This window comes from Carassius gibelio, chromosome B7, assembly GCF_023724105.1.
Source record: "Carassius gibelio isolate Cgi1373 ecotype wild population from Czech Republic chromosome B7, carGib1.2-hapl.c, whole genome shotgun sequence".
In the NCBI taxonomy this organism is placed as follows: Eukaryota; Metazoa; Chordata; class Actinopteri; order Cypriniformes; family Cyprinidae; genus Carassius; species Carassius gibelio.
The window spans coordinates 18008743-18080831 of NC_068402.1; the positions used below are offsets into that span (position 1 = coordinate 18008743).

Below are 72089 nucleotides of genomic sequence, written 5' to 3' on the forward strand. Positions count from 1 at the left end.
CTCTCTCTCTCACTCTCTCTCCCTCTGTCTTTGATCCTGTGAGCGGCTGCTGCAGGCTTCATTAAGTTGAGGTTCCTTTGTATGGGACGCTGAGAGCTGCTTCACATCCTTCCTGTTTGCTCTGGTCATCATGTATCACAGAGTTGACATCCCAGAGAGAGAGAGCAAAGCCGCCCAACAGTACAGCACACATGCACACACACACACACACACACACACACACAGCAGCGGCAACAAAACTTACACAGAATATTTTGTACTTTGCAGTATACTTTAAAAACATTCATTAATCACATACTGTTCTCTGACTAAAAAAATGAATTAAATGGAAATACTTCTCAAGATGTGGTCAGTTTGAACCATCTCTATCTCTCTCTCACACACACGCGCACACACACAAACACACACAAATATATATGTGTATATATATATATATATATATATATATATATATATATATATATATATATATATATATATATATAGGGTGAGTTTTGTCAAGAGGTTGCCTTCAGTAGTTGGGACACAGAGGCTTTTGTGTAGCTGTGTGTCTGTTGCTAGGTGCCAGAGGGCAGGATGTTTCTCCTCTTTCCCTAATGAGTGTGGAGTGCTTCTCACTGGACACAGGCCAGCTCCTGCTGCACACCTGGGGAAACCCGGACACGCTGCTCACCGCTAGGCTGAGCTCAGCTAATACTGCACCTCTGTATTAAGTCTTCACACTCAACACCTCTCACTGGAGCCTGAATAAAGATATCACACAGGCCATCTCTAATGGACATGCAAGGTGTTGAGGAACAAATGAATCCCAGCAGCCACACGGTTTGCTTACACTACTGAAAGACACTAACACCTCCTGTTTATTGTATTTTATGATAGATTTTCCTCTACACTCTCGGTCAAGAGTTTGGGGTCAGTATGAACAGAACCTTTTTTTTTTTTTTTATAGAATACGGGAAAACATATAACAGTTCATAAAGTGTTTCAGTGCTGAAAATAAGAAATGTTTCTTGAGCCCAGATTAGTATAATAGAATGATTTCTGATAGCTTTGGGACAATGAAGACTGGATTAATGGCTGTACATAATGATAATTCAGCTTGCTATCACAGGAATAAATTGCATTTTGAAATATGTTCAAATAAACTAATATATATATATATAGCAGCTAAACTAGATTAAATCAGAAAAGGCTGTTTTAGGATGGTTTAGTTGCTGTACAGTGCTTCACACTCACACATGTATTACATTACAAACTATCATATTTTTCAATTTAATTATGAGTCATTGTTTTTCCATAGTTCCAGCAAATAATTGTATTTATTTATTTAGTGAACCTAGATTACCATTGGGAATTATTCCAATTCTACATTATAGTGTTATGTGTTTTTGTATTCTGTCTCTTGTTCCCCTGCACCTGTGTGTGTGTGTTCAGATGTACCATAATGAGCTTTGATGTTCCAGCTCCACCGTCTGCTGAGAGTTTTTTTTCCCTCCATCTAAATATGAGCTAGTAAATTATCTACTATTCTCATTGGAACATCTCCCATTAAATCAGCTCACATTGTAATCTTTGTGTGTGTGTGTGTGTGTGTGTGTTTTCTCACACTCCTTCGCTGTCATATAGAGAGGATACCCCACTAATCATACACCCCCGATCTCACAACCTCCCCAAAAACACACAGACGCGCACACTCTCCTAGTAACACAAGGTGTGGGTCGACACCTCACAATTACTCGCTCTGTGTTTGCCGAGAGGAGGTTTGTGATTCGCACTAACCCTTGTACAGGAGCCTGAGCTCAAATTACAGCCTTGGCCTCTGCGCTGGGAACTTTATTTACTCTGCCACCTTTTCTTTTCTTTCTCCATCAGTGACAGTCGACAACAAAACCTAATTAGAGCTTTCAGCCCTACGCCCATTAACAGCAACCCGATCCCTCCGCAGCGCAGAAAAGACGAGGAAAATAATTATGACATCCCTGGTATTAAATCAGTGGTTATGTCTTTATCTCCACCATGAAAATATGATTTGCTGCTGTACAAATTGTGGGACCTGCTCTCTGTTTGCTCGCACTTAATTACAGCCATGGTATTTACAGGAAGTCATTTTGTTCAAAGGCTTTTTGCCAATAGAAGCAGCATGTCTTTAGCTCCTGTAAGAGACCGCCACCGGCCAACACGCTCACATGAGACATGTACCAGGCTAACGGTGAGAAAAAGATGCATGTGCGTAAAGCACACTCGTCGTTAGGGTCACTTTGAGGAGTAAAGAGGTGTGAGCAAAAACAAGTAAAAAGCCTAGATCCAATGAACTGGAGAAAATGTGCACACACATTACGGCCATATGTGTGTACACTTGTTCACACGTCGTGACTGTGAGTTTCAAGGAACACAAGCTCCTCCGGGCTGATTTAGTGACTCAAGTATAAATCAACTATCATAGGAAAATATGCAAAGTTCTGCTAAATATCAAAGTGCATTCCCGTAACGTATGCCGTAACATGCTTTCATGCATAATCGACTTATTACTTTCCAGATGCTTTTCATCTAACCTGATGAGTGCAAGCGGACGGGCCAGACCCCTGGAGCAAACTCGGGTTGGGTGTTTGGCTCCGGGACACAGCATAAGAGCAGGGATAAAGCAGGATTGTGATTTCAGTAACTGTCCTGTTCCTGGGTCATCCCTTGCTGGGAACCGAACCTGCAATCTTTGCACTACCCATCCTCATTTGTAATTTGCAAAATGTTAACCACATTTATATCAAACAGCCTGGCAGGCACTGTGGCCCACTTACATTGTAAATTCGCAAATCTGGATCCGTTTATATAGCTGTTTTCCACAGCCTACGAGTTGTGTATCAGACATTGTTATTCATTATGGTTAAGCTCTTCCTTTCCACTTACGCTGATCCAATTTAAACCTGTCTCGACTGTATGCTGGATAAGGCAAAGAGACTCTCCGTTTACTGCAGGTAAAGGGCATGTGAAGGAACTATGATTACATTTGCGAGTGTGTGCGTGTTATAAAATTTTGAGGCTGTGAGTGTGTGTGGAGGCAAATGTTAGACAGGCAAGTGTTAGAGTGTCTGAGAACATGTTGGGGGCAAAGGTGAGATGGGCTAATCTGCTAATCCAATTGAGCGGCTGTGTACAATTCACATGATCCCGCATTTCCTGAGAGCCACACAAGCATACGTTTTAAAATATGAACAGGCCGAGTCGCGCATCAAATGCTAGTTAGGGCTGAAGCATGCAAGCGTACTTGCATTAACCGAGCACATGAACTTTGACACAGTCTCTCGAACTCTCTTCCTCTGTCATGTGTATGTCTGGCCCTTGTGACAAGCCATCGTTTGATGTCTCTGTGAGCGGATTATCAAAGGTGACTTCTGCAACCCGAGAGAATTCCGTCCCATAATTGGCAGAATTTATTAACCAATTAAAAGTGCATTCTAAAGAGCGTCACCGGAGTTATTCCACTGCTATTATTAGCCCCTGTGATCCGATCAGCTCAGAACATCGCAGACTCAATCTGTCTACATCCTGCATAATAACAAGATATCTCTCGACTCAATGGCAGCTCAACTTATCTCAGTCGTGCTCAGCCTCAGCAGATTATATTAGACATAATTCTAAAGGTTTGTGCATCTGTGCAACAACATTGTTTGTCTTGCAAAACTGGAAAAGTGACTCAAAAGAAGAAAATGGTGGTGCCAAATTCATATCTTTATCTGTACAGCACATCTGGGGGAACAACAAGAGGCTGTTCACAATCACATCCCCTATCCCATTCCCAAGCTGCACCTCACCCCCAGGCTCAGTGTGTATACATGTGTGTATGGTTATGTGTGTGTGTGTCTGGATAATTACAGGAGGAGAGGGTTGCTCTTCCATGACGTAATGTGCTTCATTAGGATTGCCGAATTTAGTCATATTCATGAATATTTCCTCCCTTTTTTATGTAATTTCATCTTCCTTTTTGTATGAAAATATTTTCATACAAAAAATTTACTTAAAATTAAAACAGCTGATTTATTTCTATTTATTATAACACATAATTTAATTTAATACATATTATAATCATTTTTCATAACGTAATGTTATATAGTATTTATATTAATGTATAAATCATTATAAGGATTTATATTAATCATAACAGTTTTATATGTAAGATCTGTCATGTTTATAATTTTATATTCGGAATTCAGTTTTTGAATAGAATTGTATAGAGTTACAAAACTTTTCATTTGTCTGAAAATCTCAAACCTGTGATATCTCTCAGTCTCTCCTTTCCTCCTCTTCTTCCTTTTTTTCCCTTCCTCCTGTTTGGGAATTTAAATATTTGTTGTAAGGGAGTTTAAAGAAACTAACAGTGTACTGAGAAAATGTGTATTATTTACATTCTGCCTTCAAACAGTTTTTAAACCTTGTTTACTTCTGGTAATAACGTTTCTCAAGTCTTTTTTATATATATTTATTTGTTTGCATTTTTATTAGGATAGGGCGGTATTTTATTTATTTTTATTTTTTAAACAGGAAGTAAAGTGTGTGGGGGGGGGGCACCTAAGGCACAACATATGCCACAAAGTTATTATTATTATTTATTTTATTTGTATTATTATTATTATTATTATTATTATTATTAAGCATGGTTGTTTAACAGGTTAGTAAGCGTGTTATCACACAGTTGTCAAATGATTTCAAACACAACTAAATCTATTTGAAGTAGAAAATATTTTGGGTGACATTTAGTGTTGCCTTTTTTGACATGGACCACCTAAAACGGATGCTAATTTCAGGTCTAACCAGGAACTTAGTCAAACACTTTACAGATAACGGCAGGAAGTGACGCCATCCAGAGAACAAACCAATCGCGTCTGCTGCACCCCGCCTTGCGTTTTTGGGTGGCTCTGAAATTGACAGACACCTCTGTGTGAGTATGGACAATGAAGCAGTGCCAAAGACAAATATACATCAGAGAGAGACGGCTAGGTATCAAGAGAGAAAGAGAGCAAGAGAAGGGTGAGAATCTGCAGAGGCAATATTTGACTTGGCCAGATGGCCGCTGCATGCAGACCAATCACATCTGTAGCTATTTAGTTTGCCTGCGAGCCACCATGTTGATGAGTGTGTGTGTAAGTGGGAAGGTTTGTTCTCCTGTTAGGTCATCAGTGTGTGATTGGCACATCATGACTAACCTCAACCAAGACAAGTACTTTATATGACATCACTGGTTAACAAGAGGGTATTGTACGTATTTGAGTGAACATTCAAATTTCACAGTATCTGAATAAGCGTAAAATTTGATCAGATTAATGTTTTTTTAAATATAAAAACATGATGGATGACATTCAAGCTGGCATTCAAGCCAAATATATGAATGGGACCTCGTAAAGTCTGTCTTTCTCTCTCTTGCTGTCTCATGGTGTGGTCTGTTGCATCACAACCCCGTCCCCACTATGTTCAGAAGCTCTGCTTTCTCAGCTGTTTAATATAAATTCTCAGTGAATATCTTTGTCCAGATGGTTTATTTTTACACACAATACACACAGTCCGCATTCCAGTACAGCACCCCTCCACTGTCAGACTACTCAAGCACACAGCCCGAGAAAGAGAGACATGAGGGTACATTCGCGGACGGATGCAGGATGTACAGCAGATGGTTAGCTTACATAAAAAAAGATGTATGCACTTGTACAGGTACAGATACATAACACACACATTCATATTCTGAGAGGGTATGTGGGCAGATACATTAAGGTAGAGAGCGTCTGTATGATGGAGGGTTATTTCAAGATGATTTCAAGAAGAGCTATTTGTCATCTCTCAGCAAGTCTTTACATGAAACCATATGACAGTTGTTTAGTTTTATTAATGCCACTGACATCACTCTTAAAAATCTCTTCTGTAGTTACAAACGCTTTGGCAAAAACCTCTCTCAGACAGAGACACACACATACACACATCCTTGGTTTCCTGCCGGCCTCTATAGACCCATTCACTCCCCTCAAGACAAAAGAAGCCCCTCCAGAGAGAAAAAAAAGAGGCAGGGGTATTTGGCCAGGATTACAGCCCAGTAAGAGAGCTCAGCCTGGGCTTCCAAACGCCCCTCAGCCCTCCCCTCGCCTGGAGCTCACTGAAGCGAGGGAGAAGAGAAAAAGAGAGAGGGTGGAAGGACGGAGCAAAATCATCAGATGTAAGAGAAATATACAGACATGGATTAAACTCAGATAACAGAGTAGATGATTTTCTTTCAAAGTTTCTTACCATGTAACTGATTGAATGGCTCCTTGCAAAGTTCCATAAAGTAACTACAACAATGGGGAAATAAGGGTCCATGTTTTTATGAAATATGATGTATAAATATAAATTATTCTTTCTTTCTTTCCTATTTTCTTTCTTTAATTTTCTTTTTTTTTTTTTTAACTACCTTTTTTGAATGTCTTGGTAAGATTTATAATAACATTAATATTACTCCCTGTTGTCTTTTTGTGGATTGTGATGTATAATGACCAAGGGCCAGACAGCGGAACATCCAATGGAAGAAGTCATAATCACCAACTTTGTCTTATTAAAGGTATAATAATTCATAATGGGATGATAAAACTCCTTGCATAATCATGATAATATGTTATGGAAGATGTGTCTAACAAATATTTTCTTTATTTATAATTATTTATATAAATTCCATACAAGCAAAGTCATACAATATCTTGTGATTCTGTCACCTCATATAAGTTATTATTAGTTGCCATGTTGGCTGTCACCTATAAGAGCAGGGCGTCTAACCCCAGTGTTGTTCAAATAAGTCAAATAAGTTGCTTTGTTTAAAAATGTCTTCTAAATGTACTTATGTTTTTAACTGCACTGTTCTGAACTCTTCTGTACCCCACCCCCTGCTCTTTTCCTCATTTAACTGTAGTGGAAGTCTCTCTCTGACAGGTGCATAAAGGCAGGAATCAGCAGTGCTAATGAAGCGTATGAAAAAACTGAATGAAAAAGTTCCACAGTTCCATTTAGAGCATAGCTGCCATTCCAGAGGTGAGGTCATCAACCTGAGACCACCGTCATTGAAGTTACAGGGATTTCCGTTCCCAGGGGAACCGAAGACAGTGGCAGAAAAAGCTTTTGAGCTCACAAAGTATCCAATAACATCAAAGATATTTGTCATGAGAAAGACAAGGGCATGAGACCAGAGAATATGAGTTCTGAACATCTGCGGTCTGCTGAGCGAGACTGCAGATGTTTATGGGTTTCTGATAAAGGTGCAGATGATCTTTGGCTCAGTGGCTGCAGTCAATAATGGATACTGCTGTCAAAAGTATGTCAAATGTTTCTCTGTCAATCTTTCTATGAAAGTAAAGAAGTTGGTAACATTTTAAAAGTACACTCTAAAAATAAAGGTTCTTTATTGGCATCTATGGTTCCGTGAAGAACCTTTAACTTTCTGGAAACTTCCCCTTAAACAAAAGGTTCTTTATAGTGGCAGAAAGTTCTTAAAATGTTCTTCCCATAGAAAAGATTTTAAGAACTGTTCATTTGGGATCCAAAAATGTGAAAAATGAGTTCCTGTGGTTCAGTGGTAGAGCATTGTGTTAGCAGCGCAAAAGGTTGTGGGTTCAATTCCCAGGGAACACACATACTGGTAAAAAAAAAAGTGTTTTAGCCTGAATGCACTGTAAGCCGCTTTGGATAAAACCCCATTTTGCAACTTTAATTTTTAAGAGTATGAGATTCAATTTATAAACAGTAGTTCATGCATTAGGCATCATAAACTGAAAACTACATAATTTATACAAAAAAATATAAATATTGAGAAAATCGCCTTTAAAGTTGTCCAAATGAAATCTTTAGCAATGCATATTACTAATTAAAAATTACGTTTTGATATATGTACGGTAGGAAATTTACAAAATATCCTCATGAAACATGAAGCCATGGTGGGCCAGGGTCACATTTTAGTAAATATAGAAACGAACAAAAATCTAGACTTTTCTACTTTTTCAGCTTTTCATTATTAGTTTCTAATACCTAATATATTAACTAATGTAAAAAAATATTAAAGAGTTACCATAAAGTTAAAATCAGAGCTTCTTAAGCTCATACACACACACGTCACATTACCCACTTAACACCCCTCCACCACCCACTCACACTCCCTGGAGCTTCTCCCAGAGTTTGCCCCCAGAGGCTGATGTCTGGCCCCAGTACGGAGCTCCGTAGCCAGGCTTGGCTCTTAACGCCACTCCCTGGCTGCAGCGGCAGATTGGTGCGTGGACGCCAGCGAAGCGGCAGCAGCCAGCCGGGCCCGTGTGATCCCAGTAATTGATGCCTTGCTCTGGGGATATATTTAATCACTACTACAAGCCTCTCAGAGGACGAAATGGCCTTGTAAAGACTCGCTGACTATGCCGAACCAACACACGGGAATCAAAACTATGAAAAAGGGTGGAGGTACAAGCTACACCTTCCTACTACAAGCACATTATACCACACACACATACACTCAGACCCAAACAACTCCCGCATGTCCACACACACACACACAGAGACATATTCAGGCCAAAAAATCTGATTCCAGCTGCCCTAAAGCGGCCAGTTTTAGAGGCCTGTAATTATTAGCGCTTTAGATGTGGCTGGGTCGAGAAAAGCAGTAAATGAAGAGGAGAGGGGGTGCCAGCCCTAAAGCTGTGAGAAAACTGAAAACAAATGATCAAGCCCTCCTCTGCTTTCCTCACTCCCCCTCACACCCCACACACTACATGTGGAAACATGTGCAGAGGGAAGTGTGTGTGAATAATACGAGGACGATTGGAAATCCTGGTCATTTCTGGGCGGATAGATCGACCGCTTTAGGGTGCATCGTCCCGCTGCTGTCGTCTCAGGAGCTCAGGGACAAATTGGCAGCAGTGCAGGAGAGAGTCAGAGGAAGTGAGACGGGTGGACAGGTGTATTGGGATGTTACAGACACTGACACAGAGATAATTAGAAGAAGCTATGAGCATATTTACACACTTTGAACAGTGATGTGTTCAGGTTTGAAGGTGGAATTATCTCTATTACGTGTCTGTGTGTGTGTGTGTGTGTGTGAGAGAGAGAGAGAGAGAGAGAGCAAGAGTTTATGAGTGTGTGTGAGACTGTGTCCGGATGACAGTACCTGGTCTAACACTAGTATGTGTGTCTGTTGTTCACTGTCTGGCCTGCCTGTCTGTAATCAAGTCTTTTAATGGTTCCAGCCAGTAATTGCACTGTATAGCCCCAAGATAGCAATCAAAGGACTCAAAGATGCTGGATTCTTCTCTCTCTCTTTCCCTCTCTCCATGTCTATCGTTCTGTCTCTCAATTTTCTACGTCATTTTTTTGCAGACCATGTAACAAAAGCATCTTGGCATCTGTTTCTTAGTGTTTGAGGAAAAAAAAAATCAATTCAAACTGAGCTAATGGCAAAATGGATATTTCTTTGAAGACTGGCCTGGCCCTGGACTCCTCCCTCTATCTTCAGAGCATTGTTTTCCTCTTATCTTTCCCCCATTACTAGCCCACACTAATGGCCCTTTTAAGTCTGTGGCCATCTGCATTTGCTAAAAAATTATGTCCTCTTCATCTTGAGTTAAACACAGTCACTTTAAGGTTAAGTCATAGGTTTGTTGCACAGCACACTTTATCAGTTGTGTGTATTTTCTTCAGATGTCCATACTAACAGGTAACAGCGTTCACACTGCCAGCATAAGCATAAAAAAGCACAGGTGAAAATATAGTTCTGATTTTTTAAAAATGTTTCTGAAATAAGTCTCTCATGCTCACCAATGCTGAATTTAGGTGAATTCAGGTAAATTAGGACAATTTTGCCACTGAGATGAATGTAACCTGTACAAAAATGCAGTGAAAAAAGTAATATTGTGAAATATAATAATAATAATAATAATAATAATAATAATAATAATAATAATAATAATAATAATAATAATAATAATAAAACATAATTTTGTTTTGGAGAAAGTTCAAAAGGAGGGCAGGTTACTTTTGATCATCTGAATGCATCTTTGATGAAAAAGTTAAAAGATTTTTTTACTTGTTTGTCTTGAGCAGATTAATTGTCCAACGTTTTTCAGACAAATCTTCCAGGTTCTGCCCATTCTTTGGTTTCACAGAATCTTCTGCATATTTAAAACATTTCTAGCACTGACTATAATTCTGAGATCCATTTCTACACACACACACAAACAAAGAGGGACTCAAAAAAAATATTTTATTTTTTATTGTACTTACAGTATTTCGTCTTCTGGGAATATTTAAATATGTGGTAAATGAAAAACAGATATATGATCTTTAAACAAAATAATTTTAATCTTTTTAGAAATGTTACTGCCTTAATAGGCTACTTCATGTTTCCTTCTTGAGCATCAGTGAATGTTTGTGTAATCGTTGATTGTATTAGTCACAAAATTGGTCTCAGTCAAAAAAAAAACCCTTCCCTACTGGAAAGGATTCAAATATGCATTATATGCTATCTATCTATCTATCTATCTATCTATCTATCTATCTATCTATCTATCTATCTATCTATCTATCTATCTATCTATCTATCTATCTATCTATCTATCTATCTATCTGTCTCTGACTGTCTGTCTGTCTGTCTATATATATATATATATATATATATATATATATATATATATATATATATATATATATATATGTATATATATATATATATATATATATGTATATATATATATATATATATATGTATATATATATATATGTATGTATGTATGTATGTATGTATGTATGTATAGCATCTAAGTCAGAAGAGCCAGAACAGAGGAAACTTTTGCTAAAAAGCAAATATGCATAAGATGCTGATCCAGAGAGAGGTTACAATCTTGTTTTGTAAGTGTGTGTGTGTGTGTGTCCATTACAGTGCAGCTGGTCGCTCTCTTCTGTTGCCCTGAACAGAATAATCACCACAGTCAGGTTAACACGACCCATGGAAAATGAAACACAGTGCAAATGAGAACACTTGTACTCGTCTCATCTTCTTTCCTAGGAGTTTCACTTTAGTGGTTCGAGGGGAAGTGGGGGCATTCAGGAGTATTTGAGTCTCAGACATCACATGCAGGAAACTAAGCCTTTTTCTTCTTTCATATTTGTGATAGACAACACAGGGCACAATGCCACTCCCAGTCACTACCTCTTATTAAAGAAAAAAAAAAAAAACATGCCTTTATTTTGGTGGATTATTAGAAGTAATAGTTCATGCTTTTCCACATGAAGGTCAAATGAAAAAGATCAGACTAGAAAATATTATTTACAATATAATTACATAATATTTTCTATTTAAGTATAAATGGATGATGTGCATGCTGAGTAGTGGACAGTCACTAGGCACTTTCCATAAGTAGGTAAAATTAAGTTTTTTCTTTTTTCCTCATCCCAGGCAAAGGAAGTGCTTAACCTTGAAAGTGTTGATCATCAACATCAGCTAGTCAATCAGGATATGATTTATGGCAACACTTTTTTAAGGTGTCCTTGTTACACACACTTGTGTTACACATAAATTAATTTACTTCCTATTATAATAACAATAAATTAGGCATAATCATATGCACATAACCCTATAAGACAAACCCTAATCCTAACCATATATAGTAAGTACATAGTTAATTAATATTACGTAATACTTAAATGTATAATAACAATGTAACAAGGACACAATTTCTTTATTATTTATTTATTTTCTATTTTAAGAGTGGTCTGTAATTTTGCAATCCAATAACCAAATATGTCACAAATACAATTTTAAACCCTGAGCTGTGTGATTAAATTATTTTCTAGTAATTCAAACAAATTCATTATTGTAATAAATTTTTAACATAATTATTACATTAAATTATTACATTTATTACATTACAATTAATGAAACAAATGTGAAAATATGAAATCAAATAAATAAATAAATGTAGACTGTGAAGATCTTGCAGTAACAGTGTAATGTAAACACAGTTAAACACATTTTTTGGTCATTAAAATTAATTAAACGTTTTTCCTTAAATAATAAAAAAAAAACATTTAATAATAATTTAAATAAAATAAAATGTAATTATCTTGATTAAGTAATACAAAATATTTATTATCTGTTTTATTCATATTTTATAAATCTGGCTACTTATGGGTCAGCGCCCCCAATCTGACAGCCCCCAAAATCCACCTGTTTCTTCTGTTCTCTTATTCTTTATTAAAAAAAAACTTGAATCTACTTAAAACTTATCTAGTTAATATAATCTCTCTATCTCTTTCAAATTTTCCTTTCAAATTTATGATGACAGGGGTTGAAAGTTGTAATAATATTTAGTTTGTTTCATGGAAAAGCCTGTGATGAATGCATAGGAGAGTTCAGGCATTGAGATTCTGAGCATGATACTGGCACCAAACAGCTTTATATGGCCAAGGGCCATTCGCAAGGATGGAGAGGAATAATCGAGGGGAGCGAGCCGGGGAAGTGGAGAAGAGGATCTAAAGGACAAGGGCTTTATTTAAACAGGGATTTTTTTTTTTTTTTTTTTGGTATTTAACATTCAAAAGAGAAAAACAACATCATCAACAGCGAACACAAAAATGAATATTGTTGATGTCAAAGTCCGGCTTCAATACATTTTTATGTGTAGCATTTTTCATCTGAAAGGTGTTTAAATCATGTCCAGCTCTTCAAGAACACCTTGGGCCCTCTAATGACTCCAGACATCTCGTTCTATCTCTTCCTCTCTCTTATTTTCCCCTCAGTGCCTCGGAGGCTATGTTCTGGTTCCTGTAGTATTAAGGCATGCAGACTCCCATTACTAAATTGTATAGTGTCATTTCCACCAGGGCTTATGATTAGAGGAAAGAGGGTCTCCGTGCATCAGATAACATCAGGCAGGAGAGACAAGGGTGAGACCCCTGCCTGGAGGGGCTGAGAGTGTGTGTGTGTGTGTGTGTGTGTGTGTGTGTGTGTGTGTGCGCACTGGGTGTGAATCTAAAAAAACAAAGTACCAAGTATCCGCTTTCAATGTGAACATCCTCTGTGATAAGATCAGAGAGAAGGGTGTGCTGGTCTTGTCGTGGTGGTAAATGTTTTACCTGTGTGGTTTTGTAAAGAGCAGGATCTGCAGACGGTATCTGCGATTTACAGGTTTACGTGCTGATAAAGACACAAAAGACCAGCCTGGGCCATGGAGAGCAGTGATTTTAGCCACCCAGCTTGGGACATATCACACATACACATGCAAAAGCACACAGATCAGTCCTTTCAATACGCTGCTGACTGCGCTATCAATTAGCAGAGGAGTGTGATAGTGTGATTGTGTGTGAGTTTGGGAGGGGGGCGGTTTATAAGGGACAATGAGAAGGACATGGAGGAGAGTGGGAGAGAGATAAGTTTGTAGGGTATTGTCTCATGACAGAGACCTGGATAAATGCCTTGTCTTTCGGTTAATGGAATGAAAGGCAGAATTATTCATTTGTTTCTCATATGCAGCCAGGACAGCTGGAGAACAATGCAAAACAAGGCCCCTTTCTGCACCGCTGCCAAGCTACTGTAAAGCAGAGCTAAATACAGCTCAATCAGTCACTCTATGATAAGCATGAATGCAACAGGAATTTAAACACTTCATTTAAATGGATGTACACTACTGCTCAAAAGTTTAGGGTCACTATTCTTTTTTATTTATTTTTTACAACAAGTATGTATTACATTTATTTATTTAAATTTAAAACGATTGTAATAGTGTCTAATGTACAAAATATTTATATTTCAAATAAATGCTTTTATTTATTTATTTTTTACTTTTTGTTCATATTTTTTTTTTATTAATTTATCAGTTCAACTGTTTTCAACATTGATAATAATAATAATAATAATGTTGAGCACCATATCAGCATATTAGAATGATTTCTCAGGATCATGTGACACTGTGGAGTGCAGTAATTGCTAACACTTTATAATGAGTTAACTACATTAACATTAACAGTATTATGTATTTTTATTAACTCATATTAACAAAGACTGTAACAATGTATTGATCGTTGTTAATGTTAGTTAATCCATTAATCATAGTTAATAAATAGAACCTTATTGGAAAGTGTTACAGAGTATTTCTCCTAAAATTCAGCTTTGAAAATGTTATTTTAAATTGTGATAAAAATTTCACAGTATTACTGTTTTTATTTTTGATCAAATAAATGAAGCCTTAATTAGCATAAGTGGCCTCTTTCAAAACCATAAAAAAAAATTAATAAATATTTCTGACCACAAACTTTTTAATGGGTTTTATTTTATTTTATTTAAATGTTAAATTATGTTACGTTACGTTACGTTACGTTACATTACATTACGTTACGTTACGTTACATTACGTTACGTTACGTTACGTTATGCTACATTACGTTATGTTACATTACCTTACATTATGTTATGTTATATTATGTTACTTAAATAAAAAAATTTATATCAAAGGGAATTTAATTAAAAAGTAATAACTTCACAAAAAAATATATAGATAGATAGATAGATAGATAGATAGATAGATAGATAGATAGATAGATAGATAGATAGATAGATAGATAGATAGATAGATAGATAGATAGATAGATAGATAGATAGATAGATAGATGCTGGTTAACAAAAAAAAAAAACGTCTTTCACTCAAAAACAAACTCCACATCTGGTGGTATTTTGTTATCAGTTTCAAATAATCTTCTTAATAAAATTAAACATCAACATCTTTTTAAAAACACCTCTGTAAAACATGTTTACACAAGGGATTATCAGGCCAAATAGCACAAAAACATTTACAGGGAAGTAAGGAAGCACAATAGGATGTTCTGGTCTTTAATGGGTATGTGGAACAGCTACGTATGTTTTCCGTTTTTAAGAGGATCAGTTTAATTTAGCTCAGCAATAATTATTTTGAAACAAGCCCGGCTGTGTTCCTAATCTCAGGCTTCAATCTGTACATATACAGTACATTCAGATTAAATACATTGCGTCTTCCATCTGTTTTTTTTTTTTTTTTTTTTTTTCTGCTTGTCCAAAAATAAAACAAAATTTCAGCAGAAAACAAGTGAATCTTGCTCGCTTGGAGTGAGTGTTTACCAGATCAGCAGAGATTAATCCTGTAGTCTCTCTCTGGCACACTCAGAAGGGGGCACTTTTCGACAGACACTGAAATGCAACATTCCTAAAGTTTCCAAAGGCACACACACTTAAATTGACTCATGCGAATAAACACACACACATACATCGCTCTCATTACAGTGCCATTGACTTTATGTGCAATCAGCTTGTATATTGCTTGGATGCGTTCTAAAAACCGCAGCAGTGAATTAAGGGTTCAAATTGACAGAAGGATTAATCAAACGGATGATAAAACGAATGACATCATCACATCCTCGGACTGATCCAACCAGAATGCTATGTCAGACAAAACAAACTCTCTCGCTCTCTCTCACTAACTCCGTTTAGTTTTATGTGTGTTCTTAATTGTAGGTGTCCTTGAATCTTCATTGTTCTCTGGGCATTTGTTGTGTCTTTAGGTGACCACATCAGAGAGCTTTTTTAAAAGCCCTTATGCCCACTCATCTCTCCACTTACTTACTCGCTCACCTGTATTAAAATCTGAGGAGGAGCCAAGAGGATGGGAGCACCGCTGTTTGCAGGTCACCAAGGATCAAACAGGCTTGTCAAAGTGCTTTTAAACATCTCGACTTTTCAGACTGCTTTTAAAAGAACGGTGAGAACTTCCTAGATTGAAACTCCTTTAACAAGCTGATTGCGAAGTATGCTATCCATGAAATCTCACTTCTCATCATCCAGGTGCCCAGTGCTGCAATGCTGTCCAGACTTGCAACAATTGAAAATACAGAATCTGATCATGGCCAGATTTTCAGAAGCACTTAGTTGCATAAATGTTGTACTTAATTTCTATGATGTTTCCCAAAAGCTTTGTTGTCTCTGCTAAAACATCTGTAAATAATAGAGAACTGGTCTGTAGCGTGACAGTCACATATTGAGCACCCTCTGACAGCTCTTTTAATGATGTTCTGTTCGTAAGTTTAATTTAATAATGCAAATAATGTTCAGTTTCAGGTAACAGCTAGGAAAATAATTGTATAAGTCTAAATAATCTTAAAGCGATTATGATCACATTGGCCAAATTTATGAGAAATTTCATAGGCTAAAAAGGTCATTTTTTATTGACAATATCATAGTAATGCATAAACTTAAACTGAAATTACTTTTGAACCAAGCAGCTTTCTGTTAGTCAGTATGGCAAATTTGAGTGACTTATTTTAGTGAAATTTCAAGCAAAATTCGCAATCGTGCTGATTCATACTGAAATGACTGCATTTCTTCTTTGAACTTTAACAGAAAGAGCAACAGTAAATGTGATTGCAAGTGTAATTTGTAATTTGCAAGGTTATTGGGAAACTGCTGGATTAATACATAGCCAGGGTGCTACTGTGTTGTAATCCACTGTACATGTGAAAACAGATTTCCTATAAATAAGCTGAATCATAAGTCACAGAGCTTTTCAAGAGCAGGTGTGTTTCATGATGAATCTGAGGAGGTGAATCGGGATCAGATGTGTTTTCCAGCTTCATTCTGTTCTGATTGTTATCAAAAATCCACCAATGAGCTACAGGGATGAATACGTTTCTAGCTAGCTCTGGTTTGGAGAAAGGGTAGTCAGGCCCAGGCATATATATATATATATATATATATATATATATATATATATATATATATATATATATATATATATATATATATATATATTCTTCATTGGCTTGTGGAATACAGAGAGGTGGAGTAGTGATGAGAAGAAGCTTCACAACAGCACATGTTAAAATGTGTTAACAGAGACTTAGAAACTGTCAGCAAGAGTTCAAATGTCTTGTTCCTGTCTGTCTGGCTGTTTCACACTCAATATTATTTTATCTGTAACTCTAATACTAAACATAAGTCATAAATCTGTTCTATTCCCGCAATAGTTCCCTCTGTAAGCTGCTTGCTTTTGCTCCTGTTTTTAATGAGTGTAGCAAATCAGATATGTGCAATTGGCAATGCATTCTGTCCCCTCATACAGCAAGCTATTGTATGTCGAGGGGACACAAGACTAAGAGTGGTCTGTAGAGCCTGTGTCAGTGATTTATGTCGTATAAAGTTGCACATCGTATCTGACATTGTGTAAGCATGCTATAGCTTAGATTCTCATGGGTGTTTATGTGCCATGTGTATTTGCATTTGTGTGTATATTTATGTTTCATTATGGGCCCAAACAGATTGACTCTATCCGTGATGAGTGTGTAAGTAGTCTCGTGTTGCAAGCAGCTGTTGTGTTATAAAGCTTTTCTGCTTTGACAGGCATAAATAGTGTGTGCCATTGGCTACTGGGGTTTGAGAGGGATATTATACTTCTGTTCGCAAGATTAAACTCATTGCAGGTGCTTTTTACAATGTGACTGTACTAACAAAGCTTTCAAATCCATTGTGTGAAATTTGTATGATTGGATATTAGTAATTTAAAAATAAGGATGGAGCCTTTTTTTAAGAGAATTATTTGCATTTATTTTTTAACCTTTTAACAATGAGTATATAGTTGATTTTTAGCCATTCACATTAGCCCCAATTCAGATGAGCACTAGGACTGTGTGGAGTGAAATCATCCTTTCCACTTTATGAAGCAAGACATAAATTTCACTCTCATTACAAAACAACAGGAAGATAATACACTCATTTGCACCACATTCACATGCATGCATACTTTACCAAAAGGAAATGGTCGTTACAAGCTGTCATAATTGACCGTGAAATATGTTGCCATATTTTGTACCTTTCCACAGTTGCATGATGGCAAAAGATGAGATATTTCATAAGCACAGTTATGACACATCCTCTTGACTTGTGTAAGGCTCACATTATTATTTGCTGATAATATCAGAGTCCTGTGTTAATCTGCAGCCATCAAAACATTATCTGCAAACAATAAAATAAGTCTTACACAAGCCATGTTGAATGTAACTTCAAATGTAAGCTAAATCATATTTCTTTCAATTGAATTTGTGCATGTTTTTTTAAATAAAAATCTATCTATCTATCTATCTATCTATCTATCTATCTATCTATCTATCTATCTATCTGTATGTCTGTCTGTCTGTCTGTCTGTCTGTCTGTCTGTCTATCCTTTTTTCAGAGGAAGAGAGCTGTGTAACAGAAAAAAAAAAAATCTAAACTCCCTCAGGTAAGCTACTTACCCTGTCTCAAGAGCCTCTTACACAAATCTCCATAAGGATGAGAGAGAGGCAGAGGGGGATCATATCTCATCAGCATGTGCTTCTTGGTGTGTCTTGTTATCACTGAGCGCTGATTCTGCGTGACGATGTTAAACAGCATGATCACTGACCCAACACTACTGTAGGGATCAAAATGTCAGCCTGTGTATGCAGTCGCGGTAATTGTGCGGCTGCCCTGTGTTGTGACTGAACAGAGAGAGAGAGAGAGACGGAGAAACAGCAGTTCAGACTCCACATTCACGATTCACATGAGCATTACACACACAGTTTTTCACTGCAACTTCTTGCCCACAGGTAACTTCTTGCATGCATCTGTGGATGGATGAATTGGAAAAGATCAAACAAATGAAGCGAAAAATAGCCACAAAGAATGGGAGAGGAAAGGAGTGATGGGCCTTCTCCACACAAGAGAGGTGCTTTGACAGAGGAGCATCTCTGTGCTGAAACACTTTGCACCCATCTCTCTCTCTCTCTCTTACCCTCTCTCTCTTCCTCGCTCACAATCTCTCTGTCACTTAAAGAATGCTCTCCAGTGCTGGATTAATTAAACTCTAAACATTAAATATTGATTGATGCATTATCAGCGCCTCCCAGTCGCTTCCGCCCAGATTGATTTCCGACGTGATTTATTGTCATATTTGTAGAGTCATTTCACTTGATAACAAAGAGGAATTGCTGCTCGCAACCTCAGACCACCCCCCGTTTCTACTTCCTCTACCCCCCCCCCCAACCACCAGCCTCTCTACTCACTTTTCTTTCTGCCTCTCTCTCTCTCTCTCTCTCTCTCTCTCTCTCTCTCTCTCCATTTGTTAGGTGTAAGATATGTCTGCACACAGCCTGTGTATATTATCATTATTCAAATTGAAATGATAAAACAGCCCATGACTGATGTTTTTCCTCTTTGTCCTGCTTGCCTATCATCACGCTCTGAAATGAATCCGCAGAGAAAAGGGCTGGTTAAATCCGCAGCTATAATTCATGGACAGAATCTTCACCTTCTATTCAGTTTACATTTTCAGAGGTTTTGTTGTTATTAGACTGAAGTGAGAAAAGTTTGGACTTCATTTGAATGTGATGTGATGAATGAAGGAAATGATATCAGCACAATCTCAGCTGCTGCTCACGTCATGTGTGGGCCTTTGTTTTATGAGCATTGGACTATATCATATCAAATTGCTATTTAAATATCATTAGCTCATGATGTTTCTCTTTTCACCTGGTTTGTCCATGTTAGAATTTTATAAGACAGATATTTATTAAGCAACATTCATATTTAACATTCTTTTAAACACAAACCTTTTGCTTGTTGATTTGTTTTTTGGATATGCATTTGCTTAATACAAAGTTTCATCTACCGAGGAACCACGCGCTGGGCAGGTCAAAGTTGGTTTGAGGATAATAACCCATCCAGCTGATCACGCTTCCTTCTATTTCACTCCCATTTTTCCTGTTTATTGACCGCATATGCCAGGTATCACATACTTTAAACAATGACTTTTTTTTTTCTTTTTCTTTTTTTATTCTCATCCTCTCCAACAGAATCTACAAATAAACACATAAAATGAATGGGCCTTTACGTGGGCCGATTACTCCATCAGACGTTTTTCAGATCACCAGTGACAGGATGAGGCTTTATGAATTGGATGTGGTGTGAGAAAGCATCTGCTTGACTGTTAAAATCCAATTATTGTCTCGACCAATAATGCCGGTGGTATTTTTAAACTGTGCAGTAGCACACACAAGCTTTTATTTGAATCTGTGAGCACTACATCATTCTATTTGTTTGTGACTTCCCGACAAACAAATGCTTTGTTTATTTAAGCATGTTCTCTGTATATTTAGAATGTCTAAAAATTTCAGTCGCATTTGCTGAGAAAATTCAATTTGGCTCTTGTCAATTGGATTTGGTGACATTGAATTATGAGAGGTTTTGGTGGTTTATTTTATTTATTTATTTATTTTGGGGTCAGGGGTTTGAAAAGAGAGGCCGGTGGCATGTTTACATGTGTTGTGCGTGTTTGTGAAAAGTATATCCCGTGACTGACTCGGGGTAAATATCACTCTTATTGTATTTGTACATTACATGAAACTCTCATTCGGGCTGTTAACTCATCTTGCATTTAAATGGGCTATGAGTAGGTTGAAAAGTTGAAAAGAAAATCAGGTTATTTGGTGTCAGACAGAAAATACAAGAGATCCTTTTTCACCACTATAGCGCTAACAATCATTAAAATCAGCATAATAACCAAACTAGAAAGGAGTTCTGGATATCGTCGTAAAGACAGGAGATCGTAAGCATTGGATCGGATGATTACAAACCATTACTGAAGCGAAGGAGAGATTATATAACGTTTAACAGGCTGACATAACCGATTATGAAATATATTAATATTGTTCTTTTTCAAATAGTTAATAACCATTAGCTAGGGGGGCAAGTTAAGTACACTTAACAAATGAACGGTTTGCGTAGAGAAATAACGCTACTCGTTTTGAACAACCTTTGAGACAGATAAATCACTTTTCTCATTACTGATACAATCAATCTCCCTTGCTGCAAAGGTTATAAGCAGCAGACATTACATCGTGTAATTGAATCATTAATATGCTTAATCTCATTAACAGCAAAATTAAGGACCAAATTTGCCTTTTCTTTATAAACCTGCCACCGATGACCAATGAGAACTCGCAGTATAATTATATTCATCATAATTAGTGCATAGTAATAAGTGATTAACATACAATAATGGCTGAGAGAAGCTCTTTGTTCCTAATTGCTGAACACGTACTCTAGTTCATACCCTTTTTGTGTTTAATTGATACCATTTTGCAAGTGATTAATCTTATGAATTACTGTTGAATTTTCCTGTGCCTATAAAGGTTGAAGTGTTGGGAAAAATGGTTGGAAAAATGGCATATGTGGAAAACTGTGTGCGTGTGTATATTTTTAACTTTGATGGAACTGTTTATTATTATTATTATTATCATCATTATTATTATGTTTTAATACACACACATACTGTACAGACAGAGAAACGCACTCTTTCTATTGTATAAGATTTAGCCACCTCTAATCAATTGTATTGATCACCTCTGAAACGGCAGGAGGATCAATAGAGCCTTAATGCGAGTTTGCTGTCCAATCAGAGCCTGTTAAAATCAAGAGAAGGTCTTCAATAGACTGTCTGCTTCCTGTCACATACACCAGGAGATAAATGTGCATAATGGAGTCCTGTACAGCACACACACTGTCTTGCATGAATATCAAAAAAATCATAGCTTATCAGCAAAACATACATTTATAGATGCTTCAGCAGAGCAACTGATTTGTGTCTGTGTCTGCATGGTTAACTGATCCATTTGGTCCAAATGGTCCATTTTAGAATACATAAAGGTCTTTATATGACCTGTGAAGCATGACATTAATTCAAATTCCTCTGCTGATATATCCCTGAAGGAGACTGATCTAGTTGCACCTCCTGTAGATGTTTGTCAGCTGTGTATGTTTGTTCTCACAGGGCCACAGTTGGCTGTGACTCTAGAGGAGACTTTGTAAGTGCCTGGACTCTTACTGTGAATATTAACGAGTGAGGAAAAGAGAAAAGGAAGGAGAAAGAAAGAAGGAGAGCGAAACAGAGGGAGAGAATAAGGGCATGAAATCTTAGAAAGCGGCTGAGATAGAGAAAGAAGGAGAAAGAAATGGGAAAACTGGGCCAGAGAGGGTAATAGGGTAGCACAGTCTCTGCTCTCTAAAACCTGCACAAAGGAAGAAAGGAAGTGATAGTGGGACATGTGGGAGGGAGCCAGCCAATGGAAAAGGAAGCAATAAAAACAACAGCAAACTTCCCTGCACAGGAACCTGTGCACATTTGTGTGTGTGTGTGTGTGTGAGTGCTGTGGGTGGTCAGTGGGTCAGTAGTTGTACTCAAACATGTTTTGTTACATTAAGATATAAACATAAACAGGGACACTGTTAGGTTTAAAAAATAAAGTGATAGAGGGAGAAGGAGAAGAAATGTGTGCTGTATTTCAAGGACGTTTCTACTCATCATCTTTAGCGCCAATGGTCACTTTTTACGCCGAAAATGTCATACTTGTTTTTTGATTTTCTTTCCAGCGAGTGTGCATGTGTTTTACTGTGTGGTCTTTGTGAATGAGACTGCTTAGTCTGCTTTTCAAAGACAGACTCACATATTGCCTATCCTCCCTCCAGACAGTGGCAGTTTCAAACCACTGAAACCCCAGTTCCGTCTAATGTGTGTTATTGCTTGTTTTAAAGAACAATTAAAAATGAAAAGCTTGAATTTAATGTAGTTTTTCCTTTGTCGGGTGCTGGAAAGATGTGAATGAAAGAGTAAACATCTTGCAACATTCATTTTACATTTCTCGCACTGAAAATGTCTTGTGCATGCTATTTACGGCACCTCTTCCTTAACATCACACTCATTCCTGAAATGTGCCGGAAATTTCTTAACCGTTCAAAAATAATAAAATCATATCATAATGTTCATCCGGAAACAGAGGGAATTTTTTTTTTTTATCTGTTTTTACAGGCTGAAAATATCACAAGCCAAAAGTGATACATTCATCCTTTTTAAAACATTTTTTTAAGTCAATTATGTGCTTTTTCTCTTTTTGCTTCATTACTCATTTATTAATCTGTTCACATGACTCCCAGGCTTATTAGTAATTTATATATTTTTAAAGCATAAACAGCTCTGTAGTCACACTCTTTGTCCTTGTTTTTACACACTGACTCACTCCGAATTTGTGAGTGTGTATGTGTCCATATATGTGTTCAAGCAATGTTTTTCTAACACCTAGGCACAGTGTCTATAAATTGTACGTTTTAATTTTATTTATTTTTTGTTATTTAATCTATGTGCTTACCATGTTTTATGTGTGGTGGCTTTAAGAATATTTACAATGTGAAGTTTGTCCCTCTGTTTTTCAAATTTTAGTTGAAATGTGTCAAAATAATCTCCCTCTAACACTGCAACATACTTAAGAGCTCTTCCTCCAAATAGCATTCATCAGTGTCATAAGAGAAGTGGATGTGATTCATCTAGGCCAGTCGTCATCAGCTCTGCTCTGTTAGTTTGTTAAACTAACCGAAAGTACAAATCTCATGGAGATTGTTGTTTTTAAGTGAGAGTTTTCACACCTAAGCTGAAACAGACCATGCATGTTTTGACTGAAGTGTTTATTTTGTTTTCGCGTAAGCATTCTTACAATTATTTATGTTATAGAATATTTATAAAAAAATTCTGTTTTTCAGTGTTCAAAATAGGTTCAACATGTCAAATGTGCATGCAGAATCACACAAGTAAGATTTACTGATATTGTACATTTGTATCACTTTAGATAAAAACAAGAATGTGCTGTTTCTACTGTGGTATCTATGTGTTGAAGCCAGGATAAATTGTGACATAACTCATCATGAATCACTAATTCAACCTTTTCTGAAGATAAGAGAGGTCTATAGACATCTCTATCTTTTTTGCTCCATCTCAAACACACTCTTATGCACACATGGACACGACGTAAGACCTCCCCATGACCATCCTCTTGTTCCTTCTTGGTAACTCGACACTGAAGTTACCGGTATCTTTCCCAGACAGCTAGATGCTTGTTGGTGTATTTAATTAAAAATCAGGACATCTGAGCATCCAAGAGCTATTTTTTTTTTTTCTTTCACTTGTACTGTAGTGTTCTTTTTTCACTATTTTGAGCTTTTACAGTGGTTGAGCACATTTAATGTGACTGAGGTGGTCACTGAATTCACTGATAAATGTTATTGATTCTTCACTATTAGTGGCATAAAGTTCATTTCTTGTAAAAATATTTTGTTCTTTTTTAATATATGTTTTCTCAGGAGAAGGGCAGAGAGCAAGCACACTTCTGTGACAGTGCAAAAACAAACATAGTCTATTGATGTCGAGAGACTGAAACAATTACAGAGGTAAAGCCTAAGTTGGATCAAATGTTGGCTGTGAGCTTGTATTTGTGGGAGTGGGAATGTGGGTTCACTAGAGGACAATAGCTCCACATTGATCTCTTAATTTACGATTTTATGTTTTAAGTTTTTTTTTTCTGACACTTCTCCTTTCGTTTATGTATGTACAGTGAAAAAAAATTGAATTTGGAAATGTTATGTACATATATTATGCATGTAGCTATATGTGTATGTCTGTAAAATGTTTAGTCATGCTTAAACTGAGTATGATATATTTGAAGCAGGCAATTCTTTGTTTCATCACTTTATTGAAATTATGCAAATGTGAAGTTATTTGCATAATGAAATAGAAATGTATTTCAATATTGATCACATAAGTCCAGTTAACTATTGATTATTGACAGAGAGCAGCAGCTGAGGTAAATAAACTATGTGGTATTTATTTGTAATATAAACCATTCACACCTGAGGTCTGGAACCTAACACATTAGAAAAATGCCTCGGTGGCTGCAATAATCCCCGTCATCTGTTGATAACAGATGGTAGATGTCATCAGGAGGCGACTGTCTGCCGCTTGACATGATCATCACGCCTGCCACGGAGACAAGATCACAATTTACAACACCAGATACGCACTTAAACTTTGTCCACTTTCTTAAGAACGTAAATAAATCGTAGTCATAATTCAAATTCGAGATTCTTCCGTTACTTTTATTTTGTCCCCAAAACTGTGAATGCCCCGCACTGAGTTTTGCATTCCACTCTTGACCTGCAAGAAGCGATCGAGCGCAAATGAGCGCGGATAAACGAGGCTTAAAACAGTCGTGCGTCTACCTCCAACAGGCAGAGTGTAAATCAGCCTGATAAAAAAGCAGCATCAAATTCCTCAAGAGGAAGGAGTGAAGATAAACATCTCTCATTTAAGCTCAACGGTTAGGAGAATGAAGAGGGAACGCGCTTTTCTCTGTGACAAGAAGTTTAACATTTCATAAGGTCCTTCACATTCGCCACTGTTTCGACTTGATCCAATTGAAAGTGTGATCCAACTGTTTGTAATTCTCCACGCAGAGCGTGCAGTTCAGCTCCTCACTGAAAGCTACATGTTGAACTCAGCTACAAAAAGGAGCTCTTTTAAAAGAGATAAGACATAAAACGGTGATATGTGGCGTCCACAAACGCGAAGGCGAAAAAAAAGCATCCATACTGCTTATGCTATTCAATTATGCGGTCAAACGCCCTCTGTTTCTGTGGAATGATCAATTATCGGTTGTCAGTGATAATGGTGAATGATGGCCCCACGCGCTCCCGCTGCTATATGCTTCTTATCGATTAGCGCGTGACACCCCAAGTGAGCGCGAGCATCTGCGCTCTAGAAAGAGCCCTGACTTGTTCTTTGCTCAATATAAGATAAGTGTTATCTTAAAGATTTACATATTTCATATTCTGATGGTCGAAATAATTGTTATCATATTTAAGGAAGATTTTTAACTTAAAAATAGAACTCGTGACATCTGCAAAGCGGTGTCACCCAAAATAATATTTCCAAACATTTGTCAGTCCTGCCAATTAATTGCCGTCGCATAATAGAGGGAGGGAGGGAGTGTTTGAGCGCTTTCACTTAACCCCTACCCCCATTCTTGTGGTGCACTCCTGACTTCTCTCGAGTCAAATCCCAAATTTCTCGCCGTTAGTGTCATTCACGCGGTGATTGTCCGAGCGCGCGCGGGGAATCTCATTTATAGCGTCTCGCGCTCGGCTGAGCTGCAAATCAGCGTGTTTACAGCCCCACACCAACACTCACATCAATTAACCGAACATCGATCCTCTCACCGGGGACATCACAATATTGCCCCCTTCTCACAGTCCGTATTTATGACACGATATGATTTTCAGGTGTTGTTGCCTTGTCTGGACTTTTCATCATTTATTGTAGGAGTTGTTGAAAGAAAGAAAGAAAGAAAGAAAGAAAGAAAGAAAGAAAGAAAGAAAGAAAGAAAGAAAGAAAGAAAGAAAGAAAGAAAGAAAGAAAGAAAGAAAAACATTTTAAGATTTTTTTTTTCCGGAAAAAAAAAATATTCATGCAATTAATATGGACAGGTGGGAATACGTTATAGGCCAGAAATAAAACAATACAAATAACTTTGAAACACAGCCATAATCTGATGTGCTTTAAAAGGTAAGTAGTATATTGATTTCTTCTCCGTTTATCATTTTTTTCTCAACCAAAAGTACACGTCGTCCGTTTACTCCTCTCTTCTTTCCCTCTCTTGTTTCATTAATAAGTAAATAACAGTCGCCTTAAGTATGGATAGCTGACGCTATAGGACCTGATCCATCTCGCCGGCAGCAGTTCGTTAAATATTCAGTGAGAAATAATGGCATCCGAGACATCACCTATAGTACCGTTATTATCTTCATTTCTCAAAATCAGCTAGACTGATAGCTTCGTTTGTCTTTTCCAGGGCATAAATCTTCAGCTTTGCAAGTCGCTGCAGTGCAATCAGAGGGGAATCTCTCTTCTTTAAAACACCGCCTATTAAATATGATAACTCATATAATTATTATTATTATTAAATATAATCGTTTCAAATGAGAGATGATTTTGTATAACAACGTAAAGTAACATGGGGAGATAACTAGGCTACGTTTGGAATGATAATGTCAATTTTGTTTTACGCATGTGAAATTATTAAATCACATTTCTTTTCACAATTATAGGCTGTTGAAAAATGTAAATATGTGATTCTTACTTAAAAAAAATAATAATATGCAAATGCTTCAGCAAATAATTTGTCCATTATAAGATAAAGCACTTTGGGGAAATTTTGAAGCAAATTATCGTATTGTTTTCTCTTATTTAATATGTCATACATTTATTTTTATTTTTTTGTCATGTTTAACCCTAACCCTAATCCAAATAAATTTTTGACAACACATTGCATATTTCCCCGTCGAAAGAGCTAACTGTTTAAAGACAGTTGTTTTATTTTTGTTTGTTTGCTTGTTTGTTTTTTTTATTCCATCTTAAATCGATTCTAAAATATACTTGTTTCCAAAGACTTTCTTGATGATTTCCAGACTTTTCACTTTTATGCGCCTTCTAACATTTTAGCACTAAAGATTTATTGGATGAGGACTGTCTTCTCGGTCACTGCCTCGAAAAATAAAAAGCTAAAATTGTTTTGCGATATTATTCTCAAACAGGTTAGGTTGATGCACTCGCACAGCCGAAGCGGTTCGCTGTGAAGTCCGAGCGCTTCCTCTGTCTCTCGGTCGCGCGGTGAGAGAGTGAGAGCGGGAAGGAGAGGTGGGTGCGAGACTGAGAGGGACACAGAGCGCGAGTTATGATAGAACAGAGCACTGACCAATAGAATAACAGAGGGGTGGGGCTGAGGATTTCTCACCGTTCTGCATGGGCCCTTAAAGTTTGTTTGTTCGTTGAATGCGGCGTGTGATGAAAACGTGTTACTGATCCCGTTCGGCAATAATCAGATGAATCTGATTTGGGACATTTGATACATTCTTTAGACTCTCGAGACGCCGATAGTTGCCATTACGCACGAAACGACGTTGAACGACCTACTTTTAACACCGCTGCCTTGAGGAAAGATCGACTTGGTTAGAAACGGTGCGCGTGCAATCATCCAGGGGCTGAATTACAACAACTTTAATGCCAATCACAAACGAGGATACGCGACACGCTCTGAAACGTCAAGCTACGGAAAAGGCTTTGGAAGACCTTTGGCAGAGAGTTTGGCCATCCGGACACTTTTACGTGAATTGCAACTTTTGAGCACCAGTTTGATGCACAGCGAGATCAAAAGACACGGTTGGTCTTTCGAAAGAGAAATTGACATTCCTGTAGTGGCCAAGTTAAGCTCTAACGTAGCCACCAGATGGTTGCTAAGAAGGGTTAAACTGTATCTAAAGGGAGTTGGAAAATCCAGCCTTTCTTCCACACGGATCAACTCATTGGGTGGGAGCAGCAAGAGAGACAAGAGTCCCCAGCAAATCAGCGGCTAATTGATTAAAGAGACTTCATTTGAATAGGGGGCTGGCAAGGTGCCAATCGCCTTTCAGTGGACCCCCCCCCCCCCCCTTTCCCTCCCCTCCCATGATTAATCGCGAGGCATTATTGATAATCATAACAGGACACATGCGCGGTGGATGGGCTCGATTTCCGTAATTTTGAGCAGATTTGATAGTAATTTTTTATTCTTTCGTGGCTGATGCGTGAGCCAGCATGTCGCGGAGGAAACAAGCGAAGCCGCAGCATTTCCAGTCCGACTCGCAGCCGGTCCTAACCGAGCACAATGGTGAGTGCAAGCCCTTATCACACACATAAACTCGCGCTGCACTTTTTACCAAAAGCGATTTCTACTTTTATTAAGATTATTTTAGTTTTAACGTATTTAATGTGCCTCCCCCATGGAATTTTTTATTTATAAAACTCAGACAAGGACTTGATATATAGGCTATTTGTGCTACTGAAGGGACTCGCTGGAAGAGGTCTATTTACAGCTGAAAAGTTTTAGACCACTCAAAACTATCACTTTGCGTTAAAACAAAAACACGTTTCATTTAGGTCTGTGTGATTCTTCTAAGAATCCCTTTATAGCCTACCATTCCCAGGATTATTTTTTATTTTTTATTTATTTTATTTTTTTTGTTTAAGTTGGTCTCAAGCTGACTTGTGAAGGAAAGTAGCTAGGCTATAATAGGCAATGTTCGCGTTTCATTTTATTATGAAATATGTTTTTTACAAAATTCCCCAGTATTTATTGGTGAAAGTTAAAGCTCATAGAATTAGTTTTGTTCTGGCCCGTTTAAGTTGCCCACACAAGTGGGGATTCGTTTTCAGCTTTTCCCCCTCCTCCCCTCTTCTGTAGGATATTGCATCTCTAGACTTCAGCAGCGCCAAAACCCAGAAAGAAGCAATGTGATACGATTATTATTTTTCTTTTATATAGTTATATAGTTATATAGTCTTACACCATGTTATCTCACTGACCAACAGTGCCCATCTCACTCCGTTATCGAAAATTATGTCATGCGACCTTAAAGGTGGAGGAGACGTCGGCGAAACTTCTTTTCTTAAAAATATTTTTCCCCAGTATTTCCCACTCTTATGAAACTGTAATATGTAAAGACTGGTAGCATAGTTACGAGCGATCGGACAACGAAATCACATAATCTCATGTATAGGCTAATCGAGCTTTTCCATTATGACTTCTCACTTACAGCCTATAACTGAAACTTTTTGCGTCATGTTAATTTTGCTATACCTTCTTATACAAAAGAAGGGTATCGAAAACGTAGCCTACACCAATATGTAATCTTGTTCGTTTGCTTTTAATTCAGTTTTATGATCAAGAGCTGACTTGCTAGTAGCCCATGCCATGTAGCTAGTTTCCGACACACACTGTCCCACACTGTGTGACCAAACTCATCTTTCATACAGTGCCCTGTCATCTTTTAAAACGTAGCTACATTTACTAAACATGTTTTACGAGCTATAAGAATAATATTGCAAAATATTTATTAATATATTATAGAATTATTATTTTCTTTGCACATGTAAAATAACGATTTTACAAGCCTAAATCTGTATGAATGATTCCTTTTTTTTTTCTTTTCTAAAATGCTCTCCTACTAAATGTAGTAATTTAAAGTAATAGTTTTTAGTGTTTGAACATTTCTGACTCTGAAGCCAAGCAGGCAGTGACTAGGTTTTGTAACAGTTATTGGCTACACATTTTAAGCCTATTCTTGTTTTACTACTTTAAAACTGCATTTATCAAAGGCCGTCTCATGTCCCATCGAGCTATAAAAAGAATTTAAAGGGCAGACTGAACATTCTGATCAGGAAAGTGTCTTACTTGTCTTGATCCGTTTTAAAACGGGGTGTTTCGGAGGAACTGTCCTATCTCTTGCTTAACTCAGCGTTTTGTAGGCTATCATGTTTCTGATTAGAATGGTACCCTTGAGGTAAGGATTTTGTTTCATATAGAAACTATATCCAAATAATTTTCTTTCATTTATTATTATTATTTTTATTATTGTTTATTATTCATCTTAAATCCATTTTCAATATTCCGATGTGGAACATGTGACGAATTAACAGAAGTGACCTACTTATATCCTACTGTAAATGCAAAAAGGAAAATTAGTAGGCTATAGAAATATAGCACACCGTTAATTTAATGACCGTTCTACGGCAATCTTTATGTTAACATACATATAGAAACATTAATTATAATTAATGTTTCTATATGTAGGCTAACATAAAGATTAGTATACTGGCACAACAATTACTATATTATCTCTTTAATATTGCAGTAAACAGCAACGTCATTTTACGCTGCTCCTCTTCACGTTAATTCATTTATTAAGGTTATAAATAAAATAAAACTAAACTGCTTTTCGTTGCAGATCATGGGCCGCTATAGACACCAGTTGCTTCTAAATGTCACAACTTTAGTTTCATAGGCGTTCCTTAAACATACAATGTGTTTATGTATGGTTATAAAATAGTAATAATAACAAATATATATATATATATATATATATATATATATATATATATATATATATATATATATATATATATATATATATATATATATATATATATATAGGCCTATATATATCAGTGATGATCGTTTTCCCCCTTGTTATAGCCTGTTTCTTTCTTCCTTTCTTTTTAAAATACTGATTTTCGCGGTTCTTTGTGTTGAGATGCAATATTAAGTAGGCCTTCATCCTCTTATTGTAACATAGCCTATTGCCTTTTTAATTTGTAGAGAACGAAATACGGAAATCAGCTCGATGTTATTAAAAATTAATACGAGAACAGGCCCAGATTTACATAAGCTTGTTTGGCGACTGACGTGCAAAGGCAGGTACATTTTTTTTTTTTTTTGTGATTACTCCTAGAATTTCAGAAACGGAAAAGAAAACAGATTTTCAAAATCATGGCATAGCTGGATGTTCCCTTTTCAATTTAATAAAGAAGTGAATGGCAGTGTTTGTCAACCGCTGTCAGCTGACCAAGTTCACATTTTCGCCAAATACAGCTCATTCAAAGCAAAAGGGCAAAGGCGTAACCTGTAGGCTATGTCAGGTCAGAAATGTTCTGCTGTCTTCATGACTTAAGCATTGGTAGGTAACTTTTTCCTTAACCTTTGGTGTAAACCAGGTCTTGATAAATACAGATAAACGTCCCTGGTGTCTTCTCACTTGAGAAAAGCAGAGAGGCTAATTTCCCCCCTATGCTTTGCTGCCTGTGTGAGGTATTAGAAAGCAGTATTACGACTAGACTGAGGTGAGGAGTCTGTCCCTGTTGGCCTGTCACTGGGGGTGGGATGTAGAGCTTTTTTAACCTTTGCCAGGCTTCCTCTTTGCGGAGGCGAGGAGAGATCAGGTCACGGTTTGATCATGTGTACCATGTCTCTGACCTCCACCATGCTGTGCTATAGTCAGCCAAACAGGGACTCTTACTTTTTTTTTTCCTGGTGTGTGTGTGGTTGAGAAGTTGGGGGGTGATGTGGATTGAGATCAATGTGGCTGCTTTCCCCTTTCACCTCAGCAAATTTGCCACACACCCACCCAGAGAGATGACCCCCCCCCCCTTTCCACCCCCTCCAAAACACACACAAGCATCGCAAACAACAGGGATTTTGTATGTCGTCAATTTGTCAGTGTTTATGTAGTGAAAGTTTTGGAAGTGGCTTAAAAAAAATGTATAATAATAAATTCTCAAGTCTCCTCTCACACTCGTCCTTTTAAGAGCAAGGCATAAGAACTGAGGATGAAGGCTCGATGACCAGCAGAGAAGCCTTTCCCAGGCACACCATCTAGTGTTCAGTAGGAAGTTTTCTATGGCTTGAGAGAGAAAGTGAGGGAGGGACACTAAGGGAAAGCAGGAAAGTTGAGGGCGGGTGGAAGATAGTAAGAGACACACAAGGAGGTTCTGAGTGAACGGTAACTCACTCTTCGAAGTCACAACTAGCAAGGCGCCTGCAGCTGAGAAAAGTAACGTAGACATTAAAAATTATACTCATGTATCTTTATCCTCTCTTTTTTTTCTAGTCATTCTTTTTTCTTTTTTTATACTTACCACTTCTTCAATTCTCTCTGTCTTTTTTCTGTCTTGATTTGATTGGGATGAGATCTTTGACCTTCTCTGTAGCATGCTGACGGTGACCCAATGCCATCACAGTGTATAGAACGGTTCTCATTAAAACTAGCTCTGCCTCACTAATCTACAGCTCAGCAAACAGCCGTGCACAGTGTACAATAGCTTGCACAAACTAGCGTTGTTTCTTGCTTTCCATGTACTTTAGAGTGACTTCGTATAGATACACATCTGGCTTTGTAAGCTGCCCATTGTACATTGTCATTTGAGTTTAATTAAATTCAAAAAAAAAATTTAGACTGAAAATGATTATTAAAAATGCTAATTAATTGATGTATTTGCTCAAATACTATTTTATTTATTTTTGGGCATGCACATGTTTTTTAATTAATTAATATATTTATTTATTAGATTTTTACCATGCAGTGTTTACATGCAGAATAAAGTGCATGCTTTATTAACAGGTCAGAGGTTGTGACAAAATGTCTCTTCGGAAAGTCAAGAAAAAAAATATTTTTTTAATATATTTCACGTCATTTGATGGTCATCAAAACATTGTTTGGAAATAAATAGCTCAAATGTCCATCTTCTAGAATATGTATTTTCTAAGAAAATAAGGTGCTGTTTAAATCTAAATATTATATTTAAATGAATAATTAAAGGTGTGAATTTTAATAGTCCACAGTGATGGAACATTTGAATATGCATTTGTAAGGATACAAATCCAAAAGTTACATTGTTACATGTCTTTCCCCTCAATTTTATTATTATTATTATTATTATTATTATTATTATTATTATTATTATTATTATTATTATTATTATTATTATTTTATTCTTTCCAAAGACTTGCTGTTTTTCATATTTTAGTAAGTCTCTTGCGGTACATATTTACTGAGGAAGTAAATATTTTGTTTGTATTTTTATTTTGTGATCAGATGAAGTTACTAAAATTTGCAACAGGTTGCACTGAATAAATTTAAGTGGTTTCATTTTTGGACTGAATTGTTATTATATTAAATGAATAATATATTATACTGTATATAAAAAGCAACAGTTAATGTGCATTTTTGTTTTTATTATTTATTTATATATATATAAGCAGTATGATATGATTTACACCTCAGTCCTTAATTTCTACTCAAGTGATCTTCTTAACTTCCCCCACATTATATTTACTTTCCCCCCTTTCATTAGCCTCACCTCAACAGACTTTTAATATTAAAACTTTTTCATCAAAAAAAGTTGACTTTTTTCCCATCTGGGCAACACATCGTTTGTGTGAGACACGGCTTTACTGTCATGGCAACTTTAACGTTATCTGATGTTCCAGCTCAGAGAGACACAGGGGGAAGATAATCTCTGAATTAAACAGGATCTGCTTTAGAGCCAGTCGTGATGAGCAGGCTGGGCCCTCGCCCCTCTCCCCTGCTCTGACACTCCCATGCTGGGGAACAATGGGGAGCCATCCTGTCTCTCCACAGGGCTGGGACACACTTCTTGCAGGGGTTTCATTTGCAAATGAATCTCCACGATGATGAAAATGTTGAGAGCGAAGCCCCACAATGAGTGGGACTCATAGCGAATTGCAATTTGTAAATCAACTTATGTTGTATGTTAAACAGCATGATTTTTGAGGGACAAAAAGAGAGGAGGTGGGGTGAGAAAGAATGAGGAAACTGGAGAAAGGCCACAGCCCTATAAGGGCTGGGAGGGAGGGAACTGAACAGTTTTTCTCGCTTTCTTTTGCAAATGTGTATGGTTCACTTTCAGGAAAAAGTCATTTTTTAACTGTATAAATTAAAAAAAAAAACAGCATGTGTTCTGGCATGTGATATTCTTACTGTATACTTAAACACTTGTTTAATCAAGCAAAGAGTTTCTTGCTTAGCCAAATGTTTTTTTTTTTTTGTTTTTTTTTTAAATGCTTGCATTGATAGTGCTTCATAAACGATCACCTAAAACTAGTTACAAATGTTACTACTGATTGAATAATTATTTAGTATTCCAAATCATTTTTAAAACCATTCTCTGTATTCAAATTACCATGCAATTACTTCATTTATGTTTAGCCTGGTATAAGTGAATTTCTGTGCTTCTGTAGAGTGCGTAGCAATCTGAATGCCAAAGGCTTACTTGTTTCTGTCAGATCCTGATTGCAAGCTGACTGGATACAAATTAGTTTAGTGACAGGGATAACCTGTCCAAGATGCCTGCAGTTGGTTGAAAATGAGCAAAGTTGACAGCAAATTGAAAGTCTAATAAGTCCTTCAAATGGTTGATTTGTGCCTAGTGGACATGTAGACATTGAAGAGTATGAAATATTGGAAATCAATGGCCCTCTATGAAATTTCATTAGTGCCCATTGTTCTCAGTTCATAGTATTTTTATGTTTTGATGGATTATCTGAAGAAAATGATTACCTAAGGTGGTTGAAGTGATGGGACTTTGATACACATCTTCAAAGATCACTTTTAAGCAATATTGTAAAAGTGCTATTGATTTTGTCTCTTTTCTTATCCTATTTCATCATAGCTCTACATAGTGTGGAGGCCTCTTTCTTGGTGTTATTTGGTATGTGTTTCTTTTTTGATGGTTGTTTTTTGAACGTATGAGGGGGATAAGCATTAAACTGATTAAGAGAAGATTAACAACAAAAGAATTTGAACAGATAAAGCTGCTTCTTCAGATACAAAACATCTCTAATCACTAATCCCCCTGTTCCCCCCTCTTATTTTCCTCTGCAGGGGACACAGAGACCAACCCGGACAACTCCCCCTGTAAAGAATCGGGTGCCCATGTCTGCAGCAGATGTTGCGCAGAGTTCTTTGAACTATCGGATCTTGAACAACACCAGAAGAATTGCACTAAGAATCAATTAGTTCTAATTGTTAATGAAAATCCAGTGTCTCCTTCTGGAACCTTCTCCCCAGGCTCCTCTCCTCATAATCCTGATGAGCAGATGAATGATACAACTAATAACACAGATCAAGCAGAGTTGACAGACCTTTTGGAACAGAACGAACTTGAGAAAGAGGAGGCCATGGACACTGAGATGTCAGGAGTCTCTGCACCCCATAATGATGGAAGTGGACATGTGGCAGCTGGCAGTCCACTCAGTGGCGTTGGAAGCAGCCATGGAGCTCTGGGCAGCACTGGGTCTAATCTGGGGAACTCTGTCATCTCTGCCTCACTACCTCAGCTGGGTAACTTGACTGAGCTGGGTAATTTTTCCATGATCAACAGCAACGTCATTATTGAAAACCTACAGAGCACCAAAGTTGCAGTGGCCCAGTTCTCTCAAGAGACCAGAGCAACGGGAGGACAAAGGGTGGCTGTGCCAGCCCTCATGGAGCAGCTTTTGGCCCTACAGCAGCAGCAGATCCATCAGCTACAGCTCATCGAGCAGATTCGTCACCAGATTATTCTGCTAGCCTCACAGTCACCTGAGCTCCAGGCACCACCTAGTTCTTCCCCGGTGACTTTAGGTTCAGGTACTAGCCCACTAACCACTCTTAGTTCCCATTTGTCTCAACAGTTGGCAGCTGCTGCAGGGTTAGCACAGAGCATAGCTAGCCAGTCTGCAAGCATTAGCAGTTTGAAACAGATGGCTAATGTTGTGCAGCTACCTCAGAACAACTCCAGTGTGGGAGAGTCATCTCAAAACCTTGGAGCAGCAGGGCCAGCTACCGTTAATGCCCCACCTTCAGACAAGAGGCCAGGTAATGCAGGAAGCTTGCATCCTCAGTTGGGAAATCAATCACTGGCGAAGTCATCCACACCAGCCTTTGCAATGGGAAGCCTACTGAATCCTGTGGCTAATACCCTTCTACCTCAGCCCCCACCAGGCAACCCAATATTTTCCAGTGCACTTCCCAGTGTTGGTACCACAGTTGAGGATCTCAACTCACTGGCTGCACTTGCTCAGCAAAGAAAAGGCAAGCCACCTAATGTCTCTTCTTTTGAACCGAAGAGTAGCTCTGAGGATACATTTTTCAAGCATAAGTGCAGGTTTTGTGGGAAGGTGTTTGGTAGTGACAGTGCTTTGCAGATTCACTTACGTTCTCACACAGGTGAGAGGCCATACAAATGCAACATATGCGGAAACCGCTTTTCCACCCGCGGTAACTTGAAGGTTCATTTTCAGCGTCATAAAGAGAAGTATCCGCACATTCAGATGAACCCATATCCTGTACCAGAGCATCTAGACAATATTCCTACGAGTACTGGTATTCCCTATGGTATGTCTATGCCTCCTGAGAAGCCAGTGACTAGCTGGCTCGATAGTAAACCCGTTCTGTCTACTCTGACATCTTCTGTTGGCATGTTACTTCCACCAACTATACCAAACCTGTCTCCATTCATCAAGAAAGAAGAGAATAGCTCAATGGCTATAAGCAGCCCTTCTCATTCTGCTAAAAGCGACTCAGGTCCTGCTGAAGCACCCATGAAGAACACAGATAATGTGTTGGAAGAAGGTGAGAGTACAACCCTGCCTACCTCATATGAAAAATTTGAAGAAAACAACCATTCATCCAGTCTGACCACCAACATGAGCTCTGCAGTGGAGGGTACCATTGAGTACGCCACCTCCAACAGTCCTCCAATGGCCACTAACCCACTCATGCCCCTGATGTCAGAACAGTTCAAAGCAAAGTTTCCTTTCGGGGGTCTCCTTGATCCTCTCCAAGGTTCAGAAACATCTAAGCTTCAGCAACTAGTTGAGAACATTGACAGGAAAGTGACAGACCCAAATGAGTGCGTTATCTGCCACCGTGTTCTTAGCTGCCATAGTGCACTCAAAATGCACTACCGCACGCACACCGGGGAGAGGCCTTTCAAATGTAAAGTGTGTGGTCGTGCCTTCACCACCAAGGGCAACCTCAAGACTCATTACAGCGTCCATCGAGCTATGCCGCCATTGAGGGTCCAGCATTCTTGTCCTATCTGCCAGAAGAAATTCACAAATGCTGTGGTACTTCAACAACACATTCGCATGCACATGGGTGGCCAGATCCCTAACACCCCTCTTCCTGACAACTATCCAGAATCCATGGGATCCGATGCTGGCTCGTTCGATGAGAGAAACTTTGATGATCTTGACAACTTCTCTGATGAAAACATGGAAGGAATCGAAGATGGACCATACAGCAGCATTCCAGACACACCAAAGTCAGTTGATGCATCTCAAGACAGCTTCTGTTCATCCCCTACTCCACAGGAGTCATTAGGCATTGAGAGCCAGGAGAAGAGTGCCAACCAGGGAGCAGAAGAAGAAGAGCAGTGTGACCAAGGGAAATTAATGGAAAACGAAGTAATGGAAGGAGACAGACTCACAAATGACTCATCTTCACTTGGAGGCGACATTGAAAGCCAAAGTGCCGGAAGTCCAGCTGTCTCTGAATCTACCTCTTCCATGCAAGCTCCATCACCCTCTAATGGTACTATCCAACAGCAAAAGTCTCCTAGTCTGGAGGACCGGCAGCAGAGAGCATTGTCATTAGACCACATTAGTGCGGGTCTCATGCAGTCTCATTCTCACAGTCCTGGAGCTCTGGATCTTACTTCAATTAACTCATCAAAAGATCCTCTTAGCATGCTTTTCCCCTTCCGTGAGCGAGGCATCTTGAAGAATACAGCATGTGACATCTGTGGCAAAACGTTTGCCTGCCAGAGTGCCTTGGACATCCATTACCGAAGCCATACCAAAGAGAGACCGTTCATTTGCACAGTATGCAACCGGGGCTTTTCCACCAAGGGGAACTTGAAGCAACATATGCTGACCCACCAGATGCGAGATTTACCCTCCCAGCTCTTTGAGCCTAACACCAGCCTTGCCTCCAGCCCAACTCCATCGCTTCTATCTGTTGGACCCTTGTCCTCAATGATGAAGACTGAGGTCAATGGCTTTCTGCATGGCCTTCAACCTGAAGTAAAAGACTTGCCACCGGCACTGGTGACCTCATCTGCTTCCACTTCTCCAGTACTTTCAGCTGCCCCACCACGGAGGACACCTAAGCAACACTACTGTAACACTTGTGGGAAGACATTTTCCTCCTCCAGTGCCCTGCAAATCCATGAGAGAACCCATACGGGAGAGAAGCCCTTTGCTTGCACCATCTGTGGACGAGCATTTACCACCAAAGGAAATCTCAAGGTAATCACTGCTGAATATGAGATGAACATTTTTTTCTCTGTTTTTATGAAATGAGTTATTTGAACTTTTTACTTTATGTTATTTTGCTATTCATGTTTTTGAAAAGCCAGCCAAAATAGGGATTGACCGTATAAACAAGTATTGATGAGGGAAAATAAGTAGAATGCTTTGTGAATAATGGGGGGGGGGGGGGTGAAAAGCACAAGCACGCATAAAGAAATTATACAGAAAGTATACAATTATAAAGAAAGCATAGAGAAATAATAAAGAGGAAGTGGAAATGTTGAGTCATCCAATTTATATGAATATTGGGTTGAAACCTGAGCTTGAAATTGATGGAACAAAGCCAAGAATGCTTCACTTAACTGGCTTAACCACAGTTACCAGCGGCAACCACCCTTAGCAGTGGCACACTCACTATTTTTCCAGAGTTTATCTTTGATCGCAATAAATAAAAAGGCCAAGCACAAAGATAAACAGAATCCTGGTGGTTTTATATGGATATGTAATTGCACTAATTTGTGTGAAATTTGACTTGTAATAGGTATAATTTTCAGGAAGAAATGTAAATATCAATCTATAAATTTTCCTCTGAATAAATAAGTAGGTACTTTTTAAGCGAAGTATGAAATTGAAAATTAAATTGAATATTTTTTTTCATTTTCTGATTTCACTGCATAAAAAACAATAATGATTTTTCAATGCATTAAACACTATCAGTTTGAAAAGAATATCATATAAACGATCACTAAATCATTTATGAGCTTTGTAAATAGCAAAATTAGCATAAAGATGAGAAAATGTACAACTCATTTGTTCAATGCTACCCTAAGGGTTGTGACAATTAAATTTTGTTCTTTTTTGAACATTCCTGAATGTATTGCATGCTTCAAGGGTGAACTGGGGGCAACTGTCAGATACAATACTGTCCAGCACAATGAAAGTGGACAGTGCAATTTTCTCACAACACACGTTTACCACAGGTCCTTTGTTTTATATGCAGACCACCATTCTCACTGAGTGAACGTTACAACATTTTAACCTTGTTTTAATAATTAGACAAATGCTGCTTCCAGTGGGCCTATTTTAATACTAATTATTATACTGGTCCTCTTTTTCCATTGCATCATCTCACGTGTTATTCATTTTAATGTTTCCAAATTTTAAACATTGTAGCTCTACTGCTTCTTTGTTTTTATACTCTTTAATCCCTTTCTTCCACTTCCTTCTCTCTCTCCCTCTCACTAGGTGCATATGGGTACCCACATGTGGAACAGTGCTCCTGCACGGCGTGGTCGCAGGCTTTCAGTAGACGGTCCCATGGCTTTCCTCGGCACAAACCCCATAAAGTTCCCTGAGCTCTTCCAAAAGGACCTAACTGGAAGGGCTGGAAACGGAGACCCAACCAGCTTCTGGAATCAGTATGCTGCTGCTTTCTCTAACGGCCTGGCCATGAAGACCAACGAGATCTCTGTGATCCAGAATGGAGGCCTGCCCCCTCCACTCTCAGGGAGTGTGGGCAACGGGGGCAGTTCTCCAATCGGAGGCTTGACAGGCAGCATGGAAAAGCTGCATAACTCTGAGCCCAATCCTGCTTTGGCTGGCCTGGAGAAAATGGCCAACACCGAGAATGGGACTCACTTCCGCTTCACACGCTTCATGGAGGACAAGGAGATAGTGACCAACTAGAGAATTGTTTTTGTTGCTCTCATGAACAAATATACACTCTTAAACTGGCAAACACATGCTCCCATTTATGTGTCCATGAAAGAAAGAATGAAAAGCAAGAAAAAAAAAACTCTATCTGCTTTTGCTTGCCATTAAGACTTTATGAAGATGAGTTTGAAAAGAACTTGCTTTTTTTTTGTACAATGTACAACACGTTATAGTTTTATGGAGCCTATTTATTAGTGATTATAACCTTGCTCGAAAAACCAAGTGGAAATATTAACAGTTACTTAGTTTTTATGTTATTTTCTGTTTTATCAGCAGAGTGAATCTGTATGAGTGTTTTAAAGTGTGCTTTTGACACTTAGCATTTCTTGGTAGAAGACTTCACCATGGCATTAAATTATTTTCTATCTGTAATATGTGTTAACAAAACTTGATGTTCATGTAATGATTTAGAGCTTAAAAAGTGCAACATAAGGCTGTAAATACTGTACACTTATCTGTGCTAGATGGTTTACACGCTGTGTAGAAACTTTCCTCTGAGAAATATCAACATTTCATAAATCCAGGGACATGGGCTTCTCCTTTTCTCTCTGTCTTAGAAGTAAAAAGAAAAAAAAAAAAGAAAAAAGAAAAGCATAAAAAAAGTTTTCACCTCAGCTGTTTATTTAGACCTTAGTATTTTCATTTTGCTTTTTACTACATTCAGTTCTCACTCTTTATTTGTGCTTATAGGATACAAAGAAAAACGGTTGTTAGATGTCGACATGAAGAGGTCCACACACTTACGAATGGGAGGGGAAAATGCCTTGTGTGATCTTTGAGGTTTTGCTGGGCTTTCAAACTGCTGCTAGGTACTAGCGTCTTTTGTTTGACATCTACTGCACTTCACGTGTTGACGCGCCCTATACATTTTTTATTTTATTTTTTATTTTATTTTTTTCCGATGTGGAGCAACACATTCCTTTACAGCAATTGTACATAGTCTTACTCGAAGACATGGTCCATCTCGACCGGGGACAAATGATGATAGTGTTTTTATAAATATTATATAAATATATATATGGACTGTTACATGCACTTTCTTGAAAAGTTGGAAGATCTTTTAGGGCCCAGTTTCTCTACAGTTTAATACCTACTAACAACTACGATACTGTAATTCTTTACTCTAATAATCAAATACATCAGTTTTCCAAAAGAAAGAGTGTCGGTCTTGATGATTTATTTGTATTGTTTTTTGTTTTCGTTTTATGCAAGTTTTTCCTATTAAAAATGATACACATATTTTTTCATTAAAAAAAAAAAGTTGAGTTTGCCTAGTCGATAATCCCGTTTTTAGCTCTGGCAGAAATACTTGTCTGATGGACTATGGATTTCTTCTCCCGACAGAGTGCATTAAACGTGTGAAATGTTAATCCAAAATCGGTTACATATTTAACTTCAACGTGTCAGACCGCGTCCGTTAGGGTGCAAATGCAATTACAGAGCGCTTCATTAAAACACACGCAGCTCCTCTGCAAGTCACATTTCTGAGTTCATCATTCTGCTGCTTGACAGGTTTCAGCATCTTTAATTAAACAATCGATCGTTTTAGAAGCCCCTTTCTTTCAGCGTTTGTTTAGATGGATTGGTTCACCGTTCCTGTCTCATAAGGAAAACTTTTTTCATGTAGGCTAACCCGTTTTCTTTGAGTTAACAATTAGCTAAAAATATATATTTTTAAAGGTGCTGGCTATTTTAATTCTGTACTAGAATTGTTTCATGTTACCCGGAGATTTTGGATTTATCCGGACTGTAGCCTATGTTTAGTAGCACGTTATAATTATATATATATATATATATATATATATATATATATATATATATATATATATATATAATTAATAATAAAAATAAATAATAATAATTAGCCAATTTATATACATTTTGAGCTGTACAATACGACGCGTTCCTTTGCTTTCGCCTTCGGGATTTCGCCCTTTAACAGGATTTTGTCCTCACCAACAAAAGCATGAAATATTCTATTATCGGGGTATTGTTATAATTTTAACATTGATTCTTGTTAATCATTTAACCATTTTTTTTTTTCAAAATATATAAACCCTTTAAGGAAATGTCATGGATGAATAGTAGCCTAAGCTTTAAAAAAAAATAGCTAAAAATAAAAATAATACTAACTATCAATCTTTCAACGTTTAAAATAAAATATATGTCCTGGTTTTTCACCAGCTGCATTTAATTTAACACACCATTGCACTTCCTGAAACGCAGGATCTGTTAATTCAAGGCTTGCATCCTCTCGCCCCATGCCGCCTCCTCCCCGGATTTTATAGCTGGCTAAATTCCCCAATATTTACAAGATCGCTATGCTAAATGACCCTTGCAAACAGTCCGGGAGCGGCAGAGGGTCCCCGCCCCTCTCAATCTGTGCGCTCACTTTGAGCTCCCGCGACAGGCGCTTTGTTTGAACATCGCATCAGCTTCCGGATTCTTCACGCGCATATTCTTGACAACCCCTTTCAGTTATGACATTTGTCATCGGTGTTTGACATTAAAGTTATTTGATTCACACCCGAATCCAGGATGAATGCAGTATATATTTATCAAACGTGGGCCTATTTATCGACTACAGTTATTTATAATTTGATATAATTAATATAATTAAATCATGAGAACCTAGTTGAGAACCAGTAGTTGATGCTGTTGAACATTATCAAACAACGGACTGGTGTCAAAATCAGGATTTCGATACAGAATAATAATAATAATAATAATAAATAATGCATTTTAAACCAGAGAGCCATTGGCTACATATCTCTTCAAACTGTAATTTTTATTTTTTTTATTCTTTTAGCTTTCATTTGATAAATAATAATAATAATAATAATAATAACTGATGGCTGAATATGTGATAAATTTTATAATAATAAAAAGAAAAGAAAAAAAAAACTGAACGATCCAATTCAGTTCTTCAGTGTATCCTAATTCATGTCATTTTCTACTTTCCAGTAATAGTTCCATCATCTTTTAAAAATAAGAAATACACACTTTGAATAAAATAGAACATTTAAAGAGATTTTCCTGTTAAAAACAAAAGAGATAAATGATCATCTTTAATATGTTTTAAGTAATGTTCTCTGCAGTTGTTACACATATTTGAAATTTTTTTGTATGATTACCTAATTTATTATTATTCCTCAGTGCAGAGTAATTTATCCTCTTATTTATGAAAACTCAGAACATATGTGTGTCTAATAATACAACTGAAACTGAAATGTAACTTTATCTGATTATTTTTTTATGAAGCAGACAATTTTATATGTAGCAAAATATTAAGTATTTATTTTAATTAAAACACACACACACACACACACACACACACACAGGATGAGCTTTAGGAACTTCTGTTCAGTACGTCTATTTATATAAAGGTCTTTTGTACATGTATGTGCAAAAGACCATAGGAAAGTAAGAAATTGTCTACACCTAACCACGTCACTGTTTATCCTAATGACACAAAATTAAGGCAGGGAATCAAATTATAAAAATAATAATAATAATAACAATAAAGATTATAAGGTTAAAAAAAAGATGAAGGAACTGAATGGGTTTCTTGTTTTATTGTTGCTTGATCATTGTTAAGTGTACTCTAGTATTTATGCTCATGCTACAGGTTATGAGTCATATTCTATGATATAAGTCAGTATGTCTTAGTTAATCTAGACCACTTTATTTTAGGTTTTTGATAACTGTTTTATATTATGTGCATGTCATTATATGAAGACATGCAATTTATTGCATTCCATTTAACAAAAGTGGAAGAATATATTTGAGAACAAGATTATAATAAGACTTTACATACCTCAGGTGAACTGATGCTATGTAGATTTATCTGGTTAAGAACACACACTCTCAAAAAAGGCTGATTTAATAATAGATTGTATTTAATTCTATTCACTATTTAGTTTTTGCATGTGTGTTGCAGGCATACAGTTAGGAGGTGTGGTGTGAATAATGAGGCAGGTGGCCGTTGTTTGAGTTTATCAAAGAGGAAGGTTATTAGATGTGACAGGATTCAGCGCTGTGTATCAGCCTCAGGGAGTTCTCAACAGAGTGTGTGACTTCTTCACGTAACGGACCCACCTCTGCTCTATATTGTCTGTGCTGGCTTTAGCCCCGAGGGCTGGCTGTGACTCCCTGCTGTGTTTTTGCTCTACACAGGGGAGATCAAAGACACATTTGGGACAATCGAAGTGTTGCTCGACCGAGCCCCTGCTCTGCACCACACCTGCCCACCTGTCAATCATTCCCAGGTGACAGGCGAGTGTGACAGTAGTGGGCCGTGCAGGAGCAAAGGATACAATTAGGGCAATTAGTGCTGTCTTTTGTGCTTCATGGATCCACTGCTCATTTTGTTTTTCATCTGTTCGTTGTCTATGTTATTAGTGTTGTCCTTTATCCTCACTTTCATCCTGACTACTCCAGTATTTTCTCCCTTTTTCTTAACTCTCTCCCGCCCTCTTTTCTCATGGTTCATGATTTCCTGAGGAAAGAGTCTCAGTCTCTGAGACGTGTACACAGCTGGCTGAAAGAGGACCTCTAGATTGAAAGAGTAAACACGGAGGAAGATTTCTCAGCCTGTCTTTGTGTGTTTGTGCTATCATGGCAGAGTAATCAAAGCCAACATGTGCCATCTTTACACCGCAAGAACGGCACAGAAGGTGCATCTCAAGCAGCATACAATGAAAACAAATTCACAGATACTGTTTAACGCTGCAGAAAGGAAGTAGAAATGCATTTTTTGGATGCATTTTTTTAATAAAAAAAAATTTGAAGAAAAAAATGTTTGAGAAAACAGGTTGCAGAATTGAAGTAAAATTAAAATACATTTATTTGTTTAAGAAAAGCAAGGGTTGTCAAGACAATAAAATTTCTGAAATTCCTCTTAAGATGATTCATTTTTATAATATTTAGAATTTTAGTTAGTTCAAAATTTAAAATGAAAGGGATGCATTTTAAAAATGTAAACTTGTTTGAGATAGAAAACAGGTTGCAGAACAGAATTCTCAGGGAAGTAAAATTAAAATACATTTATTTATTTATATGGGAAAAACAAGGGTTGTTAAGGCAATGACAGATATATGAAATGCCACTTTTGATGACTTTTGTGACTTATGAATGATTAATCAGTTTTGTGAAATGATAACTTTTGTGGACCAATTATTCAAATCTGAGTTTTCCACAACTCTCATTTTATACAGCTTTTATGCAGCTTTGCATCTTGAGTCAGAATTCGGAGCAGGTGCGAAGTCACCTATGAAAACAATAAAAAAGTACAACTTTCTCAATCTTTCTGTGTCTCTTCACTCTTTCCTTCTCATTCTGTCTCTATAGGCCATATCTTTCTCAATCTTTGTCCCGCTAAATCCTGAATCAGGGCTCTGTCTTCAGCTCGGTCTGGCCACAGGTTCACTCTACATGGTTTCCTGAGGTGGGACAGGGGCCTGGCTGCGCTCCAAGTGTGCGAGTCATTTATCTGTCCACTCCTTCAGCTTTTCTCGTGGCACACAGCGACACACACACAGAGATATTGTATTACAGCAGCCATTGTCCCTAGACAGACAGGTGGGACTCTCACTGTGGGGTCCTAGAAGCCAGGCGGCAGTGGGCAGACACTGGGTGCGTACTTTATTAGTGCACTCATGCCTGCAGAAGCCTCCGAACAGTACGAGGGGAGGGTGTACAGTAAGGTCTTGTCCCTCTCACAGAGCGATGGCTGTCTCAGGCTTGGGTTTATCATCACTGGCGAAATTGCTGGAAGTTCTTTTGTTGGGGTTTTATTGCAGGAGGGGTATTTAGCCTCATTCTGATGCTAATGCCTTAAATTTTAGGGGCTCAGAGCTCACTCTCCGAGTCTCAGGGCCACAAGGGTGGTGACACTGTCCGTTATGAAAACAGTTCCCTCTATCTCTCCCTCCTTTCTTTTTTCCCTTGTGAATAAAAGAAGAGAAGGGCTGCATTTAGGCCATCTGTGCTTCCAATGCTTGAGTGTAATTTAATGTGTAGGTCCATTTTAAGATGAAGCCCATGTACTCTTGTGTGGTTTGTCTGTAGAATGGAGCCCAGATCGGTTTCCTCTTCCTTTAAGAGCAGTGAGAGATTAAGTAGGTTGATTGTGTTCCTTTCACCATCAGAATGAGGGCCGGTAACCTTAGCCTGCACTGTCTGCCATGGGGCTCAAAGGCAGGTAGATGCTCACTCCTCCGTTAATGTCATCCCGTAGATTACGTTTCCTCATCGTCAAAGTGTCTTAAGATGCACTGTAAGGACACGCATTCCTCTCCTATCCTCCCAATTACTGTATGAAAACAGAGGAACTGTTGTCAGAAAGAAGGGAAAACAACATATGTTGGTGGTAGGCACATATATACAGTACAGACCAAAAGTTTGGACACACCTTCTAATTCAAAGAGTTTTCTTTATTTTCATGACTATGAAAATTGTAGAGTCACACTGAAAGCATCAACACTATGAATTAACACATGTGGAATTATATATGGAATTATATACATAACAAAAAATTGTGAGACAACTGAAAATATGTCATATTCTAGGTTCTTCAAAGTAGCCACCTTTTGCTTTGATTACTGCTTTGCACACTCTTGGCTTCTCTTGATGAGCTTCAAGAGGTAGTCACCTGAAATGGTCTTCCAACAGTCTTGAAGGAGTTCCCCGAGAGATGCTTAGCACTTGTTGGCCCTTTTGCCTTCTGTCTGCGGTCCAGCTCACCCCTAAACCATCTGGATTGGGTTCAGGTCCAGTGACTGTGGAGGCCAGGTCATCTGGCGCAGCACCCCATCACTCTCCTTCTTGGTCAAATAGCCCTTGATGCCTTCAGTGTGACTCTAGTCATGAAAATAAAGAAAACTCTTTGAGTGAGAAGGTGGGTCCAAACATTTGGTCTGTACTGTAAATTAGACCATTGCTATACAGTGTGATCAGCCTCATTGGTTGTGGCATGCAATCATTAAAACAGCACACATATATGCAAAATATTCTTATATTCATTCTTAATATTCGCCTGCTGTACTGTTTGTTTCTCATTTGATCACTCATGTGTTGTGTTATTTGAGATATTGTATTTGTATAAATCTAACTGAAATCTTGCTGAAACGCTACTGTCAATCAAACTATCGTGGGAGGGGCCTGTTTTTGTGCCGTCACACAGGCAGGAATCTGAGATCTGCTCGATTTGAGAAAGGGGTAAAGATATGAACATAAAAAATATAATAATAATAAATTGTAAAAGTGCATTTAACATCATATGACCCCTTTAAACTGCTTAATTATACTGGAAATTGCCTTAAACTGCTTTCAGTATTCAGAATGAATCTTCATTCATCATATTTATTACATTAACATTTTGATAAACTCAAGAAATACTGCAAAAACAGCATTTTCACTTTTTGTCTGTCTATTTCTCTTTTTCTCACTGCAGGGCTTTGTACTTGCATACAAAGCTTATTTTTAACCTTTCTCATGATTTGTGAATCACTTTGATTAGAGGCCTCTGCTAAATGAATAAATGAATAATAAACTTCTTGGTTTTATTCAGCCTACATCACTAGTCTTTCGTCTCACTCAATGTTTTTTATAACCGAGTTTTTTTTTTTGTGTGTTCAGTCTTGTTTTCTCTCTGTATTTCCCCCGTTTTCTCCTTTTTCCTCTTCAGTGTGGTCTCGGGAGTAACGGTTGAGTTTTAATATTAACCTGTTGCGATGAGGGCCATGAGGCAGCGCAATAAACCCTGTCAGCATGAATATGTATGCATGTACTCTAAATGGATACTGAGTTCTCTCTGTCACCTCTGAATGGTGGGAATAGAGATACAGGGCCTGATAGGTCTTTTTAGGAGGCTCTCACAGGAGCCATTAAGTTTCCAGTGTTGTATTATGAGCCTGGAAAAACCCTGTAGACATTCATACTGATATCAGTGCTTGTTTCCAGTATACCACAATTAACCCGTGCTAAGATTTAAAACACCTGTATGGAAGCTTTTTGTGTTACTGATTGAGACGCATTGCTCGTCAGGGTGACTGACCCAAACATGTTTTTGTGAAGGGTTTGATCCAAGTCTTGCAAAAATGAGACTGAGGAATGATAATAATGATCTCAGACCAGACGTGACCATGACATCTGGCATGAATGACAAATATCCTGTCTCACGGGTTAATTTTTAATTGCCCAAAGCCTAGTTTTAACCATTTTAAATGAGCCACGAAGAGGTTTTTTTTTTTTTTTTTACAGTTTACAGTTTGCGATTGAAGTGAGTGAAAAAAAGAAAGAGAAGAATTCTAGTTAAATGTACAGTATAAAGATGATTATGTCCTTATAATTACAATATTTAAAAATCACATAAGAATTTTATGATGAGAGAGGAAATATTAATGAACAACCAGAATTAAAGGGACTGATTACTTGTGCTTGTTCCCAGAGTACTTGCATTTTCTGCATCTGCAGCACAAAACACTTACTTACCAATAGAAACAGGGTCCACCCTGTAGTTTAAAACCTCTTAGAGGCCTTTGGCTTTTTTATTAGATAATCGATCCGTCCATATTAAAACAACAGAGTAAACTTAGTGATTCTCATATACTTCATTATTGCAGCCATTTGACCGGGCAGCATATTTTAGCAAACTGCATGTCACAGACCATCAATACAGCTCTAATCAGGGTTAGTTATGGCTGTGCTATAATGGCCAAGCCTCCTGTGGTCAGTGGTCCACTGTATGATTGCTCCGTGTATGTGTGTGCGGTGGAAACTAGCGGAAAGAGAATGGGATGCTCAGCATTTGCACTAACAATTTGATTATGTTGTTGAATTACTGTTATATAGATCTGCTGAGGCATTAATTTCACCGTATGGAGAGAGAGAGAGAGAGAGAGAGAGTCTACAGTATGTGGATACTGTATGTGTGTTTGTTGTGGTATCTGTGATGGGGATTTTTTTATCACTGTTTATTTAGTTTACTGTGTGGGTGTCGGTGTTCCTCTGAGAGATTCGCTGTGGAATACAACCCTTGAGCTGTCATTACTATGAAAACATTTCTGATAGTTTGGAAATGATAACGCTATTTTGTCTAAGAACATGTGCTGTGGATTACAAGACTTACGCAGCCAGTGCCACTGTGACTCAAACAGTGATAAAACATGTCATTTTTTTTTTTTTTTTTTTTTTTTTTTTTTTAGAACTTTACAGAATATTCCATGTGTCATTTAGTAGCTGGACACTGTCACATAAATGCTGCCTGTGATCTTCAACAGTCAGTTTGTGGCTCGCTCAGTAATGCAGGCCTCGTATCTTTACAGCGCTATATTTCGGTCCAATCGCTTCCATTCAGCAGCAGTGCGGACACAAGACAGGTGTCATCTTCCCTGACCACGGAGGCAAAAGCAGGCCTGACCCAGGTAAGATTATCCTCTCTCCTCACCGCATAACTCAAATCAGTCAGCGCTATCACACAGCTCCACAAGGAGCCATGTCATGAAACTCAACACACGAACATGTGACACTTACACCCGTAAAACATCTCCGATATTTAATATTCAATGGCTGGTGTTATTTACATCTCACTCAGTGATAGATGATCAGCCTCAAACTGGAGTTTTTCTGCAATTCGCAATAATCACTTTTACATATCTGAGGAATTTCTCAGGTGGCCCATGCTCATTTGATAGGGTCTTCGAAAGACGCAGTTCAAAGCATTTTGTCTTTTTGTTTTAGATTATATATTAATGAAACTCTACCCTGACTTCTACATTTCTGTAACATAACCCCAAAGTGATGTCAGATGGCAGTGATTAAATATGGATGGAGATTTGGTACATTTTCCTACAGGGAGAGAAAGACAGAGACATGGAGAGGCAGAGATAGCGAGGAAGAAAGAGTATACCAAAAAAAAGTTTTTTTTTTTTGTTTGTTTTTTTTTTAACAACCAGCCGACTCGGTCAGATTGAGGAATCTCAAAGGTCCTGTCAGTGTCACCTGCATTCAGAACTAATGGACTTAAAATCAGCTCTACCTCCCAAGCTTTAATGAGTGTTAAATTAATGAAAGAATTCCATCCTCTCCTCCACCCCCTCCCTCTCTTTCTCTAATTCTCTCTCTTTCTGCTCTGTTTTTGCATGACAACATTTTCAGATTGCGCTCTGAGACGGATCAGTCCCTTGTTGGCAGTAATTGGGTGCTGGCCTGGGTTAATGCGCTCACCACCATTAATGAAAACGTTGAGCTGTAAGTGGGACTGTATGAAACGGAGAACGTTCTCAATAGCCTCCAAACAGTCACTAGGGTCCATTCTGCAGCAGGCCAGGCCCAGCTTTTATTGGAGTGAAGTGAAGCATGAATTCTGTGAGGGAAAGATGGAGCCAGTTATATTCAAAGCTGTAAGCCAGACGGTTGAATGAAATAACCTTTTTTTCTTTTCTTTTCTTTTTCTTTTTTAGATAAAAGAGAATCTTTTGGTTAAGTCAGGTGAATAAAGGCCCACACAGAGAGTAAAAATACAGTGAAAGACACTCACACATAGATTTGTGAAATACAATTCAAATACAAAAATACAAATCAAATCTATATACAATTTCTCAGGATACATTATTAATAGAAAAAAAAATAAATAAATACTTGTGTTAATATTGCAATGGCAATGAAATAAAACACAATACAGATCTTAATTGTTTTGAAATGTACGTGAATACATAAACAAATCCCCTAAATATATTCATGATATCATTCAGTGAGAGTTACTTAATTTACTCTCTTTCCCTCCTTTTCTGTAGCTGCTTTTGTTGTGATTAATCCAGAAAGAAGCTGAGGTATTTTCTTGTGGAGTCTCACAGTATGAGAGCTTCCGAAACTACCGTACATATACCACCAAAAGTGAAAGCACAGCCAAGTGATGGTTAAACACTGAAGCAACAATTATGTATTTTAAATTACTTTCGTTTGTATCAGGATTTATGTGTAATATGAGTGAGTGTGTGTGTGTGTGTGCGTGTGTGTGTGTGTGTGTGTGTGTGTGTGTCCAGACCGCACCACCAACAGACATTCAGTGGGGTCACCATCTTGGCATTGGTAACCGTCGGCAACAGACCTCTTTAATGGGAGTTAATCATGTACCCTGAGGTGACATGAGAAAAGCGGCTCTGTGTGTTAAACTGTTCCATTGAGCCAGGATTGGTTGATGAGGGTTACAGGATTTTCTGTCAACATTGTAGTTCCATTCACACAAAAATGATATGGAAAATCATGGTTCATGAAATTGTGGATCAATAACAAAACTAAGTTAGAATGTCTTCTGTTCCTCTTTCTCTCTATTTAACAGATTTTCTTTTCTTTTCTTTTCTTTTTTGGTCTTTGCTTACATGAAGACACATACTAAGTGTTAAATCAACTGTTTTTTTTTATCATTAACTCATTTATCATTAAATATTCACTTAAATGTGCTGTTTAGGAGAAAAAAAAGTTGCTACATAATCAGAATAAGTACAACTACAAAGTAGCTAAAAGAAGTGTGAGACCAAGAGAGAGAGGGAAGAGATGAGAACTAATGAAGGGCTGGAGATGAACAGATTGCCTGGCAAGGAAGGGCAGTCTCACAGTGCGGATGTGACTGCCGTATCGACATATGCACAGAATCTAAAATCTGAATTTTAAATTCTGGAGAGCGGCTCACACTCTTTAGTGTCAAAGAAATGCCATCCTGTACAGCTGTCACATGACACCTCAGACCTCACACACACTCACCATTAGCACACATACATGCATGTCGCATACCTAGCTGTGCATCCGCGCACACACACTCGGTCGTGGAAGAACTAGTAAACACCAGTCTTGCCAAATCGCAACATCTTAGACACACATGCTGCCCAATGTTCTTGTTAATAGCTGAGAATGAACAAGAAATATATATATATATATATATATATATATATATATATATATATATATATATATATATATATATATATATATATATATATATATATATATATATATATATATATATATATATATATCAGGAAAATGTAAACTAAAACATAGTGCTAAAGTTAGAGGGTCAAATAAAGATGGAAGAGATCGGTTTTAAGCCAATTTTTGAAGATGGTTAAAAATAATAATATAATATAATATTTATATTATACTTATATATTATACTTACTCTAAATGATAATTTAACTCTAATAATATTATTTTATTTCTATTGTTGTTGTTGTTTAATTCTGACATAATATGCTTTAAAGTGCACCTATTATGTCTCTTTTAAAATATGTAATATAAGTCTCTGGTGTCCCCAGAATGTGTCTTTGAAATTTCAACTCAAAATACCCCACAGATCATTTATTATATAATTTTGAAAATGTTTACTTTTACGGTGCAGAATAAAATGTAAAAGTATCATCAAGTTATGTTTACTACTGGCTTTATTTTACTCATGAATTGAAAAACCCCATTATAAAACCCCAGAGGAAAATATAGAAAGAAACTGGAGCGATTTAATCTTCTGGGTTCTGACGTTGTAGTTCCCCCACAGAAGTGCCTTTACAGCTCGTAACTGCTAAGAAAAAAACCCCATCTGTTTGGTTTTGATTATCCTGTCATCGTCTATAGCTTCAGTTCTTACTTGAATGCTGCTTTTAAATGCTCTAGTGTGAAGATATACATAGCGGATTGTGTGCAGCTCACGCAAGGCGGTGTCTCGGCTACATCACAGCAGTGTCAGTCAACAGTTGTGGGTGGGGCTTGTAAAATGTGATGTCACACTTTACAGATTCTGTGATCGGCTTGCTCTGAGACACTGCTATAATATATGGAGATAGGAAAAAGAAGCAGGTGGATTTTTATCATTATAGGATGGTTGTGTACACACTGCCAACACACATTTATGTCCAAACAATCTGTGAAAGTTAATTTTGCATAACAGGTGCCATTTAAACTTCAACACAACTGCAATCATGCCACTGTACTGAATAAATTACATTTTCATTACTGTACAATTTTCAGTCTTCAGAAACAATCTGAATAAAAGGCAACAAATGTTTCTGGAATGCTGCTTGGTCATGGAGAACGATGCAAACCGCAAAAACTGAATATCAGCACTGTTACAATGGGGTTCGCATTTAAAGGACCTGAACTAACTGTTTTATAATATATTATAATATTTGCAAATGATTTATATACAGAAATTCTGATGTTTAATACAGGCATGGTGAAGCTGTTTAAAGAGTAATGAGTGACGCATTGGGTGACTGCACAGAGAATAGAGGAAACAAACTTCATGCGAGTCTGTGTTTGTGTGCGTCATGTCTGTGAATGCCTTTGTGTACGTGCCTGTGTCATGAGTGGCTTTGTGTTTGTGTGTGTGTGTGTGTGTGTGAGAGAAAGAGTGTGTGAGTGAGTGATAAGAATCTTTAACAAGTCTATTGAGGGTGGCTACACACTTACCCCACATCCAGTACCCTACTGAATCAGATCTGTCTCCGTTGTCAGAGCGCATTAGATACAGGCCAACACACACTCACACACACACACACACACACACACACACACACACACACACACACACACACACACACACACACACACACACACACACACAAACACACAAACACAAACGGACGAACAAACTATGTGCTCATATGCTCATACCACAAAGATGCTCACATCTCCTGCTCACACACACACTGCCATTAGCATTAGAAAATAGGCTATCAGCTGGAATAAGCGAGATGGAAAAGCGACAGAATGTGTGCATTTGTGTGTGTGTGTGTGTGTGTGTGTGTGTGTGTGTGTGTGCATGTGTGGGGAGAAGAGCTTAGCAAACCTTACCATAAAACACAAACACTCTCAACAAACAGGTTTTAAATGATTGCATCATCCTGTTCAAAAACACAAGACGTGCAAAAATCTCTCAATTGTTCAAGAGTGCAATAGCATCAATTATCAACCTAGCTTCATAATTATTTAAAATCATTAGACGATGTCAGACTGGGAGAACGAGCTCTCTCTGTACTGCTACAAAACAACCCAGGGCCTGTATCCCCACATAGCAGAACATTTCTCAGTGTCTTTCTGTGACTTTGGAAAATAATTGAGTTTAAACACTCAATACAACATTAATTAGTTTAGCCGTCTGCTGGTGATACCATAGATAAGAGACTATGTAATTCATATTGATTGGAATATGCACATTGAATGCAACCTCTTAAGACAAGCCTCCTTTATTAAGCTAGCACAAAGAACAGGTCATCATTTGTACAAAGATAGATCGCTTTAGATTTTATCTTTCTCATAAAAAGATTTGATTGGGTTTTTTTCTCTAAAGAACCCTCGCTCCCCATGTTATTCTACTTTGATTATATTACCTCTTAATTAGTTTGCATATTGAGTTGAACACAGTTTATTGATTTCACCAGCTTTCATTTGCATTGCAAAATTCTTCTAATCCAATATAATCTTATCCATAGCCACAGAAAGAATAATGACTTTCTTTCTGCCAGTTTTTTCTTTTATCTCCCCACCTTTTCACAGTTTCTTTTTCTTAAAACATGTCTGAACATTTTTAGTTTATTTGTACATTATTCCTTTTTAAGCTTTTTTTTTTTTTTTTGTAAAATCTTTTCGATCTCAGCCATTACTTATGTGTTTTGCAAATTTCATATATATATATATATATATATATATGCAGGTTTTTATATCGCATAGGTGATATATGTGAAGTATTGGTTTGCTGCAATTTCATGTGTGTGTGTGTGTGTGTGTGTGTTAGAGAGAGAGAGAGAGACTCCTGTGGAGATGTTGATGAGAATGTGTCAGGTCTGTAGCTGTTGATCTCACACACATTGCAGTGGCATGTTAAAATGTTAAACTATTCAGACTAATGAAACACAGGCCTGAGCTAATGGCCTTCCTCGGGGAGCAGACCTGTCCTTCAGGGTCTTTCTCGCTCTTTCCGTTTGTATCTTTGTGTTTTAGTATTGTCACTGATACACTTGTTTTGAAGTCCTAGCTGGCTGGCAGAGGTGTTTTCCTGTGGACAATGGTAAACTCATACTGTGTGTGTGTGTGTGTGTGTGTGTGTGTGTGTGTGTTTCATCATTGGTTTCCGTGCTGTATGTGACAGTATGCTGGTGCTCTGGATGTGTGTGTGCGTGTGTGTGTTTGTGTCTTTGCTTTAGTCAGTGACTCATTCACCCCAGGTTGGATCAAAGGCTTTTAAATGGGCCACACTGACTAGGAGGCAGAGTGAGTTACCCGGGGTTTACAGCATTATCAGCACCCCGACTATCTACACACATATGCACACTGATCTACAGCAGTGGAGCACTATGAATAACAGCATTGTTCTTCAAAGAGAGCTGCACATTTTCACTACTTTAAAATCGTGAAAAATCTGGGGTAAGCTGTTTTATTAAGTTGAATATTAAAATAAAATAAAAGAATCATTAATTAAATGTAACTTCTTTTTTTAATATTAGAAATGATATATTATATAGATGATATATTTTAGACCATGTTAAATCTGATATATATGACTCATCTCAAATTGTGATTTTTAAGTAATCATGCTTCAAGTCCCCTTCTTCCATTTCCAGTCAGGGCATGCCATTTTACTGTAATGGTTATATACCAGATGGATTCCAGGCCATTTGTGCATGAACAAAAGGCATGGTCAAGATCATGTTTATGTGTCTGCCAAAATACCCATGTACGTTCGTATGCTGTTACAGGAAGAAGTGGCTATGACTAACACTGAGGTTTCCAGATCAAATGCAAACAAAGAGTATTAGTTTTCAACATTTGTAACCACCGTGGCGTCTTCTGGTAAGAGCGAATGTGTCACATATGTCGCTAGGAACAGCTGTTTTCAAAAGTCTTAAGGCCGCAAACCCCTTAATAAAAAAAAAACTGTGGTGGTCAATAAGATTAATTAAATTTTTCTTTTCTGAGAAATTTTCTGTCAAATTGTATATATCAAACAATTTAATTTACCATATTTACAAAGTAAGATTTACCTTTTCAAATTGCAGATTGTGGGTGAGGTCTTTACTTGTGTTTTGATCAGACACCCAGTCCTTGTAAAGTATATCTCTTTAAACTTGACATAAAAACAGCCAGGGACCAGTCGTAATAAAACGGCTAAATACTTCTCACACAGGCCCTGCAGCCTGAGGCCCCCACATCACACTGAACTCTGACCTTATCAGGTGAGAAGGCGTAAGTGACTTGTAAAGCATGTAAATAAAGACCTGTGCCCTGTGAGGGGTTACATTAGCCCCTGAGGAGAGACGAGAGGTGGGGGGATTGTTGAAAGTGCGAGTGCGCAGGAAAGGCTTGTCCAGGCTCTGCTTACACGTGTGTATGTATGTACTGCAGTCCTGTTGTTTGACTGATGCTGTTCTTTGCTGTAAGGTGAAGACCTGCAGTGAAGATGATCTTGTTTATGACTCACAGGAACGTAGAATACTTAACATGTCTGCTCACTGTGAGATGATGAATCGACGAAAGCTTTTATTTGAAGAAGAGTTTGAAGAATGAGCTGGTTTGTTTTAAAAGGTCATGGGTCAGTCGTCCAATTTTCCATAATTTTATTGTGGTGACACCGTGAGTCCTCAGAGATTAAATTATGCTTATATTAAAGGGACAACAAAAAAATGAAGCCAGATGGACAAACCATATTCATTTATTTTAAATAAAATATGAAACAAAGGTTTTGCTATTTTATTTTATTTTATTTTATTTTTTATCATCTGCAAGAGCAAATATGACGTATATTCATGCAGTTGCCAGCTCCCGCTCCTCTGCTCTCCATTCTCCCGCTGTCAGTCTTCAGCTTCCCAGCAGGCACTGAATGATTTATCGACAGGGTAAACTCTATATGAATCAGACCTAATCTTCAGTTATACAGTTTACAATGTTTGAGTAACTAATCGGCATGTGTGTACACACACTTTTCATCCAACTGTTGGGCTGAAATCCATAGGGAGCTGAGGTAAGCTGCATGAAGGAAATCTCTCAGTGTCTTAATGCTGAGCTGTAACAACGAATTTAGAATTACTCCAGTGTGTATAAACTACTTATGGTAGCATGTGGACACAGATGTAGATGTAATAATAATTTTAGAAAAATAGGTTTTGGAGTTCCGCAATGTATTCAAGGATTTATGTTAACACATCAGTTAACATTTTACTCCCTTGTTCCAAAAACATGCAATTGAAAACACATTCCCCTCAAATAAGCAAGAACGATTGACAGGGATTTATGAATGTAACTTGAATAATGAATAGACACCTATTCAAGAGATGACGCTAAAAAGTCATTTTTATAAATGTTTAGGTTATCCCCAGTACTTTATCTGCATGCATCAGCGCAGTGGCATTTTCTGGCATGTTTAAGTGCAGCTATTGTAAAAATGGCTGGCTTCCTGTTGCTCTGCTGAGCAAGTGATTGTATTCAAGCCTGAGGAAGGGGAATAGTTTAAATGCAGATGTTTTCACCCTAAACACACCCACGAGACACAAAGAGTGTGTGCACTGCAGACAGAGCAACAAGAGCAAAATTAGTCACCCAACACTTTTTGACAGAAAACTGGTTAGAGAAGGGGTTACGCACATTTAGATATGATAAGACATGAAGTATTTTGATTATTGTGGTTAACCAAAAGACAAATATATCACAAACAGCATGTTTGTAAGATTAATAAATCAGTCAACTGCCTAAAAATGTTATCATTGCTGAGTAGACTTCATTTAGTGGTCAGAAATGAAGTTTTTTTTTATTTTTTTATTTTTTTATTTTTTTATCTAGTAAGATATTTTCTAGATGTTTCCAAATGTTTTTTTTGTTGTTGTTGTTGTTGTTGTTGTTGTTTTTTAGGTCTGCATGTATTCTAGCATGTATGTTAACACACCAGTTAACATGTTACTCTCTGAAATGCTTTACCTAATAGAAAATATTTAATTTTACTTAAACAGTTGTCTTTTACAAAAAGACAACTTTTAATGCATAATGGCATCAATGGAATGTAACAGTACGTTACGTTTGATTCACCTCTTATAAAACTTTTAAACAAGAACATGTATTGAATTCACATTTTCCCCTAGAGTCAGCTGCTTCATTGACACTGAACATCAAGGAGATTTACAATGCTATCACTCTAACTAACTATTTGAAATAAAACTATATACGACTATTTAATCTAAACTAAGCTTTTATTTTGCTTAAACTCACTTTACTGTTACTGAAATCGTCTGTTATTTTGGGAGAGGAGAATTGTATTGCTTGTACACATCTAAAACATTAATAATGAGTTCATCGTGCCTTAAACAGTGTTACATTTAAGTGTTACATTTATAGCTGAAGTAAAATTGCAGTGTTCTTGTTAAAACCCCTACTATTCAACCAGCCCTATTTGAGGACATATATGCATAAAAAGTTAATTAGAAACATTATCTAATCTGTGGATCAGTCGTTTTGCTTTGGGGGATCCTTGAATATGTACATGTTGTTGTAATCTCCATAACTTTCCTACAAAAGTACACAGAATATTCCATCCTCCTGGTTACAATTATTTCCATCTTTTTAGAATGAGTTGTGCAACAATTAGCCCATGGGTTTAATTTGTGTTGTGTTTGAGATGTCCTCTGATTACTGATGCCTCTTTAGACCTTTTAATATGATGTAATTGCTTCCATAGAGAGGTTGGGGGCAGATGTGAGAGAAGCGGACGGGTTTTATCAGTAAAGTATGTCATGACTTAAGAAGTGACCTTGTCTAATAACTCTAATATAGTCAGTCTCTGTTGGTTTCAATTGTAAAATGATCCCAGTGGGCAGAATTTAAAAGTAATAAAATAAAATAAAATAAAAAAGATTTTTTAAAAGATAAAAGAATGAATAAAGTAATTGAGAAGATCACTATTAACTTTGTTTGATATGCATACATGCATGGAAGGAATATGATGCAAAGGAAATGCTCATGACCTCACTCGTTTGGTATGCTGCATCAGTCTTTGTGCGATTTTTGTATTTTTTTCCACATCTCGCCGTTACCTCTCTTCTCTGTTACCTCTCCCTCCTCCTTTCATCTCACCGCTCATCCTCCTTGGTCAGCTCTCTTTTGTCCTCACCCTCCCCTCCATTTTGTCAAGTGGTCATCAAGGGGTCAGTTGGGGTGATGTGAGGCTGTAAAATGGCCCGAACCAAGCTGACCATCGAGAGAGAAGAGTTTAATCTCAGCGGTGCTGACCTCTGACTGCTGAGTCTGAGTTAATGTCAGTGCTGAGCCTCCAGCCCCGAGCTGCCAATACCACCATGATTATAACCAATCTGCCCCTCCTAATGCAATTATCTGATCAATCTCCCATTTTACTGAATAAATAACGAGGGAGAGATGGACAGAGGGATGAGAAATGAGGGCAAAAGAGAGGGAGAGAGAGCTCTCCAGCGGCACAATTCTGGAGAACATTTCAAGAATTTTAAAGATGGTGTGGGACACTTATTTAACTCCTTATGTAGTCAGTAATAATGCATGCTTACACTTAAGTATGAATGGTAAAATAAAACAGCTCCGTTAAAAACAGCTCCTTCTCTAAAATGTTATATAAAGTCTTAAACACCCACAATTAACTGATAACAGGACTTAACAGCAACCTCTTCCATTCATTTCTAAAGCCTTCTGGATATTTTCATTCCACCCAGTCTTTGGCTGGTTTGGACCCTGAAAAGAAAAAGCAAATTAGTATATAAAGATAAAGATATATGAGATATTGCTTTTCAGAGAGAAGAGCGAAAGAAAAAGAGATTTTTCTGAGCGAGGTGGTTTAAATCAGATGTTAGCTTTTGATGCTATTTGTGTGATTAACATTGAGGGCCAGGGTTCAGTATTTCACACTGGGCTTTACCTTACTTAGCTGAACCCTGTTAATCTCTCACGTGTAAGTTACACTTATCAGAAATCATGATGAATACAGCAGAGGGAGAGCAAGAAAAGCATTTTTGAGTGACATAACTAGACTGCGCTCTTCGCTGTGAATCTGAGACCGCGTGATGACTGAGCCTTACACGATATTCAGCCGAGCTCAACCGACAAGGAAGTGACACGACGGTCCCTCGTCATTTATTTACCTGTGGCTTTTTGTAGCTTGCTTCACTGTGTGCACCTGACACCCGACTCCTCTCTCCTTTTCTTTCTGTTCTTCTCAGTTCCTCAAGGCTTAGCTTACCTCTTTCTCTCTTTCTTACATCGTCTAACTTTAATCAAGTAAATGGATGCATCTAAATGTTACTAATTTCAGCTCAGGTAATTGCAATCCATTAATTAAATTTGATCCAAAAAAAAGGCGTTGTAAGTGATTGGAAATGTCCAAAGTCTTAGTGATTAAATCTTCTCTGTGATTCAGAGCATTGTTACGAGTAAAGATATTGCCCTCTAGTTTTACAAACCTTCTGTACAGGCAGAAATGCAGGCATTGTTTAAGCTATCATCCGTAGAGGCGGTAAGCTAAAACGGCTGTTTTTTACCTCGAGAGGGTCTATAAATGGTAGTTGAGTGTGGTAGGTGGCCAGCTGTGGACAGTAACAGTGCACTCTGAGTACGATAACATCTGGAGATCAGGTTAGTATAGAAGGACTGTTAGAGAGAGAGAGTCAACACAACTCGAGAGAGATGCCAGGATGAGGTAGTGTTTAAGAACAGCAACAGGTGGCCGCTGGCAAAAGACGTTACGTGTGTGCTGAATGAATCACAAGTGTGTATTTGACCCTCTTTTCATCTGTTGTCCTTCCACAGATTATGGGCAGCCCTGCTTTAGATGGCCAAATAATTTTATTCAAGCAACCACTGATGTGGACACCAAGTCTGACATCTCTACCTGGTCATGCTGGCCTTTTGTTTTGTTTTAAAATGGTTCTGCTAACTACTTATATATGCAATCTACAATTTATTTGATTGATCATATTCCTTAAACTCAAAGCAAACGTGAAGCAAACATAATTGACCACCTTCTTCAGTACTTTGTATTAGTAATTTCTTGTTATGTTTCACAAAAGACATTGTGATTGGTTATAGTCATCCTGAACAAAAATGTCTTATCTAATTTTTTTAAGGATTAACTGTTTGAGCTGGCGTGGAAACACAGGTCTTTCCATTGATAGTGTTGAAGTCTGGTTGCTCCACGAGTCTCACTGTTTCCATCATTTTTATCAGAGCAATGACAGAACACAGGACTGAAATTCAGACTTTCTCAGGACCTCACACACACACACAATCACACACAGGATTGCATACAAAGACACATATGCAGACACTGACGTGAACACACACAGACTGACAGATAACAGGCTCGTAAATTGCTGCTGTTCTGCAAGACTGCTGAGCTCCCTTATATACTGAAGTGAGTGTGGGAGAGCGTGCAATGACTGTAAGCTTAAGCGGAGCTGCCAGTATTATTTTATTTTATCTAAAAAATATAATTCCATTGTTAAGGGTAAGGGTAATTAAAAAAAGAGTAATTAAAACAGATATGACTAAAGATGTGTGAGTCAACAGTGCTTTAGTCAAATGGAAATAGTAGCACAAGGACTTTGATATTAAATTGAGTGACAAACTTTAAGGGATGAATTTATTAAGCAGATTGCAAGTAGGCCACAAATGAAAACAGAGAGGCTTGTCAGCATGACAAAAAAACATTCTGCTTGCAGGAACAACCAGTGGCTTCAACCAAGCAGCAGGGATGAGAGGAGAATGTAAAATGAAAGCAGCTGTGTGCTGAGACGGAAACTTTGAGAGGAGATGGCTAAAGGAGGGGTTGTTGAATTTTCATGAATGAAAAGAGAAAAATAAAAGCAGGGAGAAATTAAGGTGTATGTAAATAATTTGTGGCTGACTGTGCAAAATAACTTTTTTTTTTTTTTTTGAGCGTCATAAATTGTGAATCATGTATATATATTTTTTTTCTTTAGTAACATTAAAAGAGTTTCTATAAATTCTTCAAATTCTTTTGTTGATACTGGCAACATTTGTGAATGTCAACACACACTGAAAGATGATGCTTGTTAATTAAATAGGAAGTTGTCTACTTGTCCTCTTTACATGCTTACTCTCTCTCTCTCACTTCATCATTAGCGTTAGAGGAGGCTGTAGCATGTCAAGGTGAAGTGAGTATCAGGTGCTTGTCTTCGTCCTACTGTCACCTCTATACTCACACAAACACATGTGTAACACATGTATGATTACAGTAAGCATTTTACTATTTCTATTACAATTGTTTTACTAGTTATCATTTTCCAATTAATTTTAAATTAGTTAAATCGTTTAGTTTAAATAAAGTTAATAAAATATTATCCAGATTAAAATTTAAATATAAATTTAGTTAAAAAGTTTAAATATAGTGTAATGCTCCTTAAAAATTTTGTCTGACAATAAAGTACTCACATTCAAAGTTTTCAGAATTGTTAGTGTTGACTGTATTTGTTTGTGAAACTAAATCTTGTTATTAAAAAGTAATAGTTCGTTAGTTCAGTAGGAAGCATACTTTCTCTCTGCATTCTAGTGTGGTATGCTGGCTGCACTATGGGTGAGAAAAAAGCTTTGCAGAGAGTCATCAAAAACAATCATTGATGCACAGCTGCCTTTAGTTGTTGACATTTACAGCACCAGATGCATAAAACAGGCCAGAAGTATAATAAAGGACTCTTCCCACCCCAGAAACGACCTCTTCACTCTGTGGCCCTCTGGAAGATGATACAGATCTCTTAAGACACGCACTTCCAGACTTAAGACTTCCAGACTTTGGAAATTTTTTTTATCCAGGTGCCATCTCTCTGGAGCAGTGGCATAGCCTAAAATAGATGCTGAATTATTTTTTATAGTCTCATTAAAAAATGTTTACTAAACTTGTGCTATTTGTCATGATTCTGCCCTCGTGTCCTTGATTTTTCCTAGTCTTGAGGCAGGATCATGACAGACCCATGTTTTGTGTACAAGCGCATGGCCTTGTCTTTGGGCCATGTGCTTGTGTTGTCTCGTTCCCTTGCCCCGCCCCCCTTGTTAACCTAGTCGTGTCTTGATTGTCCCATCTGTGCCACCTGTCGTGTCTTGATTGTTCCCCCTATTTAGATCTCCTAGTGTGCTCTGTCTTGCGTCGGTTCATTGTACCTGTGATTGTGATTGTTCCACCCTGTGATTGTTCCTTAAGAAGTGTTTGTATTACCGTGAGTGTTTGTTTATAGCTAGTATTTAGAGTCCTTGTTTATCTTGTTAGTCCAGTCCTGTTTTAGTTACTTAGTCTTACCTTGCTCCGTGTTTTCCCCCTCGTGGGTTTTGTTTTCCCTTTTTGTAATAAACCCTTTGTTTGAGAATCCCTGTCTGCACCTGAGTTCCTCCCTTACCAAGATACCTTGACAGAATGAACCGACCACAATGGAACTCAGCAGACAGGAGGCAATGCTGGATGCCCGTGCCAGCAGCGTTGAGAGCTGGCGTGCCCGTGCCAGCAGCGTCGAGAGCTGGCGTGCCCGTGCCAGCAGCGTCGAGAGCTGGCGTGCCCGTGCCAGCAGCGTCGAGAGCTGGCGTGCCCGAGCCAGCAGCGTCGAGAGCTGGCGTGCCCGAGCCAGCAGCGTCGAGAGCTGGCGTGCCCGAGCCAGCAGCGTCGAGAGCTGGCGTGCCCGAGCCAGCAGCGGTGGGCGTGCCCGAGCCAGCAGCGGTGAGCGTGCCCGAGCCAGCAGCGGTGGGCGTGCCCGAGCCAGCAGCGGTGAGCGTGCCCGAGCCAGCAGCGGTGAGCGTGCCCGAGCCAGCAGCGGTGAGCGTGCCCGAGCCAGCAGCGAGGAGCGCTGGCGTGCCCGAGCCGGCAAAACAGAGAGCCGTATTCAAGTCTGCAGTCGTGAGAGCGGAGGAGAGAGCCGCGGCCGACTCTGCAGCAAAGACTCTTGTACAGTCTGTCTCATCTCGTAAGGAGATGCCAGTTGTCCTGGCTGCTAAAGCCTTTTCTGATTATTTGTCCCGTCTTGTCCAAATCCTAGAAGTCCCCGTCAGTCCTGTTTTGTCCCCTGACCCTGTCCCCAGAAGTCCTAAGTGTCCAGCCGTTGTCCCCCCGTGTCCTGTTGATGTGGCCCCGTGTCCTGTTGATGTAGTCATGTGTCCTGTTGATGTGGCCCCGTGTCCCGTAGATGTCGTCTCCCCGTGTCCCGTGAGTGTAGCCCCGTGTCCTGCTGATGTAGTCATGTGTCCTGTCGATGTGGCCCCGTGTCCTGTGGATGTGGCCCCGTGTCCTGTGGATGTGGCCCCGTGTCCTGTGGATGTGGCCCTGTGTCCCGTAGATGTCCCGTGTCCTGTTGTTCCCCCGTGCCCAGTAGATGTTGTTCCCCCGTGCCCAGCTGATGTTGTCATGAGTCCCGTTGATGTAGCCCCGTGTCCCGTGGATGTAGCCCCGTGTCCCGTGAGTGTTGCCCCGTGTCCCGTGAGTGTTGCCCCGTGTCCAGCTGATATTGTCCCGTGTCCAGTAGATGTTGTTCCCCCGTGTCCAGCTGTCGTCTCCCCGCGTCCCGTAAGTCTTGCCCCGCGTCCCTTGTCTGCTCCCGTCATGTCCCCGGTCAGTTGTCCCGAGACCCCTCCCCGCCCCTCACCACCCAGACCTGCCCGTACCCCCCGTCGTCAGCCTTTGTCCTGTCCTCCTAAGATTCCTACCCCTCCCACCCGCCCTGGTCTGTCCCCCATGAACTTTGTGGTCCCGCCCCCTCCCCTTCCCTGTTTGTTTTTTTTGATTTGTCACCCCAACCCTGCTGTTGTGTATTCATGTTTGCCATTGTTATTATTTGTCATGTCCTGTTGGTTTGTGTCTGTGTCCCAGTCTGTCATGTCAGTCGTGTCCCGTGTTTGATGTTCCCTTGAGGAGCGTCTGGAAGCCGCTCCTTAAGGGAGGGGTTCTGTCATGATTCTGCCCTCGTGTCCTTGATTTTTCCTAGTCTTGAGGCAGGATCATGACCGACCCATGTTTTGTGTACAAGCGCATGGCCTTGTCTTTGGGCCATGTGCTTGTGTTGTCTCGTTCCCTTGCCCCGCCCCCCTTGTTAACCTAGTCGTGTCTTGATTGTCCCATCTGTGCCACCTGTCGTGTCTTGATTGTTCCCCCTATTTAGATCTCCTAGTGTGCTCTGTCTTGCATCGGTTCATTGTACCTGTGATTGTGATTGTTCCACCCTGTGATTGTTCCTTAAGAAGTGTTTGTATTACCGTGAGTGTTTGTTTATAGCTAGTATTTAGAGTCCTTGTTTATCTTGTTAGTCCAGTCCTGTTTTAGTTACTTAGTCTTACCTTGCTCCGTGTTTTCCCCCTCGTGGGTTTTGTTTTCCCTTTTTGTAATAAACCCTTTGTTTGAGAATCCCTGTCTGCACCTGAGTTCCTCCCTTACCAAGATACCTTGACACTATTGTTGTTTACTTAGAAAATATATATATTTTTCAATCAATACTTTCACGCGTTAATTACTAATATTTTAACTGGCCCCTTGTTTCCATGGCGACGCGTCATGATTGTCAGGTGACACACAGCAGCCACTAACAGATGTATCGGTATTCGTTTTTAGTTTTTCATTTATTCAAATATATACACAAACTTGCTTACCATGTCAACTATCTGATATTCTGATTCTTCGTTTAAAAACCTTTATAAATTATCTTGATCTATAACAAGATGAGCCCTGCAGTTCAGAGTCCTGTCAGCCGGATTTAACGTACAGCACTTGAATTCCCCAGTTTCTCCCGAATTAAATGAAAGTAAGTGGCTGTTGAACTGGACGAAGAATAGAGTAAACTTTATTGTTCTGCTATGTGTGTCTGATATATGAATAAAACACGTCTGCAAATTACATTTCATTCGTTTTTGCTGCTGCCATAGACATTTGTGTGTATTTTACAAACTACCAGTGTATTGTTTTACTGTATGTATATTTAAATAGATGAAACATAAATTAAACATTATGTGGTTGAAAACACTGCATATTAATTGTGATATGACAAGCGATGAGCGCGTCAGTCTTTGGCTCAGTGCCAGCCAACGCGCGAGAGCTCTGTGAATCTGGCAGTTCTGTGACGTCACTGAACATTCTAAATCATACTCTCTGGGGCACAGAAATAAGAATCCAATATATGGTGCAATAATGCTAAAAATGTTAAAATGTAATTTACATTTTAAATTATTTTTGTTTAAATATATCTGCCGACATTTGGACTGCCAACCAATCAGCAAACAGCAGCTGACTGTGACCCCAGCAGTCTATGATATAAACAGATAATTTTTGGTTGCACATTGCTAGCTAGCAATATGTCGCAGAGCTCCTTTCTTAATTTTTTTCTAAGCAAAAAACCTTGGCTTGATGGACAGCTGGACACAAGGCCTTAATGTTACACCTGATGAGGATATTTCTCCCTCCCCGGGCCCAACATCAACTGACAGTGTTGCCAGATTCGAAATGTCCAAGTATCGTACCAGAAGTTAAAAATTATCGTATTTGGAAGAAAATTATTACATTTAATAATTAACTAAATTTTGACATGACCTGCAAATTACCACTAGGAGTATGGTTGGACGGAAGCAGTGCGACAAAAATACTATCCCATAATTTTGCACAGTAATCTGACAATAAATGTGGCACACCCAGATTTTCATATGCACACCCAGAGTCTCATTTCTGGCTACGCTACTGTTCTGGAGTAGTTCTAGTGAGCCGACACTAACCGGGGCCTCTCAGTGCCACTACCCATTTGAGGTGAGAAGTCTATAGAATCTAGTGAATGGGGTCATCCAGACCGCAACTCTACAAATAACTGTCAGCGAGGCCCCATGAGCCAGCAACCAGGAGGATGCAATACTTCTAGTAGAGTGAGATCACAATCTGAGTGGGCAGGGCACACTCTGTGCTTGAAAAGCCAGGATGATGGCATCCACAATCCAGTAGGGCATCCTCTGCTTAGAGACGGCATTCCCCTTCTGCCGGCCTCCTTAACAGATAAAGGGATGGTCTAATCCCTAAAGCTTTGTGTCCAGTCTACGTAGCATTTCAAGGCCTGGACAGGACAGAGCAAAGCTAGGGCTGGGTCTGCCTCCTCCTCATGCTTGCCTACTGACTTCCCTTCCACTGAGATATGGTTAGCAGCAATCGCAGCAACATATACTTTAAGGATGGAGGGAGACAGCCTTCACTCCAAACCTTGCAGCAAAAAGGAAAGCACGACCCTAATTGGACATCTCTGGGGGTTTTCACAATGAGAAGAACACCACTAGAAAACAGGTTCCACCTGTGATGTGATAGTGTCAACTACCTCTTGGGGTAGGTTACCAAGAACGTCCACATCCCGTCAAGGGACCAGACATTAAGTTTCCAGAGGTCTGGATGTGGGAGTCAGAAGATCCTCAGAGGAATACAGTGCCACAAGCCGGACCTGCTCCTTGTCCTCCCTGAGCTTGTTTGGGGGAAACACATACTATGCGCAGGCACAGTGGCCAGCTGTACGCCAGTGCATCCGTGCCTAGTGTTCCTTCAGTTAGGGAGTAGAACAAATGGCAGTGAGAGGTTTCTGAACGCAAACAGCAGAAATGGTCTGTGGTGTGGAAGGATCGACACATGATAGTACACGTCCTTCGGGACGATCGCTGCAAACCAATCTCGGGGACGTACACACCCAAAGATGCATTTCTGCGTCAACATCTTCAGTGGTAACTGGTGAAGAGTCTGGATCAGGATACGCAGGTCCAAGATTGGTCTTAACCCACTGCCTTTCTTAGGCACAATGAAAGTAAGTGCTGAAAAACCCCATCCTCATATCGGCTGGAGGGACTGGCTCTATCACACCCTACGTGAGTAGGACTGTGATCTCTGCAGGCAAGACAGGGGCATTGTCTGCCTTCATTGTCGTGACATGGATGCTGCTGAACTCGGGGGGATGAATCGCATAGCCGAGGCTGAGAGGGGTCTGAGTGTGCAGTGCAACGCTTACCTGGTTCCACAGTTTGAAAGAGGGTGCGTGAATAGGGCCTTTGTTGATGCTATTTAACTGTCCACTGCTGCCAACTGGCAAAGGAGGAGGATGACTCTCCATGCCTTTCTGGGACCCAGAGATATAGAAAAATGTTCTCTCATCGAGATTTTCAAGATACTCCACCCTGCCCTCCTCTGGGGGAGGGAGAGGTGCCATCGCCTTTCCCCAAAAAGCAGTTTCCTCCCTCTCTCAGTTGAATGCCCACAGGGGCATTAAGGAACCAAACTTTGTTGGCGTGCCTCATATGTTATGCAACCTGGGAAAACCCACCACATGGTGAAATGTAAATTTTTTAGGTTTTGATACCATATAAAAGCTGAGTTCAAGTTTACACTTGAAGTAGATTGGTTTCTCGAAGTGAGATCCCACATAGTCGGTCACCGACATGACATCGAGAAAGTGTCAATCACTGCGTTGGAGAGAGAGCTCTCTGAGGAAGAATCAACTTCACTGCCACCCTTTGGGATGGTGGCAATGCCTCAAATCGGATCCGAAAATGACAACCATGCTTTTCCGGGCAACTGAGAAAGTAGTGGTCAAGTGGAAACCTCCAACATGTCCCGAACCTTTGAGGTTGGATGATTGGTTTCTCGGGGTGGCTTGCGCTGGTTCTCAGTGCCCCACCTCTGCCTTTCTTCCCAGAGGTGCATAAGGAGCTCACCAGGTCATGGACGGCAGCTCCTACTGCCGGAAACCGATATGCTTGTTCTTCCTCCCTCACCAACCTCAAAGGTAAGTAAGCAAGGGGTTATATGGACCACCACAACCCCCCCCCCCCCCCCCCCCCCCCCAATTCTCGATGTCATGTCGGTGACCGACTAATTCGGATCTCGCATCGAGAAACCAATCTAATTCAAGTGTAAACTAAATGAGCCAGTGCACATAGGCATGCGATTATTGCATCCAGCTGCAGCTGATTACAGCTTGAGCATAAAAAGGCAGCAGGTGCAATGTATGCCAGCTTTTCACTTCGGAGCCGACCAACCACATAGTTCTGCTTCATCCAAGTCTTTAATTTCCCTGAAAGACCAATTTCTCTAAAAGATTTCACCGACATGACATCGAGAATGACCGACTGAAAGGGAACTGTGCAACAAACTGTACTCATATTTATATTTATGCCTAAATTATCTTGTATTCCTTAATATTTAATTCACTACTGTACATATTTGAACTATACCTATTTTGCACATTTGATATGTATAATTATTTACATTTACACTGTATACTGTACACTTGTTTACATTTGCACTATTTACTTTTTCTGTATCATTGTTTACATTTTATTAAATGTACATTTTTGTATGTATGTGTGTACTTTCAATGTAAGAGCAAAATAACATTGTTGTACTGCTGTTTAATGACGATAAAAAGCTACTCTATTCTATTCAAAAATCCTTTTATACTATTTGATTTTGTATTATCTTGTTTCCTGGCAATTTCATTTTTAACAAAATGAATTTCCCCCTCTTTATAACATTTTAATCATTCTCATTTGTCAGTGGCACATAATTGTTTTACAAAAAATATAATAGCTTATTTAAAGGGGGGGTGAAATGCTCGTTTTCACTCAATATCCTGTTAATCTTGAGTACCTATAGAGTAGTACTGCATCCTTCATAACTCCAAAAAGTCTTTAGTTTTATTATATTCATAAGAGAAAGATGTACCGATTTTTCCCGGAAAAACACGACCGACTGGAGGCGTGACATGTGGGCGGAGCTAAAGAATTACGAGCGCGAGTAGGCTTTTGCGTTGAGAGCGTTTGGAAGCTGTGACACAATGAGGAAAAAACCAACCAAAACATACCATGGCTAACAGTCAGATTCAGCGTATATTTATGATCCAGAATCAGATCCCGAGGCTGAAACTGAACGAGAGCAGCAGCAGCAACGACTCGCTCCGAACGGGGTTCGAACCCGGGTCTCGGCATGGGAGACGGACGCACTAACAAGAAGGCAGAGATATTTGAAGCAGTTTTACTCACCGCCTGCGGTTCCAACACACGAAGGTGGCCCTTTTTCGTTGGGATTGCATCATCCTTAAGAAATAAACTATACGCAAATCCATCGTCAAACTGGGCCTTGTTTGTAAAACAAGCATCTTCGAAATGCAGGGAACAAACACAAACACTTGCACAACTCCGTTGATGCTCTTTAAAAATAAACTCCATCCACTGGTCCCTTAATGCTGTTTTTTTTTTTGGTAATCTGTGCAGGGTTGTCTTGCCCTGGCAACCAAAAATACACTTCTTTTGTGACATTTCGCGACGCTCTCGCTCTGATCACTGAATGCCTCTGCTCTCAGTGCTCTGTTATACGGGAGCGCGCGCTCTTCCGGCAGACGTGACCTAGGACCCATATAAGGAAATTCCGCTCCATCTAACGTCACACAGAGCCAAACTCGAAAAAAACTTTCAAAAACTTGTGACAAACTGGAAGGAGTATTTTTGGAACAGAAATACTCCTTCAAACGTACACCTTAATTTTTTAAACTTTGTCCATGTTTAGCATGGGAATCCAACTCTTTAACAGTGTAAAAAACTCAGTATGCATGAAATAGCATTTCACCCCCCCCCCCCTTTAATATTCATTTTGACCTCCTGAGGGAGACAGACATTCTCTGAAGACTAAATTGAAATTGAATATCCATTAAAAGCTCAAAGAGAAAACATTCAGTTCCTTTGCTTCTCATATTAAACCAATTTTGGTGGGTGTGTATAGTTTTGTTTAGCTGGAAATCTAGTTTTCCTGGTTATTGACCTTTTAACTGTACCACTGGGTCATGATTTCTCCATCATGGTTTGATGCCTCTGGCTTTCCTCACACAGCAACACACTCTCTGCTACTGTATCCAGGACACGTCCAGAGTGATGTAATATCAGTCGGCACGGTAACGGACACGGGTAGAACAGCGAATGGCCGATCTAGTGACTCTTAATTATGCAGTCCTCTCTTTTTTGGACCGAGCTGTGGAATGGACCATTAACCAGGACACAACACACAGGCCATGGGTCAGTACAGGAGTTGCAGAGGGGACCTGACCTCTGTGTGTATGGCAGAGATAAAATAACAGGCATGCTGGGATAAAGTGGTTCATTTTGATTTTAAGTTGGCCAATCTATAATCAGACTAATAATTCAATATATAATTACTGTGAAAGCAGGTATTTACTACATGGATTTTACTGGGGTCATGACATGATATTCATTATTTGGTCCTGTCTATTAATTTATTCAAAAAGTAATTTGTGAATTAAAATTCATTTTGATATTTTTCATGGATGAAAAGAGTGTACTATTTAAATAAAAATTGTTTTTTAAATTTAAATAGCAAAAAGATTATTAATATTTAATGAGTTACTTGACATTTCTTTGTACTTATTTTGTGAAATTTGCTAGCAATTTATTATTGAAATTATATATATATATATCTATATCTATAGATATATATATACAATATATATAATTCTCTCTCTCTCTCAGTTCAATTCAATTCATATATAATTTTTCTGTCTTTCTCTCATTGTGAAATAGAGGACTAAAACTCGGTCGCCATGATTTTGCCAAGTAAGACATGTTCCTGGATCAACATCTTCTGATGATCCTGGATCAACATTATTGTCCAATAATATAGGTTTAACCCAATCCCTATCCCTATCCCTAAACCTAACCCTACTAATAATTTATTCCTAAAAAGCACCTAACCCTGATAGTTAGTCTAAAACAGATATTTTCTGAAAAGGT

The 72089-nt window shown here is 38.5% G+C and overlaps 1 protein-coding gene across 2 annotated transcripts; it reads left to right on the forward strand.

Annotated features, from left to right (window-relative positions):
* Positions 1-27702: 27702 nt before the first annotated feature.
* sall1a (spalt-like transcription factor 1a) lies at positions 27703-41455 on the forward strand. Of its 2 annotated transcripts, none has more exons than XM_052561498.1 (3): positions 27703-28601; positions 35170-38579; positions 39828-41455. In XM_052561498.1, the coding sequence occupies exons 1-3, from the start codon at positions 28529-28531 to the stop codon at positions 40266-40268; spliced, it is 3924 nt and encodes a 1307-aa protein (XP_052417458.1). In that variant the 5' UTR covers positions 27703-28528; the 3' UTR covers positions 40269-41455. The 2 variants fall into 2 exon arrangements, with proteins under 2 accessions (XP_052417458.1, XP_052417459.1); XM_052561499.1 differs by lacking the exon at positions 27703-28601 and adding an exon at positions 34351-34996.
* Positions 41456-72089: the final 30634 nt, after the last annotated feature.

Excerpts from the sequence above, each read along its gene's own strand:
- sall1a (XM_052561498.1), top strand. The coding sequence starts at position 28,529 with ATGTCGCGGAGGAAACAAGCGAAGCCGCAGCATTTCCAGTCCGACTCG. Across the intron at positions 28,602-35,169 it reads GGTCCTAACCGAGCACAATG|GGGACACAGAGACCAACCCG; the intron begins GTGAGTGCAAGC and ends TTTCCTCTGCAG. Across the intron at positions 38,580-39,827 it reads CCACCAAAGGAAATCTCAAG|GTGCATATGGGTACCCACAT; the intron begins GTAATCACTGCT and ends CCCTCTCACTAG.